The sequence below is a fragment of the Carassius auratus genome, chromosome 1 (genome assembly GCF_003368295.1).
Source record: "Carassius auratus strain Wakin chromosome 1, ASM336829v1, whole genome shotgun sequence".
NCBI classification, from domain to species: Eukaryota; Metazoa; Chordata; class Actinopteri; order Cypriniformes; family Cyprinidae; genus Carassius; species Carassius auratus.
In genome coordinates this window covers 5,847,438-5,908,385 of record NC_039243.1, presented here as the reverse complement: position 1 = coordinate 5,908,385, position 60,948 = coordinate 5,847,438, and the positions used below count along the sequence as shown (strand labels likewise).

The 60,948-nt window shown below is 37.4% G+C and overlaps 1 protein-coding gene and 1 pseudogene across 1 annotated transcript; one reads left to right on the top strand and one right to left on the bottom strand.

The window, feature by feature from the left end:
• Positions 1-1,200: 1,200 nt before the first annotated feature.
• On the bottom strand, positions 1,201-14,946 carry LOC113108856 (TBC domain-containing protein kinase-like protein; annotated as a pseudogene).
• A 1,307-nt stretch (positions 14,947-16,253) lies between these two features.
• On the top strand, positions 16,254-28,690 carry LOC113044449 (aminoacyl tRNA synthase complex-interacting multifunctional protein 1-like). Its single transcript, XM_026204492.1, has 7 exons — positions 16,254-16,382; positions 18,395-18,528; positions 18,802-18,915; positions 19,152-19,319; positions 22,479-22,684; positions 23,781-23,949; positions 28,394-28,690. Coding segments are annotated over exons 1-7 (960 nt in total). The 5' UTR covers positions 16,254-16,380; the 3' UTR covers positions 28,561-28,690.
• The last annotated feature ends 32,258 nt before the right edge of the window (positions 28,691-60,948 follow it).

The following is a 60,948-nucleotide window of genomic DNA, read 5'->3' as shown; positions in this document are numbered from 1 at the left end:
ACTGAGCCCCGGCGTCAGGGAGCTTACGGGAATAAAGCCCATTTTATGACAGAGGTGTGCCGAACCAAGTCTGGGTCCACAGCAACTGCAGCACACTCACCAGTGTATTTATCAGCGTTTGACAGTATGCAGCTGATTTACCCACAATGCACCTGGTAAACATAATTCTAGTACTTACTCTTTATAGAAATGTGCGGTCATATTATCGTTAATGTTACATTTTGTGGGTGAAATCTAGCCATTTCAAAAGGAATTCATGTGATTTGTAATGTGCTTTTTAATTTTTTATTTTATTAGGATTTTTTTTTGTGTGTGTGTGTGTGTGTATAATATTTATATTTGGCTTCTATGTATATTTTTATTTCAGTTTTAGTAATGCTAGTTTTTCAACTTATTTCATTTAGTTGGACAGAAAACATTTTTATTTTTGTTTTTAATTTTTATTAATGTTTATATTTTATTTCAGCTTTATTTATATCCTGAAAACCATGTTTATTATACAATAAGCTTTTATTTTACTTTTACGTTTCTCAACAAATAAATGAAGTTTAAGTGTTAAAGTATTTTTTCATAAATATTTGTATTACATTAAAAAAAATATTATTATGACTTTACTCAGTGTTTCTGTAGTGTACAGTGGATTTACCCACAATGCACCGGCTCTGCATAGTTCTATAATTATGCAAATACTTAATTTGCTCATATTGTTGCTATGCACAAATTTTGTGGGTGAAATCCAGTTATTTCAGAACCCATGTCCGTTTCGTTATGTGCTTTGTAATTTTTTATATTTTATTTCTATTTAGCCTCTCTTTCTCTCTCTCTCTCTCTCTCTCTCTCTCTCTCTATATATATATATATATGTATTATTTCAGTTTTAGATATTCTGTTACTTTAATTTATTTATTTCAGTTAGATGCCAGGGCTGAGGACAACATAATTTTCCCATCTAATATTAACATTTTATTTCAGCTTAATTTAAACTCCCCAAAACAGTTTATAATACTTTTATCATTCACAATTATCATTCCTGTGAAACTGTGTAGGAATTTTGTGAGAATGCAAAAAAAAAACATTTCATGCAGATTTCAATCGTATTAAAGAAAAAAGGAAAAGGCTTCTTGTTCATTCATCTTTCATTTTATAATGGACCTTTAAAGGAATCAAAAATGGGATTTTCCAAATAAAATAAGAGCACAATGTACTTTGCAGAAATGTTAATTCACAATGCAAATTTATGCTAATAATTAGTAAGTAATTCAGAAACTGTCATAAGCACACAACCACCCATGTTTAAATATCAATGCTTATTCAGTATTCAACAGCTTGGCCTGTTGAATAAGAGTCTGAATGATACTGGCGTGCAAAGGTTAGCTTACCATAACAGACATAATTTCCATATAGAAGTCTTAAAGATTCAGCAGAAGCAGCTTGTTGGGTCAGAAATGGTCATGAGAAACTAAATCCCTGTATAACTCGAGTAACATTACAGATGGACTTACTTGACTTGGAAAAAATAAAATGGTATAAAAGAATAAATGAATAAATGAAAACATGTTTTGTGTGTGTGTGTTTGTGTGTGTGTGTGTGTGCACTGGTGACTCTCACAGGGCAGGTCTGAGAAGAGCAGTATGCACTCGTTGAAGCCACTGGCCAGCAGACGGTCTCTCAGCTGCTGTAGAATAGCTACACCGATGCAGAAGTGGGAAGACGAGTTTCCCAAAAGCAGAGTGTCCCACAGGTGGAAGATCTTGTGCAGGGGGAACACACCTGCAGAGGAAATGGGACCAAAAAATATGACGTACTGTAAGTGTATTTTGCAGCCTCTGCACTGTAACAGCTGTGCATTAATATATCAACAGGCCGTCTGAATCATAACTGAAGCCATATTGAGTAATGTCTGATTTCAGGTTGTGCATTTTCAGATTCCAGAACTGGAACCATCCATGTTTCCAAAAAAAATTATTATATATTGTTATTATTTATATATAAAAAAAGTGATAATAAATGATAAGCAATTAATCTGTTCTGCATTTAAAAAAATAAATAAATAAATAAACATTGTTTATTGTTGTGTGACCACCAAAGTACAACATAGCTTCTTATAATATTACTTTTTTCAATTAAATTATACAAGTATAGTTTCACATTATTAATATTATGACTTATATGTATATTATTATAACAACATATTTTGCTAATGTATTAAAATAATAATATACAAATTATTATTTGTATTATTGTGTGTTTTTACCATAAGATGTGGCACATTACAGTATGTAGAATACAACAGTCTGAATCACTATAATTTTTGCCAATTTTGTGTGTCCTTCTATAGTTTTACCAACTGGATCATCTTAACACTGTTTTTGCAACCTTAATTTGAAGAAGATTTATTCCACAAAGCTGAACAAAAGAAACGAGTCAACTTTAGGAGGAAGAGGGACGGTAACACTTCATAGTAAGATCCTTTTAATTAATACATTTGTAGTGCATTAGGTATAATCCATCCATCTTTTTTTAATGAGTTGCTGATACTTACGTGTGAACATTGTAAGGAACCACGGGATCGCATACAGCTGAAAGGACCAGAAAAGAAAGAACATTCATTCTTGCACAAAAGCGATTTTTTACATGAGCAACAATGTGATTAATTTGACTTAACAGCACGGTCCCTTTTATAGTTCCCAATAAAACACCTCAGCGATTGTTAAATTCATCATAGGAAACTTGTATTTGTAATTCAGGCCTTTGCTCCACAGCCCTCTTGTGAAACGAGAGGACGTGTGTGGGAGTGTAATGAACAGCCACCTGTTCCAACACTGCCTCTTTCCCATGGTCCTGCTCGGATGGATGAAGAGGGGTTTAGGGAGAAATGAGAGGACGAGCGCGAGACAGGCTTCGGTCTAGCCAAAACAGAGGTCCATCTCTGACCGAGACAGACTGACCGCTGCTAAAAATGACAGCACGGCCCCGGAGGAGTCGAATTAAAGAGGCAACAAGGAGCTGTGCACGATGGGACGAGGTCCAATGACATCCTGACCACTAATATAGATGGTGCCAGAAACAATATAAACTAACGTTCAGCATGATTCTTCAGAAATCAGTCTAAGATGCTGATTTAGGGCTCAAGAAAACATTTTATTAGTAATCATCAGTGTTAAAAACAGTTAATATTTTTCTGGAACCGAATAGAAAGGTTTAAAAGAACAGCATTCATTTGAAATCTTTTGTACGATTTTAGATGTTTTATTGTCACTTTTATTCATTTTAATGCATCCTTGCTGATGAAAGCATTAATAAGAAGGTTGCCCTTGATTGCATCACAGGAAATAATTGCCGATTCAACGAATGCTTCGAAAGGAAGGAAATCTAAATAAAAGCATAATCCAACATGATCAGAATACCAACATGGAGCAGGACACAGAACTAGGTCAATTTCCTGTGAATTTCAGGCCTTGTGCTGCCAAATGTAATAGCGCTCATGCAGACTTTACTGAGCTGAGCCAAATCTTTGACTAACATCAGCCAAGATGTATTCATGCCTCAAAGACAGTTTGATAATAACAAGATAAGTCAAGTCAAGATCAAATATGATCCCAACTACAGCGAAAATTAAAATGACAACAACTGGGGGAAGAAACGGCCATCAAGCAAACAGTGCAAAAGCATCTGGTGATGGACAAAATCAATCTAGATTTCCTGAAGAAAATGTGAACGGAGATGATTGCTAGGGTATTCTGGGTAGCTGTTTTCTAGCCCATGTTGAAGAGAATAATGCTTCTAATGCAACCCCTTAAAAGAGTGACTTTGGGATTGTGCTGACAAGAAAACAGATCAAATGCATTGGGAATCATTGCAGGGTTAAGCGTATATAACGGTCAGCTCAGAGACTCCAGTTCAGCAGTGGTTACATCCTCCCATGACGCTTCTTTTCTTGCGGTCGAACCATAACAGCAGCTGTGCAGCGTCTGAACGGAACACCGGTTCGCTCCTCTTGCATCAAAGAGCAATTCGGTGTTGATTCCCACAATTCATCATTTATTTGGACCCTCAATCACAGAGCTGTGGGTGGAATATTTTTTGTCTGTGGAGGTCACCTATCCATCAGTGAAGAGAGACATCATCTAAGCATTGAAAAGAATAAATAAAGAGGGAGCGTTTGTGAATCCCAGAATGTTCCGGTGTGTGTGTGTGTGTGTGCTTGAGGAAGACTTGGCCAGCGATCAAATCTCAGGGTCAGCCGCGCGGCGTGTGTGTGTGAGCACCTTATCAATGACACAAGCCCCAGCAGATCTGACGTGTGACAAGATGTGAATGCATAGATTGACAGATGAAAAAAAATCAAGTCAAACCAGAAAAAAACAGAAACAAATCGAATTATGAAATGTAATACATTTATTACGGATATAAATATTCATCATTACAGACAACATCTGATAATATGAAACTTTAAGAATTTTTTTAAGACCAATTACAGATAATTGAAATATAAATTAAAAAGAGAACAGCAGGTCAATATGTTCTCTAAATATAAATGTCTCAGTAGAAAACACAATGAGTTGTATTGCATCTGATCTCCATTACTTTTTACTTCTCACTGCAAAAAAGTGATGTTTTTCTTTGGTATGTTTGCATTGTTTTCCAAAGATTCTTAAATTAAGATAAATGCAAAATGACATAAGAAGTGGATCAAAATTAATTGAACTCATAAGAAAAAAGGACAAATATCTGCTGATGGGCTGAGATAATGCAACTTAATTCAAAGGGAAAACACGTTTTCATACCCCAGATGTTTGTTCTTGTTTTAAGCATAAACACATTTAATTGTGTTCAGTTTCCCAATACTTCATATCTTCATTTTGCATCTCATGTAAATATCTTGATTTAAGGATGTTTAGATATTGTATTAGAAAACAAGACAAAATACTGATACTTTAAGGAGTAAACTAGCACATAGACGACTCTCAAAGCTAACGGGAATGGACTTAAAGCCACAGAAATAAAATATTGACGTAACAAAGTAAACAATGTCCATTTGATTTGATTTGGATGTTATTTCATGTGTTTTTGACATATTTACACTTACATCAGGTATGAAACCAATCTCCTTCAGGTGGTTGCTCAGCTCGGGGTCGTGGAATGCAATCATCTGAGAGAAGACGGTCAGATATTCTGGAGAAGTGAAGAATAAGGTGCTTGTACTCGGGCCAAAAACACTTTTAACACGTTATAGCCATGGCAGGACAATGACTTCGCTCAAAGCTCAGTCAGACAGAGAAACAAAGCAATTCTACTCCTGGAGTGCTGACAGCAGAGCTACAGAAATCCTGGAAGTGTTTATGGCTGTAATCACTGTAGTGTAACAGCTGCAACAACAGCAAGCACATGCAAACTGCCACATGCAAATCACGCATGTTGTAAATTGATAAAATCTGGGTACTTTTTTGTTTTGTTTTTTGCCTGCACTGAAAATTGCATATTCCCAATTCAGTACGGTAGTTATATTCTTTATGGTAGAACAAAAGGATCACCTTACCTTGTATGACATACAAGTTGTCCTTTAAGAAGAAATTGTCCCAATTAGGGATGAATGCCGACATGCATGAATATGCAAGAGCTAGGAGGGAAAATAATAACAAGACTGAGTTAGAGCTAGAGGAACTAATATCAGGAAGAATGTCAATAAATAAATACATACAGAACAATTGTCCAGAAACATTGCCTTCATTGTTGAAATTCAGAAAAGGTGCGCAAAGTGAATCCAAGTCTACAGCAAAAACATCAAATGAGCACATACACAGGACAATCACATAAAAGCTGTCAAGAACACAACACAACATATTTCATCCTAAATAAAAAATGCATTGTGCATTGTGACATTATTTGCATCACAAGAGAGAGAAAAAACTGAAATAAAATGAGAGAGAAAAAGAAACATAATTTAAATTCTATTTTTACATCATGATAAAATTTGTTGTATTTCATCTAATGATAGTTATGAAAATCAACACGGTGTTACAGTAATGAAAATCATTAATCAGAATAAAGGGAAATGCAAAAAAAAAAAAAAAAGAATGGGAGAAAATGTACTTTATGTCAAATAAGATGTGTTATTATTTCAACTGTAAAATATTTGTACACCATGGTAGCTGCATTTATTTAATAACCTATTTTATTATAACCAGTCGTTAAATCAGCATAAATGACTCTATTACAGCGATGTGAATATCAAAAGAACAATTGAAATTGAAACAAATGAGAACAATTACATTCCATTAGAATTAGAATTCTGGTAGAAAATGTGCTTAATTGTAATTATAATAAATGTCTTAATGAAAACACCTTAATGGTCCTGAAAAATAGCCTAAGTTTTATTTATGAAAAACATGATTTCTTCATATTTTAGGGTGAAAAATGACCCAGATGTATTGTTGACAGGTTTTGTGAGACTCACCCACACAGACATTAATAAATCACATCATCGAGCGCATTTGATTTGATCTGTTATCTTCATGAAATAGTGAGTGTACTACAGAAACACAAAGTCTCTGGTGCCATCTAGTGACAGAATGAGAAACCGTGCACATAACCCCACCCAAGCATTGTGCTCCATCACCAAGGCTGAACGAACAGCTACAGCTTCTAATGAATAAAATCTGCTGACGTCAATGAACTCAGGATGACGAGGGGCGTCAGCGCTGTTCGCTCTGGGATCATCTGAAATATTCATCAGTGGATAGTCTTAACAAGGCTTGAAGGAGAAGACAGGCACTTCACAAACAAAGTGAATAATTCAACAGGCTGGTGAATTATTTAGCTTTTCAATAACCTCAATCAGTGTGAAGGCTATTAACCACATGGAAAAGAGTCTCACCTGTCTATCAGTGGGGATGGGCGTGTCCTTATCAATGCCGTCGTATTTTGATTGGACATCCCTCTGTGGGCGTATATTAAGTGATTTGAATCTGGGAAATAAAACTAGTAGTGTTGCACTAAAAGGTACATTTAATATAAGAATGAAATAACTGCACTGCTTTAAGTGAAATGTGCATTGCATTGCAATTTGATTGACTGCACACGTCACGCAAACACATGAATCAATAGTCCATTAATGACCAAAAAACACCAGGCAACACCTGGCAAATGTGTCAACATTTAGATTTGACTCTATAGAAAATCAACCCACAGTTCCCTATTAAAAAGGTCATAAGACATCTTTTGCTGAACAAATACAATATATTCCTTAAATCCAGTAATTATGTATACCTCAACTCCTAATAAAGTTGCCCAGGCCAGACCCCTCAGAAGAAGAGGAATATCAACCCTCGCCTCCTTCCAGATCTGGTTCTTCTTGTAGGGGTACGCCTAGAAAAAAAATGAAAAACACATTGATTACTGTAACAGCAGTTTGAAAACTTATTTTATGAGCTGATGAAATTTGTTAAACTGACATACTAGTAATACATCACTCAACATCAAATGTTCTCCAATCAACAACAACAAAAAAAGACAGATAAATCAATATTAATGACCTAAATCCTAAAACTAACCTCAAAAACCACTTTTGTCATTTTTAGACAGAAATCAGCACATCATTTTGACTCTTTATGAACCTTTTTTTCTGTGGGTGGACATCCATCATGAGGTGATTTCATCAGCTATTAATGTGTGGTCATTTCCAGAAACTGTGTGTGTGTGTGTGTGTGTGTGTGTGGTGTGTGTAAAGGACCTTGAGCAGTCTGTGGAAGAGGACAATGCGGGTGTCTCTCTCCCGGATAATGAGGGGCAGTGTGATGGTGGCAGACAGTTCATTACTGCTGTTAGACTGAGACAGGCTGGATTGCCTGCGGGACACAGAACATTTCCACAGCATCAGACACACACTGACTGCCGCCAAACACACCATAACACAAAGTGAGAGTTCATCAATAAGAGATGATTTCTTACTCATCTTCTAATAATGGATAATACGTCTCTCCTGCAATATCTTCCAGCCTCTGGAATGAGAGATCAGCAATGTTTCAGTATGTAACTCACATGCCCAATATTCTCCATTTAGCTGCAAAATGTTTCACAACTTCAAAAACTAAATTTGGAAATAGATGTTTTTTTTTTCTTTTAAAGCATGTTTCAAATGTTTAATTTGTGTTCATTTCTTTTTACATAAATTATTATGTATGTATATATAGCATATTTAAACACAACTAGTATTTACAAAAAATATCATTTTGTGATAAATATGTAGATCATTTTCATTTTTGTTAAATATAAAATTTTTATGAATCTTTTTTAGTTATTCATTATAAACTTAAATCTTAATTATACATCTAAATATTGAAGATAATTGTAAATGTACAATAAAAAAAAATCCAATATTATCTACAATATAACTGACAAAATGTTACTAAGATTCTGAAAAATCCTATATAATTAGATATATTATATTTTATTTGTTATATATATTTTTTTATTAAATTTTTACTATTATACATGAATGGCCTATATGAGCAAACACTGTTACATTTTTATTGAAAAATGTAAAGAGAATAATTAAGAGAAAGAGTCACAGTTGTGTCATCAAGGAGGAACCTTCTGTCATGGCCTTGACCAAAAGACTCGCCATCCTCCAAAATGAACCTGAAGAGCAAACACATTTGACAGTGGCAATAAGCTACATGAATGCAAACAGCTATTTAAACCAGATGACTGATGCTGAAGACTGAAACGATCGTTAAAATGACTGTAAAGCTGGCGATCTGTGGGGATCAGGGATGTGTGTGAGTCATTAACAGGAGCTTTAGAATTAGCTTTTTTTTTATAGTCAATGAAGTCATTTTGGGACTTTTCAGTGTGAGATCTAGGCACGGGACCTTTCCAGAGTTCACTATTGTCCTCAGGAAGCTGTAGATGAGCACTGATCATTATTATTAATCATTAAGTATGTTTGGGCCTTTATGTTTACTTGCATGCTGTATGGATTCATAATTATTAAAAGTATTAATATGAATAAGTAAATAATTTCATTTAATGTGATTTTCAAAGGCTTTCATTCTGAAAAAAAAAAAAAAAAACATTTAAAAGATCTGTGTGGAAGTGGCCATTTATAAAAATATTTAAGAAATAAATAAATTAATTATTACAGTTAACTAAAACTATCAAGAAAACATAAAAAGTTGTTATTTGTAATAAAATGTTCACTGAAAAATTCACTGTACAAATTATTTATTAGTAGTATTAATATTAATAAGTAAACACATTTCAATAACATAATATAATCCAATTAGGTGAAAGCAAACTTATTTGAAATAAAATAAATGTTAGCTGAAATCAAATAAAACATACAAAACGTTGTTAAAAAGCAACAATTTTCATTTTAGTTTAGTTTAAATTGATTATTTTAGTTTGAATTGATTTTAAAGACTTATTCTTGTAATAAAATAAATACAAATTAAACAACTAAAATTAAAACTCAAATAAAAGCAAAAAAAAAAAAAAACAATGTAAAAATGCAAAGAAATTAATTAAACGTGTGTGTGTGTGTGTGTGTGTTTGTACGTGACTACATGTTTTTCTATACTGGCAGGGACTTAAACCTGAATACACACCAACTCATATGGACATGTGTCTCCGTGGGGACCTAAATTTATTTATTTATTTTATTTTTTATTTTTGAGATCGTAAAAATGCACAATGTTTTCTGAGGGCTAGGTTTAGGTGTAGGGTTGGTGTAGAGTGATAAAAAACACAGTTTGTACATTATAAACACCATTACGCCTGTGGAGAGTCCCTACAAATCATTTGTGTGTGTGTGTGTGTGTGAGAGAGAGAGAGAGATGCAATATATTGAATATCAATCAAAAATCATATTTATTTCATAACTATATCACCCATTCCTACAAGGACTTTAAATATGAGGAGGCGTTTCATGGCATAATGACAATGACAAATTGTCCCTTCTGACCGCATGAAAAGCTTTGGAAGACGAGAGAGTTTCTTTTTTATGTGAAAAAAGGGCTAAATACTGTAGGTAACCTTTTTGAAGGGAGAAACGTCAGGCATTTCCTCAGTAAAGCCTGCACATTTTCAGGCAGCTCCTGGGAAAAAGATGGAGACAAGAATATTAGTAAAGCATCAAACCCAGCCAAACGCTGATAAAGCAGCACTATCTGTCATTCATGCTATTAACCCCACTGAAAAGTGAAGATTTATGAGGACATTTGGAAAACGTTAGTCGTACGAGCAGTGAAGAGTTCAGTGTCAAGCTAAGAGGAGTTTATCTGAGAGGTTTCAAAGTAAACCTTTTAAAGTCAAATTCCTTTGAGATGAATCAGCTGATAAAGCTCTTCCTACCATGACACTGATTGTGTATTCTTCTGTCCGACAGTAAAAGAAAACACAATCAAACATCTTTGCAAGGAACATAAAGTACATAGATGAAAGGCTATCCATTAAGAAGAGCAAACTTACCTTAATTGTATCTAAGCAGCCGTGTTTCTCGCCAAGAAGAGTGATTATGTCCTCCATGCATCCTGCAGAGACAATAACGTATTACAATGGCAAGAGGCATTACAACAGAAAACAGACATAATGTGATGTGCACATAAATACGAGCTTGCCTAAGGTGATGATGAACTTCAATCTCTCACTAATATCAATGTTCTGTAGAATCTGCCTTCCCTATTGGACAACACGAGTCACATGACACCAAATAGTAAATGTTAGAATCACTTCGCATATTTTTGTAGTATGCTAATTTTCTACCTACTTCATTTGCCAAAAGTGCAGTATACAACAGAGGATATTATATGCAATGCTGTATCCTGATTTGACCTTGAAATCCTTGTTATTAAAGAGAGACTAGGCTTACAAGCCAACATTAAAGTTTGTTTACTATCAAGTTAACATTTCTTCTGACCTAGGACAGATATCATCAGTTACCAAAAGTAAAACTAATAAAACAATTTTGTTAATTGAAATGAAGTTGAAATAAAAGTATTGATATATTGGATTAAAAATAAGAAATACACAAAAAATAAAAAATTATATATATATATATATATATATATATATATATATATATATATATATATATATATATATATATATATATATATATATATATATGTATGTATGTATATAGGTTCATATTAGATCATTTCTACTGTTATAAGTGTTAATTAACTTTTTTTCAAATTCTTTACAAATCTTTGTTTAGTTTAAATAAAAGTGTTTCTAAAATATCTAAAACAACTTTAATCAGTAATCATTAATCAAATCTAAAAAAAATAATAATAATTTTTAATTAAAATTAAAAAATTCTCAATTAAATTTTTTATTCAAAGTCAAAATGTTAATTAAAAACTGACCTTGAAAATTTGATAAAAAATGTATGGGGAAAAAAGCTATTGATATTTTATTATTTCTAATTATAATAACATGCATATGACATATACAAATCTTGAATCTTGAAAGTCATGTTATTTATTAAATGTTTTTAATTAGACTGAGTATAATATTTCTGGTATTATTTTTAGAGAATCATTTATATGCAGTGCTTTTCAGGCTAAAAAAGGTTTCAGTGTACTTCAAGCAAATTTTTTTTTAAATCACCTTTCATGACATTTTGCAATCAACAACAATTACATCCACTGGATTATTTGTGGAGAAAGGGAATTTATAAACTTTACTTGGTCTTTGTTTGATAATTATGCATAAAATGTAACCTGTAAGTAAAGCCTAAGGTATATGTTTTTGTTAAAAGTAACATATACAATATACTTACAGTAACACCATAAATTATTCATACAGTATCTTGGAAAAACAAAAGCAAAGATTTGCATTGTAAAATTCAGCTTAGTCCTTGTAAAGCAGAATCTTGGAAAACTCTGAGAACGTACCACACAGAGTTCAAACAGAAGCACCAAGAGACACCAAACGTCTGTTTTGGGCCCCGAAGGAAGCGGGGCCTCAATGATCCAGGGGTCACTGGTATAGAAACAGCCTTGAGCAATAACCTCTGGAGGCAGGTAAGATGGATACGGAAACACAGAGGAACAGAAGACACGGGTGTTTGAAAGGTCTTGCAGAGTACAGATGTGGTCCTTGTGATGACAGACTACAAAAGACATGTCCCACAAAACCCAAATCACAACCGGATATTATAAGACATGCCTTCTGAGAACATGAGGGCTCCTAGTTGTGCCACTCAGTTATTTATAATACCACATAAGGAAGCCTCTTTGATATCCAGGATCTGCTTTTGATCAAAACAAAGATGGGCCACAATGATGCACATCTAATGTTAGCTCATCTTTCTTTATTACAAGAGCACAGCGCGACCCATTGATCTTTTTTTTTCCATGAAAGGCTGACGCTTCGGTTCAGGGCCACGATGCATCTTAAAGAGACGGCGCACAAGATTTAAAGCTCACCCTGACTTTCTGCCCTTTTATAATGATGCCGAGATGTTATCTGTACCCTTATATAGACTCCAAAGCAAGTTAGTTTCATTCGGAGGAATATGTTAGATCAGGAAACAAATGGAAAACATTATAATTGAATGACATACCCGATAGGAAAGTCAACATCTGCTCCGTGGTCGGTCATGTGATACAGGCCGAATTCGGCCAGCTTCACTTTACCCTGTTGATTTGTTAAAGAACATTTTATTCCAACAGTGAGCTGAAAGCACATCACAGCTCCTAAATTAAAGCTATGAGTTTTAGTATTAAATGTTTGAGCAACAATAATTACAGGTTTAGACATATTTTATCAAATAAAATATAATAAAAAGTGATTTCTTAATAAACATCTATGTTTTCACATACCTCACAGTCCAGGAGAACATTGTTGGGAGACAAAGCCTGATGCACCATGCAATGTTTATTCATGAACTCCAAGCCTTCCAGCACTTCATAGGCAACCTGTAGCACCTTCTCTGGACTAAGAGGCAAGAACATCTTGATATCTTGAAAATATATATTAAATATTATAATAACTTAATTTAAGTGCTATTAATTTATATCTACTTTAGACAACAGATGGCAGAACAAAAGCAGTCTGAAGTGTTCAATCACTGCTAAAATGAATCAGTTATTGGGAATGCATCATTGGTTTAGCGGTCAATTCCACTGTGCTTAATAACATGATACAGGATGAAAAACAAAAGAGCTGACAGTAAAGGAGACTGCATTTGTCTGCTTCTGACTGAAGACACACAGGACTGTACAAACACAGGCAGCTGGGTTAGTCTGAACTCAAAAAGGGATTCCTTATGGGGATTAATGTTTATGTCATTTAATGAACAAAAGTGGGATGGTTTTTGGTGAATTAGTTATTTTTGTGTTTTGTGTAGGAAGAAGTTTTAGAATCAACCAATGTTTCATTCTGGAACAGAAAAACTGAATTTCAAAATACGGATGATTATTAATAAATGATTGTAACCTGGATGTTGACCAAAGGGAGCTTTACTGGAAACTGCTGTTTTCTTATCAGGCAAATATTTCAAAAACAGTACATTCTGACTTTTCTGACTAAAAATGTGTGTAGAAAGGTCTGGATGATGATAAAACACGTTTCTTTGGAAAAATCTGGATAGGTTATTATTGGGGTGGTGAAAATACTGCTAGACATGACTGGTCTGATTGGAAAATGTTATTCAGGGCTTTACACAGTGTCTAAAAAAGGGATGCTTTACCCGTTTCAATATGTTGTTTTTATCCTCCGTCTTGTTTTCAGGTAATTTTCAGTAACATTCATTCAGTCACATACAATCTATGACAACAGTCTTTGATAGTGAACTGCTATCACACAACTGCTACTAACAATCATCATTTTCTTACACTCTGATCCCAATTGTGTCAATATTCATACAACACATCGGCCTAATAGTATGGTCCAAAGATAACACAAACAAGGATCGAATGCTTTCAAAAAAGAAAAGCTTTCCAAAGAATGAGAAGATACAAGCCACTGATGAATCTCAGAACAACAACAAAAGCTCTGCTGCAAATATTAATCAATGACCTGATGATGCAGAACAGATTCAAAATGATAAAACCAATAAAACTCGTCACTGAGTGACTTCTGAAGAGTGTGAAATGTTTAAATACTGTACACCTTTCAGAAATATTGTAATATAAAATTTTAATACCATGGTAAATCACTATTGGAATCAATATTTTCATGTCATTTAAATAAACTGATGCTTTTATTTGTTGTTGTTGCCTTAAATTTACCTTGAAACTGCAGCTGGACATTTATCCTGGCTAGTTCTATTTCAAATAAATACTGTTTTTCATTACAGACTCCCCTCACTTGCAGCAATGTCAGGTATACAGGCCATATGCAATCAGTTATATTCCATATGCATTGTGTTCAGTCCATCGTCAAGATCTTGCATGTGTTACCTGACTGCTTTCCCTTGCTTCAGAAGACCATTCAAGCTTTTTTCATAGTGCTACAATAACCAGCCGTTCTGCAAAATGTCAACAAGACAATTTAGAGTTCATGGGAATCAAACCCTTTGTTTTTTCAAGCACAATTCTCTACTATTTGAGCTAAACCAACATTTTTGCATCCCAATTAAATGTACTTTGTGATTTATTTATTCTATATTTGAGAAACGTCCAGATCCCAGTATCTTCAAAAAACACTATTGTTCTACAATTGCAAACACTCCAAAATTCACAACATTCATCCTATTCCCATTTGAATCACATAGCGAAGAGCAAACTAATGAAGAGCATTATAAACACTGGCTTTAATAACCCAGTCATTATCCTCAGAAATGGATATTCCCTCCAGCGAGATGATGACCTGCATTCAAGGTCATTTCTCAAACATGAAAGAAAGTTATAACTCTAATAAATCCGCATAATGTCATAAGGACTTCAAACACATGTGTTTGCATACACATGCATCGATCTCAAAGAGTTTTCTCATAGGGGACACGTGCATGATAAATACTGAGCTAATAGTCATAAAGCAACTGAAGATAAAAAGAAAGATTCTCATAGGCAGAATCCGCACATGAATAATGTCATTAAACCACAAAGATAAAAATCACAAAGATAAAAGACGATAAAACTCTGAAGAGCACCAGAAAACAAAAGCAGACTTGGTGAGGTATTAAAAAGAAAAGGAAAAAGCACCCATTCCAACTTAATGACTGCGCCATCACAACTCTGACATCAATATAAAGGTGACTTGCATTTCTTTTGATTCTTTTCAAATCTCCGTTCCAAGGTGTCCAATAAACAGCTAGAGACTAGAGACATAAACTTATACATATCGTACATATTAACTCAAGCGCTTTTGATCTGGCAAGCTCTAAAATGATTGAATGACTTTATTCAAATAGCGCTTTAGATTGTTTCAAAGCAGCTTCACAGATATAAACAAGAAAATATCTGTGTCAATATTGCAGATTCATCAATGAAACGACTTCAGTTTCAGATATAAATGTCATTATTCCTTTCATTATTGACCGAAATCAAATTCCTCATGAGGAAGAGGAGAGGCGAAGAAGGTGGAGGCCCCCAGCTCTGCATCTATGAGGGGCAGCATCACCTGATCCTCAACAAACACATGGGGAAATACACAGCATACAGATCATACACACACACGCACACACACACACACAGATATATATCTGAAAAATCTTGGCTGAAATTACCAAGAATTGTTTTTATGTTTTTTAAAGTTACTGTAGTGTTACTACAATAAAACCTTAATAAATTCTCGTTAGTTCTGCCATTGCACATAAATTAGGACAACCTAGATTAATCATAAAACTTTTTTTTACTTACAGTCTAACACAATATTTTGTCTGAAACGATTACAACATAAACTAAACCAATGCTATCTTACAATATTTAATTTTGAGAGATCAGTTTATTTATTTATTTATTTTATTTTTTTGCTTTTTCTTATTTTTTTTATTTTTTTTCTTTATTTTTTTATTATTACTTTATTTTTTTTCTTATTTATTTTATTTATTTATTTGATGTTGTTATGATTTGTCATTTTGTCTAAAGGTGTGATATTTGTCTTGTGAAATATTGCAGTTGTATGTTGATTTGCTGGAATCAATGTTTGTAAGTCATTTATCTAAATAAAAAAAATTAATAAATAAAAAAAATTAAATCCAGAGAATTAGCTATTAGGAGAAGTAAGGAATTGAAAAAAGACAGAGATTGCTTAGAAACTGAGCTATTGATCAGTTTATTTTTCTTGCGACTGTAAACAGCGCGTTGACGCGTTAATCCCGCGACTGCGAACAGCTGGACGACGTGTGGCCGTGGCGTCATCATCTTACGACGACAGTGAAAGTGCGGTGTGTGGCTGTGCAGGAAAGAAACGTACGGTTGCAGTTTTATGTGAGTGAGTAGTAGAGCTCGAATTGACGTTTTAGTTAATGAGTATTGAATATGTAGTATTGTGTACCTAATGTGTTAGTACTGTAGTTAAAGTCGAGCTGTAAAAGGACCGATGTGCTATGAAGATTGGCACGTGAAGTGACAGTCAGCACTGTAAGCGTTAATAATGTCATGAGTCATGATGGTCCTTCTGCAAAATATCACTTCTAAAAAATAAAAAAAACCACCTTGTAATATGACACATTATGGCTACATTCCATCCATTCCGATTCCCGTCATCTGCTTTAAAGGTTTAAAAAGTGAATTTATTTGATGATTTATCACAAACATTACCTCAATTATTAATTTATTGTTATTTCTCTCGTAATGATTATCTTAAAATGTATATCCATTTACTCTGAACTGAATAATTGTTTAATAGAATGCTCTCTGTTTTTCTTTTACTTTCACTTACAGTTTGTGGTCTGTCAAACAGGTTTATTCACTTGTTCTGAACGAGTCATGATATAAAAATGCCATGATATTAAATAAAATAAATGATATTAACATTAAAAAGAAAATCATATTACACACTTTTTGTGTGTGTAAAATATAGGACATGTCGTGGTTTTCTTTTGGGCCCTACAGGTATGTAGTTATTTCAAGGAAAATTACAAAGACATAAAGACATTCCTGTGGGATGCAAGTATTTAAGCTTATTTAGAATTTCGTGAATAGAAGAGAATGAAGTCTTTATTGTGATTTGACTGTGTCTGATTGCCAATATCTGGCGGGTTTACGTGTGGCACAAACTGTGTGGTCAGTATCTCCTCACCATTCAGACTTTCATGAAAGTGACAGCTGCTCCTTCACTGGTGTCAGATGTAACACATGGCCTAACATTTTCCAGGTTTGTTTCACAGATGTTTTTTGGTTGCGTTTCAGATATTTGATAACTGTGGCATGCCTAATAGTCATGTTTATTGGCTGTCAGTTGATGCCGATGACCACCGTTGCAGGGCATTATGGGAAAACGGTGACATCCGAGCTTGTGTTTTAAACTCCGGCTCAGCCCCGGGACTGGTTTATCAGGGGTTATGCAAATGAAAACAGTCCTGTCATGGTGCTCATAAATTCTTCCACCACAGGCCCATTTAAAGCAGTTCAAGAACTTCAAAAACAAGAGACTTTGATCCACGATATTATCAACTCCAGCTTTTTTGTGTTTCTAATTTCCTCATCTGAACTCTTTGTTTTCATCCCGCGCCAGCTGTTGTTTTCCAGCACCACCCTGCACTGTGTGTTATGATGTGTTCTTCTCTTTTCCTACGCCTTGTAAAAATTCCCTTAGTCCTTTTGCAGTGGATGAGCCCAAGCCTAATGTGTAACGTGTCCGTGTTCCTTCGCCAGCTGTCTTTCGACTGGAATTTAATTGTTGTTTGATCCATTGTGGAGCCAAAGAGGGTTCCTCAATCAAAACAGAGCCGAGATGACAGTGATGCAATTACGCAGTATTTGTATCATTGTGGACATGAGAGCACACACATTTAGATGCCATATGGTTTGATTCCATCCGCTTCCTTGGTGGGGAATATTCCTGTTCACCTGGATATTGGCGAGGCGATTCAAACAGTAATGAAGTGAGAACCCAAAGCAGGTTCACTGGGATTAGGGTGGAGAATATACGCTTTGATGAGGTTTTCGCATGTTGTCTGGCATCTAGCCGATCTGTTGTTGAGCATCTGGCTGGTGTCAGATGTTTCATTTTAATTCTCCTTCATGGAAGGGGATTAGGACAGAGACTTGGCCACATATAGGTATACATTACAAATTAAAGCACCGTGTAAAGTGTGCCAAAACACCTCGTGTTTACATGCGCCAAAGATCTGAAAAGATCTCATTGTAAAAAGGTCACGCTCTCAAGTGCCGCGTGTTCCCAAACACAGATAGGATGTCTCTCTGGATCCTCTTTTGTTTGTGAGTGACTAAGAGTTCCTACAGCGTTTGATCTTTTCCTTTGGCTTGTTTCTCAGGTTCCTGGTGCGATCCCTTTTCAAGATGTCAGGCCACACACCCTCACTCATGAGACTGGAACAGAAGGCGGCGGAGGCTGACCAGATCATCGAATACCTCAAGCAGCAGGTCCAGCTGCTGAAGGAGAAAGCCAGTAAGTGGATGCATGAGGCGTGCATGTGTGTTGTTGAACCCGGGTCAATGACCAATAAGGATGTCTGAGAGGATGAGAAGCAGAAAGAGGAATCTTTTCAAAACTAACTTCAGAATGTGCTTAGAAGGATGACATTTGCATTTATAGAGGATTCAAATGTTTATATATATATAGCCTATCTAAGTTACACTGCAGAAGCAGCAGACGGTTGAGAAGTTCTGAATGTTATTGATATAATGTGTCTTGTTATAATGAGTGTGTGGTTTGATGTAGTTGTGCAGGCCACGGTGAAAGAGGAAAAGAAACTGATGGTGGAGAACGCCAAGCTCAAGAAGGACATTGAAGAGCTGAAGAAACAACTGCTTGAAATTGAAAAGAGGAGAGGAGGTATAATATCACACAATATATTGCATGCTTGCTGATGTTTAAAAAAAAAAAATGAAATACTGTACTTGAAAACATAGTGTAACTTTTAGATTTCAAAACTTCTGTAGTCTAAAATGAAATGCATTAATCCGGATTAATACAAGAAAATCTTAACATTGTGTTAAGTATTTAGGATTCACAAAAACATTGTTCTTCTAATGATAAAGTAGTGAAATAATTTGATTTGTTCTTTGCAGTGAAAGATGTGGCAATGCCTTCAGTGGAGCCCAGCATCCAGTGTGTCTCTAAACCCACAGCCTCAGAGCCCCCTGTCCCAGCAGCCCCTTCTGCTCCTGCCCCAGCCACAAAAACCCCACCAGCCAAAAACAACGATGACACGAAAAAGATGAAAGCTGAAAAGAAGGGTGAGCATACTTCCAAGACTATTAATATGACATTTCCTTTATAACAGCTTCCAGTGCTGATGATTCATTTGCAACCCCATCCAAAACGTTTGAGATGTCAGAATCAAAATCAGATCTTTTAGAATTAATTGCTAAATCTACTCCCATTAAATGAAACCAAACTGCATATAAAACTTATCTCTAATTTTAATTCAGAAAAAGCTGCTGTAAATTCCAATTAAAAGAAAGTATCAATAATATAGGGCCATAAAATGACTTAAGAGTAGACTGTGTCATGTCAAGGGGTTAATTGAATTTTTTACTAATGCACAATCCCACTTTCATGAACAATGTTGTGTAATGAACACATTTGAAAAGCTTGACAGAGTTTGAGAAGAGACTATGTGTGAATGCAAGCTTTGGATGCGGGTTGTAACCAGATCTGAAGGCAAACTAGATTTAAAGACTTCGCCGATGTCTTTAGGGGGTTACGTTTCTAAGTATTCATACCCTAAAGAACAGTTCTTTTCATGGTTTTTTATTATGAAAATGATGTTCATTATCAATCACTTAAATCCCTTAAACTTGGGAACGCTCTGTTCATATCGAAGTACAGATCACAGATAGTTTTTATGCATTAATAGACTGAGGAAAAAGGGCCAGATGTTAATATGTTTCATTATTTTCAAATATGTCTCTTTTCCTTCAGCGTTGAATGCTGTGTTTCGGTGTAGATGTAGCACCTGCAGTTCATGTGTATCTATTTCTTGGCAGAACTACATGATTTCTCGCATTCAGAAGACTTTGAGGACTCTTGGCCATTTTTCTAACTGCATTTTCTTAAATTAGGGCTGCATGATTAATGTAAATCATTAATCAATTCACAATAGCCTTGTGAGATTATTAATAGCCTTGCCTGTGATCGAATCAATTAGACACGTGTAGTCTGCACGCACTGCATGCTTCAAAGAGAAGGGTCGTGTACTACACAAATTTTTCCTTATTTTATTACTAAGTTTGGAAGAAGAAGCATATTTAACAGCTATTGACAACTTTTCTGAGAAAATAAAGAAGGTTTAACCCAGCTACCTTGAAAGAGTACAATATGAAAGAAAATATTACTGGCACTTCCCACATAAGGTGTAGCTTTGGAGCCCTTTGAATTTTTTATTGTAGCGATAATTGGTGTTTGATGAAATAAATCAAATATAAAATTAATTTGTGGAGTCAGATTAAAAAAAACGAAATGTTTCTTACGCTCACCAAGGCTGCCTTTATTTAAAGGGGGGGTGAAATGCTCGTTTCACTCAATCTCCTGTTAATCTTGAGTACCTATAGAGTAGAACTGCATCCTTCATAACTCCAAAAAGTCTTTAGTTTTATTATATTCATAAGAGAAAGATAGTCTGTACCGATTTTTCCCGGAAAAACATGAGTGGATGGACGCGTGACGTGTGGGCGGAGCTAAAGAATCACGAGCGCGAGTAGGCTTTTGTGTTGAGAGCGTCTGGAAGCTGTGACTTTACGTGAGGAAAAAACATCATCCCAAACAAACCATGGCTAACAGTCAGATTCAGCTTATATTTATGATCCAGAATCAGATCCAGAGGCTGAAATTTAACAAGAGCAGCATCAGCAACGACGTCTCTATGTGGTATGTACTGAAACTGTATATATTTGCTTAGCGGTTTTGGAAAAGACTAAGTTCCACTTTGTCGTCTTTTTTAAGCTGTACATTTGGAAAGTGCAGTTTGATGACAACATCGCATGTTGTTTACTTGATGTGCTTACGCGCCGATAGCTAAGTTAACAACACAGAGATATTTGAAGCAGTTTTACTCACCGCCAGCGGGTCCAACACACGGTCGTGACCCTTTTTCGTTGGGACTGCATTATCCTTAATATCCTTAATGCATTATCCTTAGAAATAAACGATGTGCAAATCCGGCATCAAACTGGGCCTTGTTTGTAAAACAAGCATCTTCGAAATGCAGGGAACAAACAAAAACACTTGCACAACTCCGTTGATGCTCTGTAAAAATAAACTCCATCCACTGGTCCCTTAATGCTGTTTCTCTTTTGGTAATCTGTGCAGGGTTGTCTTGCCCTGGCAACCAAAAACACACTCCTTTTGTGACATTTCGCGACGCTCTCGCTCTGATCAGTGAATGTCTGTTGTGCTCTCAGTGCTCTGCTATACGGGAGCGCGCGCTCTTCCGGCAGAAGTGCGTCAGGACCCATATAAGGAAATTCCGCTCCATTTAACGTCACACAGAGCCATACTCGAAAAAAACTTTCCGAAACTTGTGACAAACCGGAAGGAGTATTTTTGGAACAGAAATACTCCTTTAAACGTACAACTTAATTTTTGAAACTTTCTCCATGTTTAGCATGGGAATCCAACTCTTTAACAGTGTAAAAAAACTCAGTATGCATGAAATAGCATTTCACCCCCCCTTTAATCAGAAATCCGGTAAAATATTATATTTCTACAGTATTTTCAATATTGCACATTTACTGCACAGTACTGATCATTTTAATGCATCCTTGCTAAATAAAAGTAGGATTTCTTGCTGACCCCAGACTTTTGAACGGTAGTGCTTTGATTTCCTCTGCCTGGAAATCATTGTGTTCAGTGCTAATGCTTTTATAGACTACACAGAGGTTTTCATTTTCAAGACTTGTAGGGTGAAGTGGTGATCCAGTATGGTTTCCCCCCTCAACCCCTTAAGTCCGGAAACAGTGGTAAAGTTGTACTATTTTCAAATGGCTGGAGCGATTAGAAACAAACACCATACTGAAGCGATTGTTGGCACAATTTGTTTTGGGAAGAGTTCCGAAACAGAACACAGATGAAAAGCCGACATAGTTTCCTGTTGTAGACTTTTAAGAGTATCCCAGCAGCTTCCTAGAGAACAAAATGCACAAGCTAAAACTAAAGGCAGATTTCCTCAGGGATAACATGTACCTTAATAAAACCCAAGAATGGCACGGTGTGCTGAGGTTGGTCCAATGTCTCTAACAGCTCTACATACACAGCTTGTGCTTTTTACTGATATTTACTTTGTGTTGGTTGAACGTTGTAATTGCTAAAGTTATGAATCATGTTTGTGTTCTGACTTAAACACAGAAATATGTGAAAGGCATCATCTGATGATCTGTAATGCACTTTTGGTCCAGGAGGGAAGAAGGAGAAGAAGGCAGCGGCGCCTCCTCAGGAAGAGGCGAAAGTAGACGTGTCTCGATTGGATTTGCGCGTGGGCCGCATCATCAGCGCCGAAAAGCACCCGGACGCCGACACTCTCTACGTTGAGCAGGTGGATGTTGGTGAAGCATCTCCACGCACTGTTGTCAGTGGACTGGTCAAACACATCCCTCTGGAACAGGTACTGACCCATCTGACCCGTGTTTATCGCTGAGTCTGGTTTTGACGGTCGTTACAATTAAAGGAATCACAGAAATGCAACAAATAATTTAATGCGTTTATTTAGGAATTTGCAAACCACCTCAATCAATTAATGTTGTTATTGCTATTAATTATATGTTGTTTTAATTTTCTGAAATGCACCAAATCATTTAATCATGATTATGCATTGATTTATTGAGTAAAAAGCACCTAAAGTCATTATTATAATTAAAAGAACATTTTTTCATTTGTTTTTAAAATATGACATTATTAACTAAATTAACATTAAATTACATTAAAACAATTACATTATTAAAATGCAATTGTTTTAATTACAAATTTATCACAGTATTAAATTCTACAATCAGTGCATTGAAATGAAACTCGCTACTGTACCTGAGAGCAATCGTTGTTGGTGACAAAATGAATGCAGCTCTTGTTGATTAGGTGTTATGTGTCCGAATATTGGGAAGGGGGGATATTTCAGCTTTACGGTTTCATATAAAACGTTTGCACTGCTACGATTCATAAACCTGTTCCATGCAGACAGCTCAGTCTCTTGTGCTTTATTTTCCAGAACCCAGAGTTTATGATTTGTTTAGGGGATTCCTAGCAGCTCGTCAGAAATTCTAATTACACCTATAAAACCCATCTGTTTCCTTCATTCAGTTTAATCATGTTGGGTTCCCCCCTCTGGTTATGACTGCACCACAGTTGCTTTAAGCATGTTTGTGCTTTTATAGAGTTGAAATAATAATGAATGTCTACAGTTCGTTTTATAAGAGATTTGGAAGTAGATGAGTTGAATGATTATTGCATTTAATCAGTTTATTCATTTTGTTGAGGGTGTATTTTTTTCTGCATCCCTGGTTCTTGGTTATAAAACACAATAAAATCAACAGGTTTAAAGTCGCCCAGCTGTTCCTCATAATACACGGTATGTTGTTGATGTTTTTGGACTGTTGCATAACTTCTCATTCTGACATGCAATAAATTACATTTACTTTATAGTATTCAAGAAGATGGCATTTGATTCTTGTGCCGCCTGTTTAATGTTCATTTTTTTGTGTCTTTAGATGCAAAATCGCATGGCTGTCCTCCTATGCAACCTGAAGCATGCTAAGATGAGAGGCGTCTTGTCCCAGGCCATGGTCATGTGTGCCAGCTCTCCAGAAAAGGTTGAAATCCTGGATCCCCCGAGTGGAGCAGTGGCTGGAGACAGAATTACCTTCCAGGGCTTCCCAGGTAATGTTACATATTTATACACAAACGTACCGCAATGAAATATGACATAACTGTCCATCAGTCCAATAGCACATACAGTCAACTTCATGCAGCCCATCCGAGTGCATCATGCTGCTTTATTAAAGGAAAGTGAGAACCCAAATCATTCAGAAGATCTCTTTCTGTTTAAGTGGGTGATTTTTGGCCATAATAAGCTGTAATGTAGAGCAGACTTCAACGTCTTGCAGTGTGACTCTGGAGGGCACAGATTCTCGAGAATATGACAAGGGTCAAATTCTGCAGGTCCTTAAAAAGTCTTAAATTTAGTATCAAATTTAAGGCCATTAAAAGAAAAAAAAACGCTATATTTCTCCAGACCCAAAAGCACCACCTGCTGGCAGATAATGAATGTGCATTTTCAATCAGCCTGTCTGCTGTTTTTGTGAAAATCAAGAAGTTTATACAGCAAACACGCAGAGTTTTCGAAACAATTAAGACCGCAAAATCATTTAATGTTAATATAATAATTGTTTACATGGATAAAATAATTGATACTTTTGACTAGTGATCGACCGATATTGATTTTTTATAACCGATACCGATACCGATTATTTGCATGTTTATGTACCCGATAACCGATATGCAGAACCGATATTTATTTACTGTTATACTTCTGTTTCTGACAATTATTACAACACAAATGAGCTGAAAAAAAACATTTTATTTATAACAATCACTCCTTCCTTGCATACAAAAAAACTTTATATTTATACACAAATAAATAGAGGGGTCTGAGTCCAAAAAATTTAAGTGCACTGTGCAAGTGCAAGTGTCTTGGTTTTAAAATAAAAGCTTTGATGAGGTAAAAAAATAAAAACGGGTAAAAAAATAAAGCACAAAAATGATTCTAACATATTGGTGGGGGCGGGAGGGCTATTTAGGAGTGCATAGCTATTTAGTAGTGTAACTTAATACTCCCAGTTAAGCAGAACTAGGTTTTAGTGTAGAAAACAGAGTCTTTCAGCATTCTGCCCAGTAAGCCTGCTTCCTTCAAAAATGTCATGCAGTGGCCGTGCATGAGGCTTCCTGATCATCAACCCAGTCAGGTGCTGAGCAATATGAACGAACTTTTTTTCCCGAGATTATATAAAGTTAAACAGCACTTGTCAGTTGGCATTTTATGATCTAGATTCAATCTAACGTTAGATCATGAAATGCCAACTGACAAAGTGCTGTTTGACTATAATTTAATCAACCGCGATCGCGCATGGAGATAATAAATAATTAATTTCCACAAAGCGGTATATGTAGCCTATATTTGTATTAGCGAAATAATTGTTATGTAGTAAATGATAATATAATCTAGGGTGTTTAAACAAGATAATCTTGTCAAAAGTTTCATTCAGTGGCATTGCTTGAGGCTTCCTGATCATCAACCCAGTCAGGTGCTGAGCAATATGAACGAACTTTTTTTCCCGAGACTATATAAAGTTAAACAGCACTTGTCAGTTGGCATTTTATGATCTAAATTTAATCTAATGTTTAATCATGAAATGCCAACTGACAAAGTGCTGTTTGATTATAACTTAATCAACCGCGATCGCGCATGGAGAAAATAAATAATTAATTTCCACAAAGCGGTAGGCTATATTTATATGTGTATTAGCGAAATATTTGTTATGTAGTAAATTAAAATATAATCTAGGGTGTTTAAACAAGATAATCTTGTCAAAAGTTTCATTCAGTGGCCGTGCTTAAGCCTCCAGATCATCCGTCAGTTGCTAAGCAATATGAACGAACTTTCTCTTCTAGACTAATGGTGAGCAAATACAACAGATAGAGAATTAAATTCAACGCTTTTCAGAATCAGAATCAGAATCAGAATGAGCTTTATTGCCAGGTATGTTTACACATAGCGTACGAGGAATTTGTTTTCGTGACAGAAGCTCCGCAGTACAACAGAATAACAGCGACAGAACATAAAACACATAATAAAAGAATAAAAAAAACATTTTTTTTATTTTCAACATGCACTCATTCATATCTGTTTTATTTAATTCATTTAAAGATACGTCTTTATTGGAGCAGGACATGACGAACACTACGTAACTCGATGAGTCTGTCTCAATTGTTTAGAAACAAGCTGCATAAATTAACTATGGGCCCTATCTTGCACCCAGCGCAATTGACTTTGTACACCGACGCATGTGTCATTCCTATTTTGCACCCGCGCAAAGCGCGCTTTTCCCTCCACAGACGCACGTCGCTAAACTAGCGAATGAACTTGCGCTCCCTGGGCGGTTCAGCGCAAAAAAGGAGGCGTGTTCCGGCGCAAACAATCCCTGGTGCTATTTTGCTGTTCCATTAAACAATTGCGCCACTGACCAGAAAAAACCTAGTCTAAAGTCAGTGGCGCGTTGCGCGTTGTTCATTATGCTATTTTAAGGGCGCATGCTTGACCATAATGTATAGCGTGCACAACGGCGCATACACTTTGCTCATGTAATCTACACAGATGCAACAGTTATTTTTGCAAATCATAAATTGTTACACTAAAAAAATATTAACACATGAGATGACGGAAATCATTGTGGTGTGCCACGAAGATGTGAACAAAATAGGCATAGGCCTAAATCTAGCTTACAAATTATTCAGGCTAATTATTCTCCCATCCCCATACAACACAACTTCTCTGTCTTTCACTGCTCTTACAAGAACATCAGTCTTCTCGGCTGTGAACCGCTCCTGGCGTGCGCCTGGTAAATACGTCATAATAATAGCAATCCATAATGGAACTTGCGCACCTGCTTTTAAAGGGAATGTTGGATGACGCTCTGATTGGTTTATTTCACGTTACGCCCAAACCACACCTATGAATAATGAAGCTGCTTCAGACCAACCCACTTTAGATTTGCGCCGGGCGCAAGAGCCATTTATCCCGCCGGGAAAATAGCAACAGCGCCGAGACCCGCCCACAAACTTACTTGCGCTTCGCGCTTTGACACTTGCGTTTCAGATCGTTAAAATAGAGCCCTATATCAGGAATTTATGTCTCAGATCTCATTTGTGCATGTCTGTTATGTTAAATAAAGTTGATTAATTAAAGCAAACCAATTAGAACATATACTTTACCTGTGCACTGAGTTGTTGTTGACTGATCACCTCAGACGCCCGGGCTGCAATGGCGGAAATCTCAAAACGGCCACAAGATGGCGCCGTAAATCGGCGAATCCGATATTACAAAACCGATACCCGATTATGGAAAAATGCTTAAATATCGGGAAAAATATCGGTAAACCGATACATCGGTCGATCACTACTTTTGACTTATTCATTTTCTAATATATTTCTTTATCTGAACTGTAAATTGAGTTTTTTACAGTTTATATTACCATAGAAACTGTCCTACTGCGCTCATATGGTATTAATTTTATTTGTGCAGGTCTTAAAAATCCTGCAGATACATTGTTGTCATTTAACCACGGCTGTTCATTTGAATTCTTAAGATCTCTCAATAAAAAACATTGTTTGTGTTCTGCTATATGAGCTAATAAAGAGCGAATTCCTCAGTGCCTAAGGGAACCTCACAAACAATCCAAAGTTTATTCTAGTGCTGTGGAATAATATGGCGGATCTGGCCTGGAAGCTATTTGGAGGAGTGCATTATTTGCGGTCAGATGAACACAATAACTAACAGTTGTGTGAATGTGGAATGCAGAGGAGGAACAACTGCACAAGTGTCTCTTTCACCTTTCAATGTCAAGCTCTTTCTCATTTTTCCCATTAAGCCAAAAAACATCAAATGTTGTCTAATTCATTTTTTCCCAAGTACAAATACAAAGCACGTTGTAGCAGGAATGAAGCAGTTCTCCAACTTCCTCCAGTTATTGGGAGTAATAAATTATCAGTTTATTGTTAAATCATTTTTTCTACTCTTTCTTATTTTGTTTTGTTGTTTTTCATGGTTTGCCATGCAATAGTTTAGTATGATCTCATGTAAAAGTCTTTGCGATTCATATGACTTTATTTGTATGTTTTTTTGCATTTTCTTTTATTTTTCTGTTTTTATTTTTTATTTAGTGCAATCATCTGTAACTCATCATTAAAAGTAATGGGGACAGACTGTGACCTTTCAAAGGTTTTCTTTGGCTTTCACAATTTCTCGTCTCATTTGGATTGTAGCACTTGTGATGGTTGTGAAAGTCAAAAGCAGAACAGATGCAAATAACACAATCCCTTCAGAATTCAAATCAAGCTTTTGAATTCATTTTGGTTTGATTTATGTCCACTGTTTGCAGGTAGTAGCAAAAACACCTATCTTCATCTGGTTTCCATGAGCTCTTGAGTTTTGGAGCATCTCCTTTTGGCTCGACTTGAACTAATTATTCAAACATGTGGAAGTGAATGTTAATGATACTGAGATGATTTCAAAAACTGCGTCCGCGTCTCTGTTTTGTTGTTCCAGGTGAGCCCGACAAGGAGCTGAACCCGAAGAAGAAAGTGTGGGAGCAGGTCCAGCCAGACTTGCGCACCGATGACCAATGTGTGGCCACTTACAAGGGAGCTGCCTTTGAGGTCGCTGGCAAAGGAGTGTGCAAAGCTCAGACAATGAGTAACAGCGGAATCAAATAGAAACTTCAGGGAGAATTTCCTTCTGTGGGAAGACTTGTTCTCTAACCTCTTGACCTCTCTGTTTGGGCTGAATGAAGGGACACGTTTGAGATTAATAAAGTCTTTGAATGTGTCAACTCTTTGAATGTGACATCAGTATAATTCTTTTGCAGGTATAAAAGGTGGTGATGATTTTAGGATTTAAAAACAAAATGGCATTCTTAACCCGTTTTACTCTGTAATAAAAATGATTACCTTTTGAGGGTATTAAATGGGAACAAAAATGTAGGGGCGGAATTTAATCTGGCCCTTTTGTGAAGTTAATTGTAAATTTTAATTTTAACTCACATATACATTTTTAAGATTTTAGGACTGTATACACTGAATAAACCTGAATTAGCTGTGAACTACAGTATGATAATAAATATTACCCTACATTCATAAAATGCAATTAAAATGTTTTTGTTTGTGCAATTAGAAGTACATTAAGATAAGATTTAGATTTCATGTTGACTTGTGTCATGCTTAATTTAATTTAATTTATGCATTTAGCAGACACTTTTATCCAAAGCGACTTACAGTGCATCCAGGTTATCAATTTTTACCTATCATCTGTTCCCGGGGAATCAAACCCCCAACCCTGCGCTTAATATGGCAATGCTCTACCACTTGAGCTACAGGAACACTAATTTAAAAGGTGAAACTATTTTAAACAGGAGAACCACATAGCTTGTGCAGCAGAGAAACGTCAGATATCAACAGCCCAGTAACCTCTCTGTTCTCAAATAAGGCATTTGATTGTTAAGATCCAGAATGAAATGATTATTTTAAATAGGTTAGTGAATCGTGTTCATTTCCTCTGAATTAATCTTATCTGAGCTTGTTTCTTAACACCATTTTGATTTGCTTTGTTTTATTGGTCCCTCGGGAGGAACATCATAGATGGTTTTTCTAGAGGAAGACAGATTCTGCTCTGTTCTGTTAAACTGATGGATTTATGGGTCTGTTCCAACCCCATTCTGTCAAAAATAATCAACTCCACGAGTGGAGCGCAACATCGTTGTCATCCAAAGAAAAAAAAAAAAAAACTTTACTGTTCAGCTTTGCATTATGGATCTCTATTGATTAGTTGCAGTTTAATTTAGTTTAACTTGGTGTACAAAAATGATCTAAGGTTAGAAATGGAAAACTATATAACTATACTATAACATTAAAAGCCCCATAAAATTTGTATACAAAAAAATAAAATTACTAAATTACACTGAAACTTAAATTAAATCAAAATACTATTGATAAAAACTATTTTTTATATCTATACTAAAACTAATAATGGAAAGATTTGGTTGCAAACAATGCAAACTTTAAATTTAAAATAAAACTTAATAAAATCTAAATATTACTGTTTCATTAAAATAATTGTATTTTTAAAGCAATTTAGGTCTGACTTTGTTCCCTTTTTAAGGAATTGGTGCTTTTAAATTAATAATGTGTTGCCCATTATCTGTTATTTGAACCAGTAGATATATAATTATAGAAGATCTTATGTTGTAAGGGGGATGCATTTTCTTTCTTCAAATGGCTTTCAGACATTCAAGATGCATGTCAAGGATTCTGAAGCTCTTACTCAACATGAAGCGCTCTCTGATCACAGATTTGTTGCACATTTGTGTCCCTTTTTGGGACAACACCCAGTCAGAATAAGGCTATATCCTAGAATTACGTCGAAGTTTCCAAATCACTTTTTAAAACCCAATACAAACAACAGCAAACAAATCCATTGTTTGGAATTCCTCTCCCAAAATGACATTGAATTAATTAGCTGCAAAACTGAAGACGTTGAGGGCGACTGACACCATCTGTCCATCAAAGCTGGGAAATACATACAGATTGACGAACGTGTATATGTGAGAACGCAAAGATGTTTTAGGCAGGGCTTCAAATTTAATGAATAGCTCAAGACCAACAAAAGTTGAATGGCCTACATGTGCACATATTCATGAAAATCTACACACTTGACTTGAAATGTACTATATGGTCACATTAAAACGCTGTGCAGGGAATTATCTTTATGAGTAATAATCTGTATCGTGAGACCGGGCGAGCGGTCTCTGGGTGTTTGGCTGCTGTTAAAAGTGAAGTTTGAAGCCTGTTGTTGTGTGAGTGGTTTCATAGATCACCAGCACACAATAGGAAATCTATTAGCCATGTGAAAAACCAACAGAGACATTTTAATACGCTTTTGCTCACAAACAGCAGCACAGACCTCCTTACTTAAAAGACAACATCCATTCTAGTGAGATGCTTTTCCTTAATGCACAAATTCAACTAATGTCTTATTTGTAAGCCTAACTTCTTTCACCTAATATATTTTCTTGAAGAGTCCCCCGAGATTTTAATGTAATAGTAAGTTAATAACACATGTTGCATGTTGGTTATTGGTCACGTGACACTGAAGTAAACAAATAAAATATTTATATTATAATTTTATTAGCTGCTTTATTTTAATCGCTGCTATTTGAAAATGATTTATTTCAATTTCACATTTTTCGGATTTAATTATTAGCTTTTCATTAAACTCGCGAAACCCAGTTTGGGAAAATCTTGACGTAATGTTTAATGCACTTGATGATCTCTTTTTATTTGTTTCATGCTACAATATTATTTAAATTGATGTGGTAAACGAGTTAAGTCACAAGTAATTTAAAAGTAGTACGATCATATTACCTGAAATTTGTAATGTAATTATGTTAATAACTGCAATTTTTGCCAAGTCATTTGGAATCAGTAACAGACTACAGATTGTAAGTAATCTAACCAGCACAGCGTGAGGGTGAGTACATTAAGCACATTTCAATTTTGGGGTGAACTATTGAACAAACTGAAAGATTGTGCAAGAAGAAGACAGATGAGGGAGACCGGGAACAGCTCTGGAGCCACCCAGAAAACAAGTCAAACCCTGGCAAATGACTTATTTACCCACATTTTAAAGAGTGCTGTCAGGCACAGCTGAAGAAGTAGAGAGTTGCTTGATTCCAGATCCATGTTCTGAGCGGGACATGGCCATGAGAGCTTATATGTTCCTGTCTAACTATGACAAGTTAATCAGAGGCTTTGAATCATCTCTGATTGAGATCTGTAACAACAGACTCAACAAACAAGAGAACAGAGGGATTCCTTGAAACAAAAGACTTGACATTGCTGCGGTCCACTAATCCAAACACTAAATAACTCTTCTGAATTCATCTCTGTTTAGAAGAACGCATATCAAAGAATCACTGGCCGGCCCTATAGCACAGCATGTGCTGCAGTGACCCGTTTTAAAGGAGTTGGGCTCTCTTCTGTAAAAAAAAATGATGTGCAGCTGGAAAGTAGAGGGGTGTGACCAATTGTGTAATTGAATTCAGTTCGGTTGTCCTGCACACAGACACAAATCAGCCAGTGTTTATCAATTAGATGACACTCATCACTGTTCTTATGCACATGACAGAAGACGAGAGGTTTTATGGGGTTTCGTGCTCATTGCATGACTGTGCAAAGCAGTGATCTTTCTGGCGTCACACCACTGAAGCTCACCTTCCCTGTGAAAGTGACAGAAGAGTTGCCATGACGACCACAGGAGGGCAGAGCCTAACCATTAAAACTGGCTACAGCTCAGACTTCAGCGTGCTTCTTAATAAGTACTGATTAAAACAACTTTAACTAGGTCAATTAACTGCATCACAAGATGTGAACTATTTTCAGAAAATATATCTTTAATGAAGTTTGTTTTTCTTGCATGGTCCTAAAAATATAAAAAGTACATTTAATTCTATAATCTTAATTAATTTAGCTTTTCCAAGTAAATCGATCTTCTTTAAAATGTGTTTTTTCTGAAAAAAAAAAAAAAATACTGATTAATAATGGATTAAGCATAAATCTTACAGAATTTTGCCTTTCAAGTAAATTAAAATATTGTTTAAAGGTGCTTAAATTAAACAATGTTGTAAATACAATAAAATATTGAAATACTCATTGATAATTAATAATTCTGCAGTGTGAAATTCTGTCCTGATTAAACAAAAATGATAAGCCTTTATGTAGAATGCATTATGACGATATTCATGTAAATAATCCATTATATCTTTTCATAAATAATTGTAAGCAAAGTTCAAATGCATTATAATATTTGAAGATTTTTGTCATGTGTTTTAATGCATTATACTTTCTAAAGGTGTAACAGTGACTAGATAACTATTATAAATTATTTAAATCTAATGTGCATTATAAAGTGCATTACAAGGCATAATTAATGCAATTCTTTTATAATGCATTATATACAAAGGCTTCAGTGTGACCAGATATTTTTTAAATACATATATGTATGTGTGTGTGTGTGTGTGTATTTATGTATATATGTATGTATTATACATGTTGAAACATTTTAGTAATCTCCAAACAGATAATAAAAGCTGAAACTCAGTCCAACTTGTCTTGAAGGTTAATCAACCTATATAGCATTTGATTTAGTTATTGGGTTATTGAATTCACAACAAGAAAATTACATTTTTAAAACAGGGTTGGAAATTGGCACATTTATCTCACATGAAACCACAATATTTCAAATCTTCTGATATTTTTATGAAATTGGAGGTGTATTTAATGTTAAGATGTCCTGTTTTTACACTGTACTTACTCACCGTGTGAATTCAGTGTTTCTGAATTGTTGTCACAAGCATCGTAATAATAGATTGCAGTGTGCATGAGAACTACAGCAGAAGGGTTTCCAGAGAATAACATCTTAAATTTCAGTCTGCTGCTTACAAGGAGCTACTGAATTGCTTCAGAAGACTTCGAATATGGGGAATCCCAGCGGGGGAAACATTTGAGGTGAGAACCATAATTAGTCCAAGACACGGACTCCACTGTCCCGCAGATGAAATCAAGCAAATTTCAGGCTGATGGCCACATATTAGCCACCTCTGGACAAATGTTGTTTCAGCACCCTGTACAGATCTGTAGTTTTAGGTTCCAGATGTCTAAGGAGCCTTTTTGTGTCAACACTTAGTGCGGTTGCCAATTACCACACTGTTGGTTAGCCTGATATATTCTTTGGTTTGCTGAATAATACCCACACAACCTCAGTACATAACTCAAAGCATTCTGAGACGCATTTGAGCACACTAATGGCCTGAAGTCTTACGTTCCAACAGGACGATTTGAAGCCTCTCACGGGATTTTCCAAAGATACACTTCACATATGAAATACATTTTCCAAATGCGCTTGCGGCCAATTATCATAATGCGGGCAAGCGTAAATGATATTAGTACAGTTTGTCTTGTAAATCCAGCTTTGTGTTACATTACACTTGCTATGCCCATCTGGTTTGACTATAAGCAAAGACAGAGTTATAGATGCCCACAATATTGCCCTGCTGAATCATAAATGATGGCTTTGTTTGGCTCAATCTCTCTGTTATGATTTGGGGAAACCCCTAAGCAAGTCAGATACATATATATCAGAGCTGACTTTGAGGATTTTTCTTGTTTTAAGCATAAACCTCACTTTTTATGTTTTATATGAGATTTTTTTTAAATGAAGATATGTTATCTGAACAAAAGTCAGTAATTTCTTGGAATCTTGTAATGAGCTTTAGATTGCAGCTGACATTTGATTGCACCTCTTGATAAAGGGGGTGATGAATCTGGAATACAGACTGTGGAAAGTCACGATCAAAGCAATAGAAAACAGTCATCCTCACTGTTTAAGGCTGTGTCCTTTTACTGATCTTTCTGTGTCGGTGAGTGACGATAGTTTGAAAGGAAGCAGACATTCATAGATGTCGTGACCCGTTATGGTTTCTGTGGCTGTAGTACGTTAAGTTCTGATGATTAAAAGAAAATTGGAAAATCTACGGCACTGTTTTCTATGATCCTCCCTGATGAAAAGGACAAAACGTGGGTGAATTCAACATGTACTTTTCAGCATTCTCACAATATCATGGCTAGTGTTGCCAATGGTGTGTCTGAAACTGTTTGATATAGAAAGGATGATGTTGTATGACTATAGCTCTGTTGTATCTAAACTAGTGAGCTGTTTTAAGGCACTGTAAGATACTTCAGTTTGGCCTAATTCCTGAGTAGAAGACAAACATATAGTCCTCAATCTCTTAGAGCAAAAAAAACATCCAAGATGGTAGGAAAAATGGGAAAAATGGAGAATAAATGACTATGTTTACATGTGCACCACTAATGCGATTACTTCCAGTAATCAGAGGAAGGACTTAATCGCAGTAAGGTAAGTAACCTCTTCAACTCCAGTTTACATGTCATTTTCATTATTCTAATTATTCCTTAAGAAGCATGGTTACTTTTTTCATCATTATTTACATTTATGAACTCATACAGGTGTGTTACTGTTATTTCTGTTAGTATGCTTCATTTTTTTGAGGGGTCACTGAGTACTTTTCCAGTACTCATCCATCTCTGGAGCTATAATTGTAATTACGCAATGTAATAATAATAATAATAATAATAATAATAATTAATTAATTAATCAAGCTCAGAACATCTGACACTGTCCAGATCCCATTCCAGTATGCTTTTAGCAGTTTATCTTCCTCAAACACTAGAGGCAAATGAAGACCACATGCTGATGGCAGATGTATTGGTAAATCAAAGAAGAGACCTACTGGTCTCACAGCCAAACACTATACAAATCAACTACAGCTTGTGTATTTCAAGGTTCTTTGCTTTTTAACTCTCGAAAGGTGACCCCAACCCAAGCAGATCTGGGAGCAACGAGAGCGAGGAGCAAGGAGCTCTAATACCTGGAGAAACCCTACCATTAGCATTGCTCTTCATCTCAGCATTTAGTGAAGGACTAAAGAAAACTTGAATTCTGCCATCTTTTGTTTATTTATTGTTTTTATTTATTTATTTACTTTTAGCCAAGCCAAACCATGTATGCCATATGACCATTTCTCTGGAGTTGCCAGAAAATCATGTCAAGATAACAGTGATTGGCTGATAGCATCACAAGAACATGCTTAGTCTCAAACCCTACACCAGAGACATGTGATGTAAAGAGCCTGCAGACATGGACAATTTCAATTTCACAGAAAATAACTGGAAATTACGTAGCCCCTCTGGTCCCACTTTGTAAAAGATAAGTAACTCGTGGCCTTAAGATAATGAAGTGTCTGACACATGGACCCTTTGTTTTTAAACTGGACCCTGTACTGTAGTGCAATGTAATACTTCACATTCTGTGCAATATTCTCTGTTTTAATATTCAGTGTAATATAGTTTGCTGCAGTTCTGCTTCTATTTATTTACTAGTACTGTTCATCACAATCAATTAAATTCTGTTAATACAGTAATGTAAATCTTGTAGGCTGAATATCCATAGTCCTTTATAATTCTTCTTCATATCTTATTGAAGATAAACGAGTTAGTATCTTGAGGCCGTGAGATAGTTATAATTATTATTTTTATTTTTTTGACAAAGTGGGGACCAGAGGGGCTCCGTAGGAAATGGATTTAAAAATAAATAAATAAATAGATAAAAAGGTTTTGTTTGAATAAAAAGACTATTTCTGAAATGAGAAAGATGCTTTGAAAGAAAAGATGATGTAATTACAGAATCTCCAAGCAGGGGAACATTGATCACTAGAGTGGGAGCCAGTAACGTAATAATCATCATTACTTATTATTATTATTAAGAGTAATGCAATAATATAACATTTAATAGTCCCCAGCACTGCATCCCTTTTTCATATTCTTTCTTTTATTTTGAAATAAATTTGTCTAGTTCATCTAGTCAAATTGTGTGGTGGTTATTTTTTTTTATCAAAGCCTGCGATGACAGACGTGACCACATAATGAGGTTTAGGGGTCTACCATCAGCCTCAAGGGGCTGCTAATGCTTCTGACATAGACTTCAATGCTGAAACTGTTCAAATCTAAAAAATGCTCTGTTCCACAAGACCAGTGCAACTCTCCACACACTACAGACTATTTTTTATAATAAAGCTTTTGGAACCAGCAGAAAACATCTGTGGAGATCTGTAGCCATGTCACGCACAACATTATACTTCGGCATTGTTGCATTCTTCTCACATATTTTTAGTGTTATACAGTATTTTCTGTACTTTTATAGCTTTGCTTTTATTTAGCTTTTTTTGTCCATTTTCTACAATATTTGATATTTGCATTAATGACATCAGCACATCAGCTAACATTACTTGAGAAAGCGCATATATATATATATATATATATATATGGGTGTGTGTGTGTGTGTGTGTGTACTTCTTACCATCCATACTGACATTTGAGTAGTCAGGATTTTGATTGCAGTTTGATTGTCTTCCTCCCAAAATTTGTCACATGATATGCCACAACACAATAGCCAGCTCAGTGCATCAGTACAGAAATTAAGCTTCTTTGGATTTGGGTGTCAATGCATTGCATTCGTACTGACAGAGGAAGAGAGATGGGAAATAACCTTTGACCCTTGCATTATCTGGCCTCTATTAGCCCTCCATGAACTTCAGCTGCCATTTAGAGACCTTCTATTTCAAGCACATCCATCACTCCTCAAACGGTTCTGATGGCATATGGATACTTTGCCAAATGTAAGAACCAACCATAGGGGAAATGCTATCTGCTTTGCCTGCAGTCAAAGATCAGGTTACAGCATTAAACATCTAGCCTGATAAGGAACTGATAGATTTTACAAGGCCAAAGAGATTCCAAAGTCTTTTTATGTGAGCAGCATGTAACAACAAAGTTGGGTCCATAGTTTAAGAAAAAAGTATGTATTTGGACATGGCATTCAACAAGTCCAGGAGAGATGGTGTCAATAAGGGTGGGAAAACAGTCTAACATGTCATGGCTGTCTGTTTCTGTCTCACTTTAGCTCTATCATTCAGAATGGAGGATGGATCACATGGGAGAGGTGCACTTCTTCTGTGACCAGTGAAAAGAGTCCCATTAAGGAACCACACTTAACTGTCCCTTAGAGACATTTAGATAAACACAGCATAACAGTGGTCCAGGTGTCCTGTTACCACAAGGGACAGGGGCAAAGAAAAGACATCAGAGCTTTGGGAAAAGCATTGTAGTTTCTATTTTTTGTTATCTCTTTCTCTGCCTGTCTTTTTTAATTTTGTTCCAGGAGATTGTTATAGATTGGACGCAACGTCATTTCTCATGCTAACACAAAAAAACAGAACCAAACAAAAGTCTGTGGGTTTCATTTAACAATGACCTACACAGAGAGGAGTTTTTATCCCAGGGTTCAACAGCAGCCTGAGGACATGCAAAGGAAAAGCAGAAGGAAGTGTAGCGCCTGCTCCCTATCTACATAAACAGATAGGGCAAGATTCTTCGACATGAAAGAGGAACAGGAATTGGAAAGAACGTAAAGTTGAAAGGTCAGTTACGAGCAATGTCATCACCTAAACCCTCAAGAGGAATGGCAAATCCTTTGACAGAGAAAATCTACTAGTAGTCTGAAATCTGAACAGTGTGTGGCCTGCGTGAGCCACAGCCGTGGCATTAGACGAGCTATTTGATGTTACATTCCCAACATGTATTCTTGTCTTTTTTTCAGAACAGATGAGGACAATTGGCTTTGAAAGGAACTTTCTCAGCGACCTTGAGTATATTAGTGAAGATGAAACATTAAAACACTACAGATTTCAAGTGTGCTGCTTTCAGAGCCACCCACCGAGATCTGGAAAGCATATTAAAAGTGCCAGTCAATGTGCTGCACCGTTGAACAGGATGGAAATGTAGACGAAGCCTTCACAAGTGCCATCAGGGCATGTTTTGTTCATTAAATGTGAGTCTTCTTAACCAAGAGCTTTTTATTCTCATCCACAGTGTGAAAGAAAGGGAAATTTAGATCATCTTTTTTATTTTGTTGTTGATTTTATTCACATTTTTTATCCCCAACTCTATCCTTCACCCTAATGAAATGATGCTTTGTTATGATTCAAATTGTTCTGAAAAAAGTTCTCAGGCTTGACCACAGAAAAGGAAGTAAATACATGTTGATGCTATTTTGTTACAGTAACTGACTCTCTGGCTGTCATTTTTCGGTCAGTTTTAAGTTTGTGTTTCTGAGAGAAAAATCTGAATCAGAAAGAGATTTATTGCCAAGTATGTTTACACATACGAGAAACTTGTTTTGGGTGACAGAAGCTTCCACAGCACAAACAGAATGACAGAGACAGGACAACACACAGATAATAAAAAGAATAAAAATTGTTTAAGTGAATAGGAAATTATATATATATATATATATATATATATATATATATATATATATATATATATATATATATATATATATATATATATATATATATATATATATATATATATATAGAATGATTTTGCCAGCTATTTTACTCACTCTGGACACACATCTTTTTTTACATCTGAAGTGCCGCGGGAGTTAATAGATCCATTGAGAGAAGATCAGAATGGGTGTGGGGTGTGAGACAGGGTTTCTCGAACCTGCAATAAAACTCATTCAAATCGTCACAAGTTGATGATTCTTCACAGTGCTGGGAGATGGTGTCTTGTAGTTGTTGATGTTGTTCAGTCCTTTCCACAACGATCCAATGTCATTGGCAGAAAACTGGTTGGTCAGTTTGTTTTTGGCCTGTTTATATAAGACACTGTCCCCATTCTTGAAGGCATGTTCTATGGCCTGATGGAGATGTCTGAGTTTTGGTGAACCACAGTTTGTCATTGTTGTAAATTAAAAGACTCCTGGTTAGGAATGCACATATCCTCACAGAAACTAATGTAAAGGATAAGCTCAGAAAAGTAATCCATGAGCTCGTTCAGATGGGTGGCAGCAGCTTCAAAAACACTCCAATCAGGGCAGTCGCTAGTCCATCTTTTTACAATCCTTATTACAGGTTTAGCTGATTTCAGTTTCTGCCTGTAGGTTGGTATATAAGCTTCCTGTGGCACAGAGGAATATGCATCCTTTGTGGTGTAACAGTGGTCCAGTATATTACTGTCCCTGGTAAGACATGTCTGGATTTTGGCAGTTCACTTGTGAGGTTTTCTAGATTAAAGTTCCCAAGAATGATTTATAAGGAAGTCCAGGTGTTGTTTTTGTGTGTCTGTGATCTGATCAGCCAGCTGTTGTAACGCTGCATTCACACATGCATGAGGTGAAATGGAAGCACTTACATGAAAAATTGAACAGCTCCACTGCCCTGCCAACTACAATGTTCAGAAAACGACAATGGTCAGAGTAATCAAGAATCGGAAGACGATTATGTGATGTGTACTACTGAATATTCAGCAGTTCATCCCTGGTTAAACGTTTGTAAAAAAAAACAAAAAAAAAAAAAAACATACAGAGTGCTTTTTCTACAAAATGACAGAATTGAGAAAAGAAATGAAACATTTTTCTACTAAACAAATCTTTCATATTAGTTACATCAAACCATATTTTGATTTTTCTGATTCATTTTATTATTTAGGCTTAGCCATAGCCAATTATGTGCATTATTTAAAATGTTTTACTTATTTAATTTCAAAGATGTTATACACTTTTTACAATGTATTTATTTCTATTCAAAGTTTTAATGTCTTTATATATATATATGTCATATCATAATATTTTGTTATTTTATAATTAACTTTTCAATGTGCATTAATTAAATTAACATGTTTTTATACATGGATTTGGATATATGTTTTGACTACTATAGACTACAAGAAGTGTAATCCAAGAAGTCTGGTAGTGTAGTGTTAAGAAGTGCTTATGGTATTTTCTTAGCACAGGTTTTAAGCTTACCCTCCTTTATATAAGCACACACACACACACACACACACACACACACACACACACAGCCACCTCTCCTGCAGACACTACCCCTGAAATGTCCTTAGAGTGCAGTTTATTTTTAAAGCTGTTGTTCCGATTTCTATGGATACTTAACATAGTGAGGCACCATTAGTTATATAGAAACAAGTGTTTTGCCATATCCCCACAGTCTCTCAGGGGATCACTACCATTAGTGTCTAATGACAGTACGGAGTTTGTTTTTTTGATAGAAAAGTATCGATTACTTGCCAAAGAATACATCATTCCTCCTATGATGGGACCCAATTCTATGTCTTGGCTGATGGCAATAAACAAATCATTATATTTCCAAAGCTGCTGTAATGCTAGGAAGGTGACAACACATTGAAAACTGCGATCCCTGGAAAAAGCCTGTCGCACAGTTAATGAACCATGAAAATGTGGAGAAAAAGCACAGCTCTGTAGCTCTACATCCATAATCGCATACTTCCCAACTATGGAACAGGTGAAAACAGTAAGTGACAAGATTACCACGTCCGAATTCACAGTATTCATAAAAGAGAATGCCAAAAGTACTCGGATGACCTCTCCCGGTGAGATTACGAAGTGTGCATACAATGGACACTTTACTATCAGATGAGTGCCACGGGAGAGGATTTGTCAATGGCAGTGAAGCAACATAACTGACGCTGGTAGGTCACACTATAATGACAACATGGCAAAAGAAGTACTTCCAAATTACTACATTCACACTACACACATTCATACTGTATAGAACATACTTTTTTAGTGGTCACAAAGTTAGTACCTTTTCAAAATAAGTTCCTACTCAAGGGAATATACAATTTTAGATGCAGCCCTGGTTGCTAAGTTGTTAATTGCAGGTCATTGTTTGTTTAGTTCATAGATCATGCTGATGTTTTGTTTCACGTCTAGGATTAAGTTCAGAGTTTATATTTTTGGGTCATTACCGCTGTAAAAAAAACGTAATAGGCTTTAATAGGCTTTTTTTTTTTTTGCAATGGCTTAAATGAGTAACTGAATTACCTAATGCCTGGGAGTGATGTTTCAGGGACACTAACAGAGTATATCGACTATGCCCTGTTGCTGGGCAGTTCTGTACTTCCTGTGGGAATTGTGGAATTGGACTCAACTGCTCGTGGCAGCTCAAGATTCCCCTAAACATTGTTTTGGGGGTTGGGGGAGTTATATATCCCAAGCAATGACAGCCACAGGGCTTGGTCCATCACAGACCTTACCGACCACGGCCATCCTGGTACCCGTGTTCCCAAGTCTGGTGTTCTCATCTCCAGTGCTCCTAGAAGTCCTCCCATTGTCTAAAGGCAAGTGCCTTCGTATCTGTTTGGGCTGCACACACTTCCCCTGAGAAGGCAGCATCTGCTACAGCCCCGACTGAGACATCTGCTTGCAATGTCACATGCATAGAGGGTAATCTAGGAGCTTCCTGAGCTCCATATCATGGCCACAGAGTCCATCAATGTCTGTCCTACCATGACCATGATGCCATCATTTAACCCTCTAGGCTCCTTGCTTCATGGTCTTCATCCTGGTTGCATGTTCTGCTGGCTCCACATTGGCTTCTTGTTCCATCAACCCTGCCCCAGTCCCTGGGGCTGTTCATTGGTCTTGTTATCTTGTTTAGCAGTTCATTGTTCATAGAATTGTAGCAGTTCACAGCTGTCCATTGTTCCAGGTTCCAGGTCATTGTTTATTGCCTAGTCAAGCTCATAGTTCATATTAAAGTTTTGTTTTACTTCAAGGATTAAGTTCATGGTTTATGTTTTTGGGTCATTGGTCATTGTACACTCTAAAAACGGCTGGGTTATTTTTTAACCCAAAATGCTGGGTTGAGTATGCTGGGTCATTTTGTTGGGTTATTTTATTTCTTTTTAAACACTTTTGGGTAGTTTCAGTTTACCAGGTGTTGGGTTAAACCTGCTGGGTTGCGTCGCTGGGTTGTTTCAGGCCAGCGCTGGGTTATTTAACGCGCCTTGAAGATGTTTAAATCGCTCCCCAACTGTCATTTTGGAAGAACAACGGAGCAAAGCCACGGCTTTCAACTGTTTTAAGGTAAGTTTATTTAATTTTTTCTTTAATAATTATTATAAATTGGCAGAATTATAACTTTTTTGCGACAACGATACTGTTAAACGTCTACATGCCAACATTATTTACGTTAAATTATGAACTGTTTAACGTTAACGTTACCTCAAACGGGCAACGTTACGTGACTCGCATAATCGTGTTAAGGTAACGCTGAGACGACAGATTAATACAGTTTTATTAAGTTTCAGACAGTGACGGATGGCTGAAATATGCGAATACCTGTCAAAATAGAGGAAAAAGTAGTTTCTGACACTGAAAAGCGAATTTGACATTTAAGTGAGTCAAATGATTTCAAAAAGTGAATACGACTTTCTGCTCTAATGTAAACGACTACAGTTGTCCATATCGACATGTAAATCATACAAATTACGTACAATATAGTCGGACCGCTAAGAGAACCGACGATCCAGTTCAAAAAAACCGGCTCAGTAATTCTTGAACAAAGTGATTCCCGGAAGAGAATCGACGTCTCAGGGCATTTCAGTGTGCGCGCACGCACAGCGAGTGACGTAGGCCGCGTTGGTGAGGTGATTAGATGCTTGTGTGGTTTATAAAGTCTTTTTACATGCATATCATAATTCAAAATGTTTTTTTTTCCTGTCAGAAAAGCACATGGATACATTTGTGAGAGAAAAACTCTTCGAATGCAGTCTTATTGAGGCCTCTAACGGTAAGTTCTTGTTTATTATTCATTTTACATAATTGTTTGTCTGTGATAATCAACTAACTTAACGTTAACCCTCACGTAACTTAAACACATAGATTTTTATTTCGTGTTATAGTTAAAGCTGCACTTAGTAACTTTGTGTTCAGAATGTACTGTTTGCACTCTGATGCATCATGTCAGCAAAACAACATTGCAGTTCTACTCTTATTTACCTATTTGCATCTTACCCTACATTTTATTCATCAGGTGAAAAGCATTTGGTCATGGGGAATATTGACCAATAGTACCATGTATCATGTGGTTCTAATTGTTAGCAGGAGATAGTAGCTGCATTTGGGGTAAAAATTACAGAATTATTTATTGTGTATTGTGCTAAGAATATAGGGAGATCCAGGTTGCACTGTCTGTTCTTTAACACGCATCTCTCGTAGTGGCAGCTGCCTTTAGCTGCCAATACAAACACTCTCCATAGTATGGTCCCACCTCTGGCAAAAATTGACAGTTTTCCATGTGAGGCATTGGAAATTCAGATGCTAACGTAATTGCGATTCCATTTGAGTTTTGGCAGGTAACATGTGCGACACAGTGAAAAAACAGACATGGTAATTAATAACACCTCATGTACTTGTTCTTATGTTGCATCTATGCTAACATTAGTCTGTTTCTCTCTTATTCAGAGGTCACCGTGGCCACCAGATCCAGTCTGTGTCCAGATCAGAGGGTCACTGCAGTCACCCGAATCCAGTACGTATCCAGACCAGATGGTGGATCAGCACCTAGAAAGGACCTCTACATCCCTGAAAGACAGCGGAGACCCGGACAACTAGAGCCCCAGATACAGATCCCCTGTAAAGACCTTGTCTCAGAGGAGCACCAGGACAAGATCACAGGAAACAGATGATTCTTCTGCACAATCTGACTTTGCTGCAGCCTGGAATTGAACTACTGGTTTCGTCTGGTCAGAGGAGAACTATCCCCCCAACTGATCCTGGTTTCTCCCAAGGTTTTTTTCTCCATTCTGTCACCGATGGAGTTTTGGTTCCTTGGTTTTCCTCAGTTGGGGACCATTAAGATCAAGCGATATCATCGACTTGATTGCACAGAGGGACGATACATCACTGAATCAATGATGAACTGACTTTAACTGAAAACTGAGTGTTTACTGTTGTCCCTTTGCATTATTACACACTATTTTCCTATTTAATACTGTAAAGCTGCTATGATGCAGTATTTGTTTAATATGACAGGCTTATTAGTCATAATAAATGGAAAATACAGCTGCAAACGAACTTTGCTTTTCCATTTGTAATTTGGCAGTCACTGTGCATTCATGAAAAATGAAACAGTAATTTTTGTTCAGTATTTTTGAAAGTGTTTTTGTTCAAGATTTGCAATTGTGTTTGGATTTTGTCACATGTGGAAAACGCAATTGAAAATTGTCCTTCCCTTGACAGGCTCTATAGCAGAGTACACTGCTCTCAGGTGTAGATCTTTGCTTCAGAGCTTAAGTGTTTGACAATAGTTCACCCAAAAATGAAAATTGTCACTAATTATTCACCCTGGTCTGAAAGCTCTCGAATATCATCGAAAATATCTTAACTTGTGTTCTGAAGATGAACGAAGGTCTTACGGGTTTGTAACGGAATAAAAAAAAACACGGGACGTGATGTTAAACTGTCCATTGTGCCAATGGATGGTATGCACATGAGGTTTGCCTTGATGTTAAGAGTGGCGTGGGAGCTGTACCTCAGATATGGGAAAGATGTAAATTTGGGACACATCATCAGTAGTATGCCTTTGAATCATGGGGTGTTTCGGCCTTTCAATACTAAACACCCTCATCAAAGGTGGCCAGCAACAGGGTGATCAAACCTGAGCTTGTGTCCCATGCCCAATCATGAAAATTGCCTAGTTGTTTAAATGGCGCAGCCCACGGGACTATGCAAGGCAGGAGGCGTCCTCTTCCCTGAGTCAAGCCTAGAGCTGACCGCATACCTTGTTCACCCTCTTCATGGAGGGTTGTGACCTGGGTTCTCAAGTGGGTTATAGAGTGGGGGGGATTAGTGAGTGGGTCATGTTGATGCTCTTTGAGCCCAACAAGGGTCCTTCCTTTTAATCCATATCCACTGGCTGCTTCTTTCGGCCGCTTCAGAGACTGATTTAATTGTCTGTCGCAGAGCCTGTCCATGGATGCCAAGGTCTTTCAGCAGTCTGATGGTAGAAGAAGCTACAAAACCTCTGCATCCCACTTCAACCGGATAGACTTTCGCTTTCCATCCTCGTTGTTGAGCGTCTGTTGCCAGTTCTATATAGCGCAGTTTCTTGCGCTCATAGGCCTCATCCGTTGAATTCTCCCATGGGACTGTAAGCTCTATGATATAAACAGTCTTCAATGAAGGGGACCAGAGAACCAAGTCTGGTCTGAGGGTGGTGACTGCAATCTCAGGTGGAAAGATTAGTTGCTGGCCAATATCAACTAGCATCTTCCAGTCCCGGGCCATGGCTAGCTGTCCAGCTTCTGTTTTGGTAGGGGGATGTTTGGGCTTTTTCTGCCCCTCTCGGATGAAGGTTGGGGCCGTGATGGAATTGATCGCTCTCAGGGGCAGGGAGTTAGTGGTATTCCTCTGGCTCTCAAGAGCTGCTGCCAGACTCTTGAGGACCTGGTTGTGTCTCCAGGTGTAACGACCTTGTGTGAGGCAGGTCTTACAACCGGCCAAGATGTGCTTAAGAGTCGCTGGAGTTGGGCAGAGGGCACAAGTAGGGTCCTCACCATACCACTGGTTGAGGTTTTTTGGAGATGGGAGCACATCATAGGTGGCTCTGATGATGAAGCTGATGTTGCTTGCCTCCATTTCCCAGAGCTCCCTCCAGCTAAGCTTTCTCCTCTCCAGACCTTCCCACCTCATCCATTGTCCCTGTTTGACAAGAGAGACAGCCTTTGCGCTTCTTTCCGTCTCCTCCTGACGACGCACCTCCTCGACCACCATTTTCCTCCTTTCTGATGTTGAGGCCTTACGCCAAGTTGGCTTACTTGCCATAAGGCCAAAGCCTCCTCTTCCCAACTGGACATGCCCTACAATGTCACTGTGCTTCAGGGCTGAGGTAGCTTGCTGCACCGCGTCAGATGGTGTCCATTTCCGTCCGGTTACCAGGAGTGGAACGGCATTGCTGATGGTCTGGTCTCTGGAGTCCTTCAAAGTCATCTGGAGTCTCACTTTAGAACACTTGTACTCTTCGGTGAGGCTTGTGATAGGCAGTTCAAGGACCCCTTTGCCATAGAGGCTGATGTTAGTCAGACAGCGTGGGACGCCGAGCCATTTCTTGATGTATGAAGTCATGGTTCGCTCCATCTTCTCCACCGTTGTTATTGGGAGCTCATAAACAGTGAGTGGCCACATTACCCGAGGGAGAAGTCCAAATTGCAGGCACCAGAGCTTGAGCTTCCCTGGCAGTAGGGTACTGTTGATGTCTTCCAGACTGTTGGTAATGTCCTGCCTTACTTGCTGCACTTGGTCTTTGTCTCCGAGGCTTGCGTTGTACCATCTACCCAAGCTTTTGACAGGTTGCTCAGAAACTGTTGGTATTGGGTCATCACCAATACAGAACTTCACATTTTTAAGCTGTCCCTTAACTATTGAGATGCTTCGTGACTTGTTCGGTTTGATTTTCATCCGGGCCCACTTGATGTTCTCCTGCAGTTTACCAAGTAGCCGCCTGGTACATGCTGCAGTAGTGGTCAGAGTGGTCATGTCATCCATGTATGCTCGGATAGGTGGAAGGCGGATCCCGTTCTTAGTTCGCTCACCCCCCACCACCCATCTTGAAGCCCTGATGATGACCTCCATGGCCATTGTGAAGGCCAGGGGTGAGATTGTACAGCCTGCCATGATGCCTACTTCTACGCGCTGCCATGATGTTGTAAAGTCGGCTGTTGCAAAGCACAGTTGCAGGTCTTCGAAGTAGGCTTTTACTAAACTAGTGACAGATGATGGAACGTGGAAGAAGTTGAAGGATTCCCAGAGGAGGTTATGGGGAACTGATCCAAAGGCATTAGCCAGGTCAAGGAAGATGACATGGATGTCTCTTTTGTCTTTCTTCGCCGCTTGGATCTGATGCCAGATCATGCTGGTATGCTCCAAGCAACCAGAGAACCCAGGAATGCCGGCCTTCTGTACGGATGTATCAATGTACTTGTTCTTCTCCAGGTAGGTGGACAACCTCCGTGCTATCACGCTGAAAAAGATTTTTCCCTCAACGTTGAGAAGGCAGATTGGCCTGAATTGACCAATGTCTGTCACATCCTTCTCCTTGGGAATTAGCACCCCTCCAGCCCTTCGCCACCCCTTAGGTATTATTCCCTTCTGCCACACTATCCTCATGAGCCTCCAAAGATAGCGTAGCACATCTGGTGCGTTCTTGTAGAGCTTATACGGTACTCCATTCGGCCCAGGGGCTGATGCGGATCTTGCGCGCCGTACTATACTCTCTACCTCCTTCCATTTTGGAGGGCCAGTCTCCAGATTGAATTCGGGAGGTTGAATAGGTGGGATGTCATGTGGGATAACTATTTGTTCGTGCCTTTTTGGGTCATGGTTGCCCTTTTCCAGATGTTCTTCCAGTTCCTCCTTGGGAATTTTCAGGATTCCGCTTTTTTCCTTAGCGAAGAGATCTTTAACGAACTTGAAGGGGTTTTTGTAGAACCGTGTTCTTGTGTGTTCCTTCTTCTTGCGAAGTTTCCTCAGGTTCTCTGCTCTTCGCAAGGTTGCCAACCGACACTTGATGTCCCCCTGGAGTAGCATGAGACCGTCTCTCTCTGCATCAGAGGCCTTCTTCCACTGCTTTCTCAGCTGCCTTCTCTCTCTGACCAGAATTTCGATCTCTTGCTGCCTCCTGGATTTGGCTGGTGCTGATATTGCTTTGTTGCTTCTCCTAGCGTTTACTCCAAAGCGCTCTTCTCCATAGTGGTAGATGATGTCAACCATCCTTTCCAACTTTTTCTCTGCTGTGCCCACTTGTTGCTCCAGGATTTTTGTCAGGTCGTTGTTGACTATTTCCCACTCTCTCTTTTCAACAGCTTTGGGCCACTTCACACTCGGTCTGTGCCCTTTGATCTTTTCCTCCTTGGGAGGTCTCTGTGGTTGAGTGGGTTCCTCCACCGGCATTTCTGTGCTTGTATTATCCTCCTCAGGGACACTGGTACTGATGCTCTGCGAACTTTGGTTTTTATCCCGTCGCTGTGCTTCAATCGACTGATTTGACTGATTGCTTTGTAGGAAGTACTGGTCAATGCGAGGCCCTTGTCTCTGCTCTCTCAAGCACCCTCTCTTTCCTTGGTGGGTCCTCAATCCCCTGAATGATGTTATTTTCGCCCAGCCACAGGTGCACACTTGAAGAGAATGTCCAGCTGCTGCTGTGGTTGTCTCATGTGCCGTGTTCTTGCTCGTAGTCATGTCCGTTCCTGAGTCTGTAACCATGCTGTCAGTCATTGAGCCATCTTGCGCCCCCGCTCTCGCAGGCTCTGGGGGTATGTTCCTTTGTTCACTTTCTGTAGCATTTAGCGGGTGTCTCCAACAAACTGAAGCAGCGTCGGAGACTGCCGCCATGGGTAGCTAGCCCATGACAGCCCCAGTGGGGACTATTCCCTCCAGTCAGCAGTCTCTCCAAGCTGTCACACAGACTTTCCTATGTTGTCAGCTGTCCTTTCACAGCGGTCACAGAATTTTCATTTTTGGGTGAACTATATGTTGAACTACCCTAAGCAGTGCACATCTACCTACATAGGAGTCTATATACTTGATATACATTTAAGGACATCTTTAAATGATTGTACATTTAAATTTAAAGAATGTTAATTGTCAATGTCATTTCACTGTGTATTTAAATAGCTAAACATGTCAAAATGTACTAGTTAAACAGCTAGACACAGGTCATTCAGAAATAATTTTCTTATTGCAACTGTAATTCTGTGATTTTTATTTATTTATTTTGCATTTGCTGGAAACAAAAAAAATTGAAAATTCCATATTGTTTGTCATTGGTACAAATTTTTGAATGTCAGATGGCATTAAAATAATTTTTTAACAGTATAAATAACCTGTATTCTTCATTATTTATTGATCCATGATTGCTTTAAGCAAAAGTGAAATTATGAGAATAACCCAGCAAGAATAACCCAGAATCATAAAAATGCAAACCCACAAATGGTAAAAATGACTCTAACTTGGGTTATCTAAATAACCCAGCATGCTGGGTTAAAATGTGTAAACCAGCATGCTGGGTTACTTTAACCCAGCACGTGTTCTGTCCAATATTTACCCAGTGCTGGGTTGCCAATTGGGTTATTTTTAACCCAGCCATTTTTAGAGTGTAAATAAAAGTGAACTTGGATTTGCTACACCATTATTCTGCCAGCAATGTTACACATAGCATCAAGCTCAGTGGGGAAAAAAATGGGTGGCAAACTGAGGAGAATGTTTATTACAATACTTAATAAAATCGAATAAAAAAACATGCAACTGTACAAATACTAATGGCAAACTGCCAAATCAATTGTAAGTGGTGTAGAGTATTCTGGATCAGTCCCTAGTTAGACAAAAAGTTATATAATTTGGAATATGATCGTCAAGATTGTGACGTACTGGCTTGGCATAAGCATAGTTCTCACAATACACACTCAATATTTAGAATTTCCCTTTGTGTGGGCTGAGTGATTGGTAACAGAAGCACAAGTGACCTACACTAAGCTGAATCAGGGTTAACAAAAGAGCGGAGCTCTGTAAGGACTTTTATGTTATGATGAATAGAAATGACGAGCCAAAACTGAATGCTATACAAGCTATGATCTGCTTGGCCACACACTCCACTCGTGAAGAAAGAGTATACAGCTGTGTTTTCAGTCAGCACGAATTCTCTTTCTTCTGATGTAGGAAAACAACCTGCTTCAAGTTTTTTCCAGGATTTTCCTTCCATGTTCAAGACCCCATAATGAGTTATCCTTAAAACAAGATAAAGTAAAAAAATAATATTAAATAATACACAAATATGGGGTCAGTAAGATTGTTTTGCAAGAAGTATTCTATGCTCACCAAAGCTGCATCTATTTGATGGAAAACACAGTAAAAACATTGTAAAAACAGTTTTCTATTCAACATTTTTTTTTTCAAATGTAATTTATTCCTATTGTCAAATCTGAATTTTCAGCATCATTTCTCTAGTCTTCAAGTGCCACACGACCCTTTAGAAATCTTGTAATATGTCCATTTGGTGCTTAATAATATTTTTTGTTACTTTCAGCGTTGAAAACTGTTTTGTTGCTAAATTTTTTCCTCTTACCCCATGATAGTCTATATAACCCAAAAAAAGCATCTCTGATAGAGTCAAACAAAGGGTGTTTTCATTCACTGAGCTCATCTCTGCGATATCAATCTGTACGCTATCACAGGTACAGCTCGTTTAAGCATCAAAAGATCTTTCCCAACTTTTCATGAATGATGGGATTGTGGAGGGAGGGAGGGGGTTGTAGCGGTGCGGGAGAGGAAAGACCAGGTAAAGTTATCCGGTGGGAGCCGCCCAATTTGTGTGATCTGCCCATTCATACTGTGGGGTGTGGGGAGGTGGGGAGGCTGCTCTTTTTAACCACCAGAGGAAAGATGTCTCCTGCCTTGATGAAACTCTGGCGTCCCTTTTGTTGGTTGTAAAAACAAAACAAAAAGGGCAGTGTGTGAAAAAGAAACGAGGGGGGAAAAAACTGACTGATAGGAAAGAGAAAGGTTTGAGCCAGTCAGTGATAACAAAGCAGTCTGCTCACTTGAAGAGACGTGACGTCACCAGGGCACCGGAATCCCTAGTGTGGAGCAAACAGGGTGAGGTACGTGCCTCCCTCACTACAATTTGCCCCTGCCCATTTCTCTCACTCTTTTTCCCTTCATCGTCTGTCTCTCTCTCTGTGTGTGTATGGACGTGGGAGCTGTTGAGCACATAATAGGACTCCTCACGGCTCTACTTCCGAAGAGTGGTCATATGAAACGTCCATTTCCAGGTCATTCATTCACAGCAGTCCCAGATGAGCGCGACAGAGCCTGCTGAAGACTGTCAGAGGATCGCTCCCATGAGGTGGCCGTGTGCCACATGAGAGGAAAATACAGATTAGCATTGTAACTGTGATCTACTCAACAACTTAAAACTATTAAAACACAGCATAGCATAGCACTTCAAGATATATATGTTACGTTTGAAATTGATTTTTTCGTAACAATGTAAAAGTATCTTACCTTAAATTTTTCTTTTTTTTTTTTACGAGCAGTATACATTATATAATAATTTTTGTTGTTGTGTAATCAAGTCTCCCTCGGCAATGCAATCATATTTGTGATAGAAGCAAACTTACATATAAAGGTCGCAACGCAACAGATTATAACTTCCATAATTAAGAGCTCACACAAGACTTTTGTCCATTATTTTGGAATGCTTTGTGAATAATTCGGCAGACATTATCCGTTCAATTAGCCACATGTTCTTAAAGGTGGTCATCGCCGGGGTGGTCAGAAATTGATTTGTGAGAGGGCTTTGGAAAATAGCAGTGTGCTAAACACCTCTACATGTATAAAGCACAACCCGGTAATATGCTGTAGATGTGACTTTTCCATGTAATCGCCGTCATTGAACAAGACTGCTGACAGCAAAAGAAGTGCCTGCCACCCTCGCAGCCGCCCATTCTCTGCTTTCAGCAATTCACGGTGTGCCAAATGAAGTCATGGCCCATGGCGCTCGCCTATAAACCGGCTCTGTAGATGCCACTGCAGGACTCCAGCACTGTTTTCATCGTGACCCTCAGCAAAATGGCAACAGGCTAATGTGTAAAACAGTGATTGCATCTAAATTACGGCTACATGTGCTGAATTGGCCCCTGGCAAATGTGCCTCAACCTGGCCCATAAATGAAGCCCAAATATGAGCTTGCATGTCTCCTAACCCGAATGCAGCATGTAGTTCTGCCTTCGAGTTGATTACAAGCAGATACAGCTGGCTCCGACTTTGTACCGAATGCTGTCCGTGACATTCCACCTCCAGTCAGTTTCTGGCTCCATTGTCTCCTGGAAGCGTTGGGAGAACGTTGAGACAACCAATGGATGTCCTGATTCACCAAGGCCCCTGGTAATTGTTTGGCCTGTTTCTGTACTCGGACAGGGGGAGAAATTGTAGCCTTTGCCACCCACAAGCACTCAATGAGGCCCTATCCAGTTAAACTGCCAAAGTGAGCCATCTGGACAAAGAGCTCTTTTTGGAGATGTGGAATAACACTAGATGTGGACGGGATGAGGCGATTGGAGCTGTCCTCATGGGAGTAGGAGTGGTAGTGTCGTCGCTCGAAGCCGTTGAAAGGTGCACAATACAACAGGATATCATATTGTCCTGTTTGACAAATGGATTCTCAGTGATGACTGGAGCAACATCGGTGTCAAGGAAGTTCAACTCAAAAACCACTACAGGTTCTTATAATTACTTCCCACCTAGACAGGTAATCAGATCACTTTATGGAAACAATCTTTTAGACCCCCACAAACCTCAAAAAGACAAATGTGACATGCAATATTATTTCAGTACTGCCTGAATACAATAACACAACTACTGTAAATTAAAACTCAGTACAATGCAGTACAACTCATTGCAACATATTTGTGTACTTAATGGCCACAATAATGCCATGCTAACTGTTTCTCAGTATAAGAGAAGATGGCTTTGCTCTTTTTCAGCTGCAGTTAAATTATTTTTCTTCTGTAAAGATTTCTTGGACAGAATGTGTTTTAGGAATATTATAGCATCTTATACAATTTATTTTATGTAATTTATTCTCATTTTTATCATCGTCCAGCTACAGAGTTGAGACACAGGTGCAGACAATCGCGAGCAATGCAATATAACCTAAACAAATAACAAAAACTTTTTATACTATACAGCCTAACAACGGTAACATATACACAAAACATGCAAAATTAATCCTTTATTTTAATGTGTCCATGTTACACGTTACATGTACTTACTATTATAATAACAGTTAATAATGCATAATTACATGCAAGTAACCCAAATCCTAACCATATAAGTACATGAGGTTAATTAATATTACTCAGTACTTATAAATACACTGTAACAAGGACACCTTAAAATAAAGTGTAACCCAATATTACAGTGCAATGTAAACTTACAATCAACTATGAATAACCCCTTAAACCCAAATCACACACATTAATAGTCCTAGTGAGTAATCAGATCAAACACAGTCTGATTTTGAACCCAGCCGCAAAGTGTGCTGGGTAACCAACTGTGCCACAATATATAACTAATCATGTGTTTCACTTTATGCTGTCAATATAAACTTGCTGGATACAGTGACAACAGACTTTCTTTGTAGTGGCTATGGTCTTTCAAGAGATGCATCACAGAAATGACTTCTTTAACAAAACCCTTGACATGAAATTTGACTGGATATAGCTGAATAAAGAGCTAAACAATAGCTGGCAGTGCTTTTTATTGGGCCATTGCTCACAGATCGTACACTCTCACAGCATGATCTGTGAGATCCTGGTGTATATAAACACCCCTCAACTGTTGCTTCGCCTGGGCTGTTGATCAAGGCTTTCAACAACTGCAACCACGAGGAGGAAAGAACAAGACGGATGCCCACTCCTGAGGACCTCAAATGTTTTGCAAACAAACACTGCCAGAGTTTGTTTGTAGACAGACACACTTGACCCCAAATGTGCCACAGAAAAAAACAAACAGGAAAAGAGTCTCATCTCATCCCAGAACAGCTCCAGCTCATGAGTTATATAGTGGTCTCATATGATGAGATGTGGGAATTTGTTTGGTGCAAAGCTAATGGTGAATGTATGTATATGTATATATGTGTGTGTATATATATATATATATATATATATATATATATATATATATATATATATATATATATATATACATTCACATATACAGTACATATGTGTGTGTGTCTGTGTGTGTGTGTGTGTGTGTGTGTGTGTGTGTGTGCATTTAAAGGGTTAGTTCGCCCAAAAATGAAAATTATGTCATTAATAACTCACCCTTATGCTGTTCCAAACATGTAAGACCTCCTTTTATCTTCAGAACACAGTTTAACATATTTTAGATTTAGTCCGAGAGCTCTCAGTCCCTCCATTGAAGCTGTGTGTATGGTATACTGTCCATGTCCAGAAAGGTAAGAGAAACATCATCAAAGTAGTCCATGTGACATCAGAGGGTCCGTTGGAATTTTTTGAAGCATCGAAAATACATTTTGGTCCAAAAATAGCAAAAACGACGACTTTATTCAGCATTGTCTTCTCTTCCGTGTCTGTGTGAGAGAGAGTTCAAATCAAAGCAGTCTGGATATCCGGTTTGCGAACGATTCATTCAGTTCACCAAATCGAACTGAATCGTTTTAAACGGTTCGCGTCTCTAATGCGCATTAATCCACAAATTAATTAAGCTGTTAACTTTTTTAATGTGGCCCACACTCCCTCTAAGTTCAAACAAACCAATATCATGTACTCAAACGGTACATTGACTGAACTGCTGTGAAGAGAGAACTGAAGATGAACACCGAGCCGAGCCAGATTGACTCCGTTTCTGTCAGACACGTCCGATTCGTGAACCGAGGAGCTGATGACACTGGGCATGTGTGATTCAGCGTGAAGCAGACAAGGGGCAAGGAACTCGACCGGAAGTTGAAGTCGGGTGGGGGCTGCCATCTTTTAGCAGAACTTCACTTGCGTTACCTTTCCCATTGACTCCCATTCATTTTGGCGTCACTTTGACAGCGAATAACTTTACATCTGAGGCGTTTAAAGACTCTGTTTGTCCATTATTTATCTCTAAAGATACACGACAATGTATAAAGGGCTCCATTACCTTCTATGTTACATTATGGCCCCGTATAAACAGTTTTTGTAAAAAATAGGCTAACGATTGCGTCATAACCACTCGGCTCTCTGTCGCATTACCGTAAAGACAGGAGGAGAAGCTCGCAGGCAATTAACTTAATGTGGCGTACTGTCGTTACATTTTAAAATACTATACAAAATAATTAATCAGAATACTTACTCCTGCTCACTCACGACAAAGAACTCCCCGCTCAAGCTCGCCGTCTCTGCAAGATTAACGATGGCAGTTTTCACGCACAGCTACTAGAAGATTTACATCTGCCAGACAGGTTGCTGACGTCGTCAAGCTTCGTTTGAGTCTGCGCGTCAGAAACGGAAGTGCTAAAAAACGCTAAAACTGGGCTTCATTTGTCTCAATTGAGTTCCAATGGGGTCGCTGTGTCCATTTCTTTTACTGTCTATGGAAGCAGACCGACACACAGAGCGTCTGAACTGAACTGATTCTTTTGGTGATTGATTCTGAACTGATTCTGTGCTAGTGTTATGGGCGCGGGTAAACCGAAGGCTTGAATCAAGGGCAATCATCGCAAATGACGCCATTACGTCGAGCGCAAAAGAACCGGCGAACCGTTTTCTTCAACCAGTTTATTGAATCGAACTGTCCAAAAGAACTACTGGTGATCCGAACAACGATGCAACCGGTTCTTCACTTGTGAACGAGTCAGTCTATTGTTCGTTATCTGGCTCGGCTCGGTGTTCATCACAGCAGTTCAGTCAGATACTGTTTGAGTGCATGCATTACTCCGGGATACTGGTTTGTTTGAACTCAGAGGGAGTGTAAGCCACATTAAAAAAAGTTAACAGCTTAAATCATTTGTGGATTAATGCGTATTAGAGACGTGAATCATTTAAAACGATTCTGTTCGATTTGGTGAACTGAATGATTCGTTCGCGAACCGGATATCCTGTTTTGATTTGAACTCTCTCTCACACAGACACGGAAGAGAAGACAATGCTGAATAAAGTCGTTGTTTTTGCTATTTTTGGACCAAAATGTATTTTCGATGCTTCAAAAAATTCCAACGGACCCTCTGATGTTACATGGACTACTTTGATGATGTTTCTCTTACCTTTCTGGACATGGGCAGTATACCGTACACACAGCTTCAATGGAGGGACTGAGAGCTCTCGGACTAAATCTAAAATATGTTAAACTGTGTTCCGAAGATAAAAGGAGGTCTTACATGTTTGGAACAGCATAAGGGTGAGTTATTAATGACATAATTTTCATTTTTGGGCGAACTAACCCTTTAATATCTTGCCATTTTTAAACATTAATGATTTGTCACAAGCATTTTATAAGTTTCATTTTTTTTTATCCAGGAAAATATTCCAGATACATTTATAAAAAAATAGGCTATCATACAATATTGATATTTATCATGATATTTACTGGTAACGGGGAAGGAAATGTTTTCCACATGTTTGTTAGACCTTGAGAATGAAGGTAAACATAACTTTCCTTATAATTTAATTCCACAGAGGAGCTTATTTAATTTAGTGCCCCTTGAAATGCATTTTATTTCTTCCTAAATTCTGTGCTTTCCGTTTGATTTCTTATGCAGGCTATTCTATGTTTTATGATTCAGTACAAGTTTATCAAGTGTAGTTAAATGATTTAATAAAATGTTGACTATTGGATTAATCCTTTAAAATGTAATCAAATGAAAATCAGTTGCAAAACATTGCATTTTTATTTTTATATACGACAAAGAACTCCCCGCTCAAGCTCGCCGTCTCTGCAAGATTAACGATGGCAGTTTGCACGCACAGCTACTAGAAGATTTACATCTGTCAGACAGGTTGCTGACGTCGTCAAGCTTCGTTTGAGTCTGCGCGTCAGAAACGGAAGTGCTAAAAAACGCTAAAACTGGGCTTCACTTGTCTCACTTGAGTTCCAATGGGGTCGCTGTGTCCATTTCTTTTACTGTCTATGTGTGTGAGACTTGCGGTTCACTGAACGAGGAGAATAACGTGCAGTAAACGGTAAAACCATTTGTGTTACAAACCAGTATGCTCATAATTAAGATAACACATTAAAATATTATGATAAGACACACCAACTTTCAATATCAAGCAGCAAAACTAAATTATCCCCCTGACTGAAAAAAGCATCCCCTTGGTAAAACCACCATCCCCCTTGCCATCCCCTTTAGATTAATAATGTGTATTATGTAAATCTATCAGGGCAAATGATTTGTGTTTTACATAGTAGATAGCCTAATTGACATGTGGTGGTAAAAGGGAGTTGCAATGAGCAAATGTAAATGTTTCACTTATTATCACTATTATTACTATCATTAATATATATATATAATTTTTTTTTTTTTTTTGCCTGTAATGAATCCCAAAATCAGCTCGCACGCATTCCGACTCATTTTGCCAGCACGGGTCACATATTTCTGCTCTTTTGACTTTTGTATTATGATGTGGTTTTGTTGAACTACTTTTGTTCAGTTTTGCGTTCACTTTGCTTCATGCTAGGCTATTCAAACTGTCAAAAGAAGTTGACTCCTTTTCTGATTTATACACAGAGATGTATAAAGTACTAGAGAACCATACTTGAGTAAAAGTACAAGTGCTCTATCAAAGAAGTGACTTGAGTAGAAGTAGAAGTGCTCTTTAAGCACTACACTTAAGTAGAAGTACTAAAGTATTCAACATTTTTTGTACTTAAGTATTGCAAGTAGTCTATTTTAAAATTTACTACTCAAGTACTGAAAGTAAAAGTAGAAGTATTGTGTTATGTAGCTATTAAAGAAAGTAGTCAAAAGTTTGAACATATTGTTTTTACTATTTCAAATTATTAACCTAAAGGACAATCACAATTCCTTTGACTGTAACTTCTTGTAAACAAAAAACGGTTACTAGGGTTAGTTAGCCCAATTTGCAAAATGATGTCATTAATAACTTACCCTCATGTTGTTTCAAACCCGTAAGACATCAGAGGGTCATTTAGAATTTTTTGAAGCATCGAAAATACATTTTGGTCCAAAAATAGCAAAAACTAGACTTTATTCAGCATTGTCTTCTCTTCCGTGTCTGTTGTAAGACAGTTTAAAACAAAGCAGTTTGTGATATCTGGTTTGCGAACGAATCATTCGATGTAATCAGATCTTTTTGAAACAGTCCACCAAATCGAACTGAATCGTTTTAAACGGTTCGCGTCTCCAATACGCATTAATCCACAGATGAATTAAGCTGTTAACTTGTTTAATGTGTCTGACACTCCCTCTGAGTTAAAACAAACCAATATCCCGGAGTAATTCATTGACTCAAACAGTACACTGACTGAACTGATGTGAAGAGAGAACTGAAGATGAACACCGAGCCGAGCCAGATAATGACTCGTTCACGAGTCAAGAACCGTTTCTGTCAGACGCGTCCGATTCGTGAACCGAGGAGCTGATGATACTGCGCATGTGTGATTTAGCGTGAAGCAAACCGACACACAGAGCGTCTGGAACCGAACTGATTCTTTTGGTGATTGATTCTGAACTGATTCTGTGTTAATGTTATGAGCCCATGTGCAGTCAATGCCAATGACGCCATTGCATCGAGCGCAAAAGAATCGGTGAACTGTTTTCTTCAACTGGTTGAATCGAACTGTCAGAAAGAACTAACGTTACTGGTCATCCGAAAACCGATGCAACCGGTTCTTGACTCGTGAACGAGTCATTATCTGGCTCGGCTCGGTGTTCATCTCTCTCTTCACAGCAGTTCAGTCAGCATGCGCATTCTTCTTAATCGCTTGATTCGCTCAATGATGTGCCAGCTTCATCAAACCTGCCATCTACAGTTCTGGCAGTGGTTTGTAATGGAATGATTCGTAACATTATTATAATTGTAACGAGTAACGATGCAGCACATAAAAAAAATATCGGAGTAAAAGTATTAAACTCAGCGAAAATATGTACCGAAGTAAAAGTGGAAGTAGGAGAAAAAAATAATACTCTAGTAAAGTACAGATACCGCCTTTTAGTACTTAAGTACAGTAGTGAAGTAGTTCTACTTCGTTACTATACATCTCTGTTTATACAATCCCATATTAGAGCTGACAGATCCGAAATTAGTCTTTACTTTCCACACAAGCAAAGTGTTTCTGAACTACAGTATATCAGGGTGGAAAATCCAAACCTGGAAAATTCAGTTTTTAAGTGAATTTGAAGTGCGAGTGATGGAGTTATTTTCAGTGTAATGTCTATGGACAGCATCTGTGGCAATGTCTAAAAGCTTTGGGCACACCTAGCAATTTATTGATTGTGATTGTGTAATCTATAAAAAATGTTGGCCTATTAGAATAGGCCCACATTGTGAAATTCATCAAAGTAAAGTCCTAAGAACAAATAATGTTCATCCTAAAGTACATAAGTCAGTTGTTCAAAATTAAGGAAAGAAAAAAAGCAAGTGCACTGCAAACTGATGGAGCCACATTCAATAAATAAAGAGATATTGAATAAATAAATAATGGACAATGGAAATCTGAGCTTGGAGTGCATTCTGAGCTGCTGAGCAAACCTGGAATGTTAAAAGCAAATGAAACAAATCAACCAATTTCTGTGATGCACATGACGTTATTCTGCTGTTTACGATCTGTCAGATTCAGCCAGCTGTGTTTAGACATGTCAGAGACACATATGTTGTGATGTCTTTTCAGCTTGATGCCCCATAAACATAAACAGAGATACTATCAGTCGGATCGCATGTAACTTTCTTCCTGTGGTCTATCTGAGGATGACAGATCTCCCAGTTGTAACATTTTGTCTTGTAATTAATAAAATACACATGAAAGGTGCACAACATTTTGTAAGGCACTAATTTTGATTAACTTCTAAAATCTATAAACAAACAATATTATACTGAACTGTTCATTTAAGTGTTTTAAATAGAAAACTTTATTACTATATCAATATTTTCAGTTGTCAATTAAAATTCTATAAAATCCAAGGGAGATCACAAACTGTTAAAATGTCTTTCTTGAATACATTATGAATAAATGTGTCTGCAATGCATAAATGCAAAAAAAAAAAAAAAAAAAAAAGAGTGATTCGAGTGGCCTTTCGCTGTGAGAATGTAGGAATAAACTGGAACAGACAATGCAAGACTGAGCAAGCATGCATGCAGTGACCCAGCGACCAAACTTGAAGCATCCAGTTCAAAGTAAATATATTTCTGTGATGCACGTGATTATACTCTTTAGCTGTTTACAACAGGATCTGTCAGAATGAATCAGTTGTGTTTAGACATCTCAAAGCCACATATGCAATGTTTCCGTTTCATTGTGATCTTGAGCAAACGTAAATTGAGATAGCATCGCTGACATCAAATCATAGTAAGATAATATCGCTCACATTCAATCTGGTTTGTCGTGATTCCTTTAAAAGCATGCAGTCAGAGCTTTGAATATTCACTTTGCTTGTGAGAAATGTGCTGGTTTGTTGATTTGGTTTATCCAATAATGACAGATTGTCTCAAATTCCTCCAAATTTTTGTCTTCTAATTAAAAAAATACACAGCTGGCCCCTGCTATGACAGGTACATGAAATATTGGAATTCCTCCTTCAGTGTGGAGTATTGAGGAGCGAGCCAGACTATTGTTTAAACCAGGAAGAGCTCCAGAACAAGGGACTGGCAGATTGCAGCCAGTGTGTTTGAATAAACTCTTAAACAATATGACCCTTTTCTTGGCCTCTGTGTATGTGGTAGGTTTGGCCTGATTCAAATTATTAAAAAATCTTAAGAAAAATGGCTTATGCCAAAAGTAAAAAGAGAAGGCTTAGAATAAATCTCTCTCTCTGTCTCTCTCTCTCTCTCTCTCTCTCTCTCTCTCTCTCTCTCTCTCTCTCT

Excerpts from the sequence above, each read along its gene's own strand:
- LOC113044449 (XM_026204492.1), top strand. Across the intron at positions 18,529-18,801 it reads GCTGCTGAAGGAGAAAGCCA|TTGTGCAGGCCACGGTGAAA; the intron begins GTAAGTGGATGC and ends GGTTTGATGTAG. Across the intron at positions 23,950-28,393 it reads TACCTTCCAGGGCTTCCCAG|GTGAGCCCGACAAGGAGCTG; the intron begins GTAATGTTACAT and ends TTGTTGTTCCAG.